General features: G+C 31.3%; 5 protein-coding genes, 1 long non-coding RNA gene and 1 pseudogene across 7 annotated transcripts in view; 6 read left to right on the top strand and 1 right to left on the bottom strand.

The window, feature by feature from the left end:
• LOC128183329 (protein GDAP2 homolog) overlaps window positions 1-5,580 on the bottom strand; it is a 7,307-nt gene extending 1,727 nt beyond the window's left edge. Inside the window, exons 1-12 of one of the 2 annotated variants that reach the window (XM_052852296.1) lie at window positions 5,517-5,580; window positions 5,185-5,371; window positions 4,937-5,079; window positions 4,572-4,725; window positions 3,950-4,038; window positions 3,578-3,654; window positions 2,997-3,159; window positions 2,237-2,423; window positions 1,830-1,983; window positions 891-1,030; window positions 656-710; window positions 316-459 (exon numbers count right to left, since the gene is read on the bottom strand). In XM_052852296.1, the coding sequence (XP_052708256.1) occupies window positions 316-459; window positions 656-710; window positions 891-1,030; window positions 1,830-1,983; window positions 2,237-2,423; window positions 2,997-3,159; window positions 3,578-3,654; window positions 3,950-4,038; window positions 4,572-4,725; window positions 4,937-5,079; window positions 5,185-5,339 (1,461 nt within the window). In that variant the 5' untranslated portion in view covers window positions 5,340-5,371; window positions 5,517-5,580. Of the gene's footprint in view, window positions 1-315; window positions 460-655; window positions 711-890; window positions 1,031-1,829; window positions 1,984-2,236; window positions 2,424-2,996; window positions 3,160-3,577; window positions 3,655-3,949; window positions 4,039-4,571; window positions 4,726-4,936; window positions 5,080-5,184 lie in introns of both variants that reach the window. The other variant, XM_052852295.1, reaches the window with a different exon arrangement.
• Window positions 5,581-18,212: 12,632 nt separating this feature from the next.
• Window positions 18,213-27,926, top strand: LOC128183338 (pentraxin fusion protein-like). Its single transcript, XM_052852305.1, has 5 exons — window positions 18,213-18,459; window positions 23,546-23,827; window positions 26,194-26,212; window positions 26,576-26,782; window positions 27,590-27,926. The coding sequence occupies exons 1-5, from the start codon at window positions 18,352-18,354 to the stop codon at window positions 27,802-27,804; spliced, it is 831 nt and encodes a 276-aa protein (XP_052708265.1). The 5' UTR covers window positions 18,213-18,351; the 3' UTR covers window positions 27,805-27,926.
• Window positions 27,927-29,168: 1,242 nt separating this feature from the next.
• Window positions 29,169-31,684, top strand: LOC128183340 (uncharacterized). Its single transcript, XR_008243578.1, has 3 exons — window positions 29,169-29,309; window positions 30,136-30,154; window positions 30,462-31,684. It is a non-coding gene; the product is annotated as an uncharacterized LOC128183340 (long non-coding RNA).
• A 7,026-nt stretch (window positions 31,685-38,710) lies between these two features.
• Window positions 38,711-46,004, top strand: LOC128185514 (uncharacterized; annotated as a pseudogene).
• A 10,842-nt stretch (window positions 46,005-56,846) lies between these two features.
• LOC128183335 (fucolectin-like) lies at window positions 56,847-58,094 on the top strand. Its single transcript, XM_052852303.1, has 2 exons — window positions 56,847-57,030; window positions 57,812-58,094. Exons 1-2 carry the CDS (start codon window positions 56,847-56,849, stop codon window positions 58,024-58,026), a joined length of 399 nt encoding a protein of 132 aa, XP_052708263.1. The 3' UTR covers window positions 58,027-58,094.
• Window positions 58,095-63,507: 5,413 nt separating this feature from the next.
• LOC128183334 (fucolectin-like) lies at window positions 63,508-66,371 on the top strand. Its single transcript, XM_052852302.1, has 4 exons — window positions 63,508-63,627; window positions 64,467-64,485; window positions 64,818-65,012; window positions 66,134-66,371. The coding sequence occupies exons 1-4, from the start codon at window positions 63,508-63,510 to the stop codon at window positions 66,352-66,354; spliced, it is 555 nt and encodes a 184-aa protein (XP_052708262.1). The 3' UTR covers window positions 66,355-66,371.
• Window positions 66,372-71,612: 5,241 nt separating this feature from the next.
• The window catches only part of LOC128183331 (uncharacterized), a 10,421-nt gene continuing 9,944 nt past the window's right edge, over window positions 71,613-72,089 (top strand). The window contains exon 1 of the mRNA XM_052852299.1: window positions 71,613-71,986. Within this exon, the coding sequence (XP_052708259.1) occupies window positions 71,648-71,986 (339 nt within the window). The 5' untranslated portion in view covers window positions 71,613-71,647. The remainder of the gene's footprint in view (window positions 71,987-72,089) is intronic.

The following is a 72,089-nucleotide window of genomic DNA, read 5'->3' as shown; positions in this document are numbered from 1 at the left end:
CCTTGAGACTTGGACTTGACCTTAAGAGTCAGCTTACCGTATCATAATCATACAGGTACATTTTGTACATGCACAAATACATGAAGATGTAGATAAATTCCAACTAATGTGCCACATTCCTGTTTCCTCTTTTAATTTTGACAAATTTCAAATGGATTTTCATGTCAAAATATGTTTTTTAACCATTCCTTTGCATCTTTTTACCATTAAAATATCAACATAATTCTAGAATTCTCAGATAATATGTAAAGGCTTTTTTTTATTCTCCATCAATATACAGATAACAAGTTTTAATCTAACTTTAACATTATTTACCTCAATGTCATAGTTGATGACAAAAGATGGAATGTCCAGCTGATCGGGAAAGATAGTACCATATAAGTACTGCACGCCTCTCATACTAATCACTTTGTTCTTAATGTCTGATGCTGTGAATGTCGTGAAAAACCAGGTGGCCAACTGCCAAAAGAAAAAAAAAATACATTTTTAATACATGTACACTGATGAGTTAAAGGAAAAACTTTTTTCCTCACTTGATAACATGCACTTTAAATTAACTTCCCGCTTACTTTCCTGCTTACATACTAATCTCATTGCTACAATGAAATATATATTTAAAAAATTTACACTTAAAAATTAAGTGTTGCATGCCCACCTTTGACCACCATGTTGGATGGATTATGTAAAAAGCTTTCATATTTTTTCTGTATCTGGAAAAAGAAATTAAAAATAAAATTCAATTTCTTTGTTTCAATATCAACAGGAAGTAAGAAAAAATCAAATTCATTAAATTTTAGAAGGAAGTTCAGGCTCAGTTTTAATTGCCATCAATTAGAAGAAAGTATATACATATTTTATTATAGAATTAAATTTGACGCGGCGGGACCTACTTGTTGTCTAGGATGGAGTACACTTGTTTCAGGAAGGCCATGTCTGGATGGTTATCTGCACTGGTTTGTGTGTGGAAGTATACAATGATGTAATCAGACTCAACAATGGGCTCCATCACACGAATCAGGTACAGCAACGCCTGAAAACAACAAAATATGTAAAATATAGAATACACGAATCAGGTACAGCAACGCCTGAAAACAATAAAATATGTGAAATATAGAACACAAAAATCAGGTACAGAAACGCCTGAAAACAATAAAATATGTGAAATATAGAACACACAAATCATTTACAGCAATGCCTGAAAACACATATGAAATATGGAATATATCATCACATGAAGGAGGAATGATAAAGCCTGGAAACAACAGATACAATTGTCATGAGTTTAGAACATAACCCACTTTTTCATCCAATCAGAAGTCACTAAATATTCTATTACATTATGTTTTTAATCGTTAAGAATTTCTCTAAGTTTACAGCGACGTCACATTTTCAATTGACAGTTAAGAGGGCCGTAAATAAAAGAGAGATAATATTTGATTGGCTGAGAACTTTTAATAAGTCAGTGAAAAAGAGGGGTATGTTCGAAGTAAGTTAGGTCATATTAAGTAAACTTCACACGATTAAGAAGGGACTCGGTGGCTTCGCTCCTTCCGTCCCCTTCTTAATCGCATAAATTTTACTTAATATGATCTATATACAACATAAACAATCACAAGGATGGAGGCAGCAAAGCCTAAAGAAATCTCAAAATTGCAAAAAATGTAGTAACATTGACATCCATTGGTAAATAAGTAATTAAATTTTGTTTCAATTATCACCTGTTCATTAATTTTCTTAAGTATCTACTATAGAAAATGTTATTGATATGCATGTATTATAATTAAAAATTATTTAATTATAGTTTTTTGTTTTTTAAAATCTGGCCCTACTCGTTCCATGTTGATGGTGTTTGCTGGGAAGTGTTTCCCCACCAGTATAAGGACAGGTCGCCCAAACCGGTCCACTCCTGTTCGGTAGATACATTTAAGTGCTGCGATATCGGTCAAGTCTTCCACTCTAGACCTCTTCAGTAGCCTTTCGTATCTGTGGTAAAATAGCACGATTTAGTCAAATTATAATTGTAAGAGAAACCTGTATCACAATCTCCCTAAAATACATCTTTGGATCATAATATATTTATAAACACATAGTAGAAAATATTGCCATCCTTGAAAAAATCTTTGTTTGAAATTGCCTTCTTTAGGTTTTAAGACCCATTAGGGAGAGAGGGAATTTTTTTCTTGTGCAGATTCCTGAAAATTTAAAGTTTGGAAAATAAGAAAAAAATTAATCGTACCTCCGCTTGTTTTCTAGTTGTCTCTGTTCAGCTGTAGTATAACTGGACATGGAGGTTATCTTCACTTCATCTGGATTACTCTGCATCTGAGCGAATGGATGTCTGCCGACCTCAACAACTGTCGATGTTCCAAATTCCTTGTTTAAATCTATCGTCTGTTCAAGTTCATCCAAATCATCACTGTTCCCTGTAAGTTACTTAGCAATCAATACTGAATACTGGCAATTTACATACAGTACAAACATCAGTTCAAGTATAGTCCATTTTGTAGAAACATGGATATAGCAATATAAAGCTGAAGAGAAAATTTGTGGATCCCTGACAATAACAACAATTCTTTGTAAAATTGAGATATCATAATGGTCTTTTTCAAAGGTCACAGTAAAATTTATATATATTTTATATCAAATTGACATCATCAGTTATCTAAATTTAAATATAATTTGTTTTATTCAAATGTTACTAATACAATGTCAAGTAGGACAACATGTACAATTCATTCATACTGCAAATTCATTATAATTATGTACATATTTGAAGCCCAGTTAATCATTAGATTCCCATGTATTTCCTGTGTTTAACCTTATCATACATGTACATTATCATTTTTCCACACAATGAACAAAATTTGCTTCATAAATTTCAATTTAAAGACTAAGATTTAATTCATGTATATAAAAACAATCGATAATTATAAACCTTGATGCATTTTGTTCTTCAAAGAACACATTTTTGAGGAGATTGTTTGTCTGTAACTTACTCATGGAAGCCAGCATGGGTTTATCCATGATCCGAATCTGTCTTTCAGGAATAATGGGTTCTCCGTTCTCATTTCCAATGTCCTCCGGAAGCAGTTTAATGGCATCCACCTCCTCCTGACTACTGCGGGGGAAATACAGCGGGAGAATCTTCATGTAGGCATCCTGACCAAAGAACAGTTGTAAATATCTAGCTGTTACTCATGTTTAACACAGGAAAAAAACTTAATAATCAATGACAACTTAAAAATTAGCCTTTATAAATCACAGTGTTTTAAGCAAAAAATAAATTAAAAATGAATACAGAGTTCAAATTTTATTTACTAAACCTATCAGAATCTATAAATCCTATCCTATTTATTTACTTCAAGTAAATAATTTTTGACAGCACAACTTTGAGGTTAATCAAATGTTAAGTATTCGAAATAATAAGCTACATCTAGGGTGAAATACATGTAATTATATACATGTAATAATGTAAACTTGTAAAACATTAAATTTGATACTCTAGAAATAGAATTTGAGTACTGCATGGTTATACAAAGATACATTCTGTACTAACGATAAATAGTGCATTACGTACCACTGTATCTTCATTGCACACAAATATCACAGAGTCAACATCATCTACATATTTCTCTAGGAATCTCCGCACAGTTCCTGTAAAAATGAGTAGCTTAATACCAAATATTTTATATGTTATGCTCATACCAAAAAAAAAAAAAAAAAAAAAAAGAAGTTGAAACTTGAAAGATTGTCTGAAATAACAACAGTTACTGCAATTAATTTTTTTCAATGTGCAGTAATTTAACATATCTTTAATGAATACATGATAGCACCCAAAGATTTGTCATTTTTTACAAGCCAAAGATAAGATAAAAGATGAAATACATCCTTGGTTCCCACATATCTAACTATTTATTGACACTAAAAAAAGTTCAAATTTGTGCCATACTGATTGCAATGTGGGCTCCATCCTCGATTGGGTAGCCCCGTCTCATGGAGTGAAGACAAGGAATGGCCACGGATTTCATTTGATGCTCTCTGTGTACATACATGGTAAAAACAAAAACATAGCTATTAGAAAAATTAAATCATTTCATTTTACACCTTAGTTAGACGCTTTTTTTCATGTGGTATGCCTGTAACAGGGAATTATTTGAACTTGGAATAATCATAAATCCTGGAATTTCAGTAAATTCTGAAATCAGGGGTAGTACCTGAGTTAGACAGCATCTACTACAGTGAAAATCAGGTATTACGCCTGATTTCAGAATTTACTGAAATTCCAGGATTTATCATTATTCAAGGTCAAATAATTCTCTGTTCTGTGCTTATGTTTTTACATACTTTACAAACTGATTGCTTTTCATGATGATCTAATTTTTGCGATCATTTTCATATCGCAAAAATACAATACACAGAAATTTTATACAGTAATGTTTGCTATAAGAAACTTTTAATATTGCAAAAAATGACTTGCCCAGATGAAAAATTTTCATGTATACTCTATCTTCGAAATTTAAAAAAAAAAAATACCAGGATATATGATAATGTATTCATAGCATTATTCCTACCTGACTTGGCCCAGAACACTTCTGTAACAGCTGAACAGAGCACTCTCTGCGGCAGTTATGTATTTAATGTTATATCGGGGACCAACAGTGTGAATAACAAAACGAGCTGGAAGCTTATGTCCTTTTGTTGTCTTCGCCTCTCCTGTTTTACAAACTGAAAAAATAGATACATTCATAATACATTGATACATGTGCCAATGCTACACTAAAGAGAGACATAATCATCTAGACTTTAGAAAAAAAAATTGCCCTTTTAGAAACACAAATTAATCCTAATTATCACTTGTAAACATAAATTTGTAGGTCTGCAATGGCTTTGCTTGACATTTAAACAAATGTTAGATGACAAACAACTGACAACCTACTCCTGACATTGTTCCTGATTTCTGCTACTAAGTCAGGACCACCTTTCTGATAAATTATCTCAGTCTCGGGGAGTTTTGCGTCCAGTCGCTCATTGGTCAAGTTCACGATTCCATGCACCAAAAGACGAGTTATATCACCGCACCTGTTTAAAGAGACATTAATTATATACACAACTACAATTACATTATTAGTCTGTTAGATAAACAAGTATTACACAGTATACCATAAACAGCTGATAATCTCATACCACAAAATAAGTTTCGAATTGAGATCATTTCTCCATGGAAAAGGCGATATGTCGGCATCTTTTTCTTCTGATGTCATGGGTAGTTGTGTAAGATTCCATCTCGTCAGTTCCTTTAAGTCTACACAGTCCGACCGAGCTCCCAAAGGATCGTCCATCTCTGGGCCTAATCTTTGACTTCTAACTTCCTCTTTATCGTTTAAAAGATACAGTTAAGTAGCCGTCATACTTAAACCATACTGAGTATAATTCTATACACAGTTTTAACAGATCAAATATAATTTGTAGACAAAATCATTGAGCAATAGAGAAATAAACAACTAGTTTATGTTTACTTTAATCACGAGTTGCTCTTTCCGTTTCAGGGGCATTCTCCATGTTTCGATCATGTGACTCAGCTATCCGGTGTAAATACATTTCGCTGCTAATGTTTGTCCCCCCCCCCTACCATTTTTGCAGCAAATGTTATCGGCTTATTTTTTTTCTGCGTTTTTCCTATATTTTGGTTTTTTACAATATTGATTACAGATTGAAAGAGTGTATTTTTTTTTTTCATTCTTATTCCTTCACATAATGATTATGGTACGCCCAGATACATAAAAAACATATAATAACATATAACAGATATATATGTATCTGGTAAGCTGTACAATCGTACATGTATATCCAATCATCCATATATGTAAAAGTTTACAAGTAGAGAGAGAGAGAGAGAGAGAGAGAGAGAGAGAGAGAGAGAGAGAGAGAGAGAGAGAGAGAGAGAGAGAGAGAGAGAGAGAGAGAGAGAGAGAGAGAGAGAGAGTTTGATACATAGTGCACGAGCCGTATGTAAGGTATATGGTATTCCTTCTAGCTCTAGCCAGTGGGTTGCTGGATTAGCATGCGAACATTGCCAGGGGACCCGGGTTAAAACCCTAGCAGAGGCAATAAGGGTCTCTGCAGTCTGCACGTTACAAATTTCACAGCTACATGTATTATAATCGTATAAACGTGTCTGAATCATGATTTAACCTAGATCAGTATTCAGAAGTGATTCAACAGAAGACAATAAAAAAAATAATCCTAATCATTTTGTACCTGTTTTTAGTTCCATTCAGTACCATTTGAAGAGTTGAACCTTGTACCAAATTGATTGTTCACGTGCGGAGAAATACTGTTACCGTCCCAAAAGAAGATTTAAGAAGTACGTATGAAGCAAGTTGCTACAATTCACTGCGACTGATATCATTTATAATTTTTAATCAAGAGATATATGATAATTTGGAGAGGAAAGTAGAGCCATAAGAACAGGAAATAATTACGACACTCAAATTTTAGTTGCCTATTAAAAACGCCTTACTGAAGCATTGTAAACAATAAAATCAAAAAACATTTTTTTTGACCAAAATCGTGACGACGCCCCTTTAAAATATATATATATATATATATATATATATATATATATATATATATATATATATATATATATATATATATATATATATATATATATATATATATATATATATTAGGGATGTCAAATCGGTCAATTTTTAGTACTCGGTTACTAGGACGTTTTTCCGATCGAGTACCCGGGTACTCGGTAAAAGTGTAAATATGAACAAGTACATTGATAACTGTAAAACCTTGGTCACTGTTGTAGAAATAAAACCACATGATCTAATGGGAGGTTTCCCCGTAAGTGTGTTTCTGTTGTAAGAATTATGAGCACTTCGTATTTCCAGACCTTTGAAGTCAGTGGCGGCATTTTAGGTCTGTTCAATTTCTCTACTGTGTGCCGATCTAATTTATATAATAGACTATATCAACGATGTTCAGTGAAAACAAATCATTAAAGTAAGCCAAAAATAAGGGTAGAAGACAGTCAAAGGTGAGAAAAGCTAGGTAACAGGTGCTTGGTCACGATAATTACTATATAAACATTGCCACAGGCGATAACGGTCATTTAGCATATTCAGAGGCGTAAGAAATCCTAATTACTGTATGTACAAGTGCAATGGACATTTTAAGTTTTAAGGTACCTCACTACACCTTGAAAAAGTTTCTCAAATCAACAGAAAATTACTTCATTATGATAGAATGCATGATGGATAATAAGTATATATGTCAAATAGGCGAAAAAATTTGCAATTTTAAATAAAAAATGATATTCTCAAAAATTTCATTCAGTTAACATGAACAAAAGCCCCAGATGGATTCGAACTCATGACCTGCGGTTCACAAGCCTGATACTTTAACCACTGAGCTATGACGATAGACATCTGAATCGATTGATACAAACAATTTAACAAAACATTTAAATCGCCATCTTGTGACGTAGTGTCTTAAAAAGTATAAGCCTCGGTGTAGTGAAGTAACCGAGTACCAATTTTAGTATTCGATACTCGGACGTTCGATCGAGTACCCGGTTAACCGGGTACTCGTTGACATCCCTAATATATATATATATATATATATATATATATATATATATATATATATATATATATAAATATATATATATATATATATATATATATATATATATATATATATATATATATATATATATATATATATATATATACACACACCCGTAATGTAGCAGAATCGTTGAGAAAATTAATTAATTAAGTTGCATTGAAAAAATAGTCAAACTGTTCATAACAAACCATTTTGAAGCTGTAATTAAATACCTTTCTTCGAAAAGTTAAATTCTATAATTGCAGAATTCAAAATATTTCAACAACGTTTTTTACACACCATGTTGACATTCGAAATTCTCGGGATTTTTTTTTTATGGTAAATGCACTGTTATAGTTATCTCCCGTATTCTCTTTGATGAACAAGAAAAATTAAGACGCATTTGTTTAACGTTTCCAAGTTTATTCATGCAAATGTGATGGTGTGGAAGCATACAATTAAGAGCCTCCAGTGATTTAGCGTTAATGTAATGCGCATGCGCAAGATTGTAAAATTTTTGATGATTTCCGGAATTTTTTGAGGAATTTTCGTTGATGATTAATTAACGAAGCTTGATTGAGAAAAAAAATAAAAACAAATTCGTAATCTTCAAGTACCAATGATGTGTAAAATATATAAATCAAAAGACAGTACTCTTCCGATTTATCGGTATTAAAGCCCAAAAGTTCGCGTCTATTATTTTAATATAGTAGTATAGATTTTATTGAAAACCAACATTTTCAAAGAATCGCTAAAAAGTAACCATTGAACCAATTTTTAAAGACTTGGATTGATGAATTCGGAATTTCTCTAGGCTGTTTTTTTTTTTTTTGCATATCGCAATAGATATGTAATAGAGCTCTTAAAAATATCTTTGTGTTGAGTTTGAAATATTAAATTTTACAAATGAGTTGTCAAAAAAACTCTTTCAATGTAAATAAAAAAATGCAAAATTTATCTACTTCAATCAGTACAAAATGACAGAAACATGCCTACGTCACATTGCCGTTTGACACAACTACCCAAAGTCCAAGCTCTTGTTAAATGACCTATTCCGCTTCATAATAAAGCTCATTTTAATTTTTTTCCCCCTTTGTTTGTTGAGGTCCTTATCACGTGTCCATGTAGGAAACGAATTATTGTTTTAAACATGTAATTATTATACTTGTAATTAAAACCTATTGGTCTCAACCGGTACCTGCACCGAATTCCCAATTAGCCAAAGCCTTTTTTCTATGTGTTTTTCAAAATACTGAGTACGTGAAAAGACACAATTGATAAGAAGGAAACGATTTTTTCGCATAAAGAGTGACGAGACATAAAGCAATTTAAAAAAAAGGAATAACACGTGACAGAGTGACAAAGGCATATTATATTTGATAAACCGTAATTCCTAGGAAAAGATTATTATGTTCCCAGATCAACGCAAAACCTACTGTAATCATACAGATTGACACAAATAGTCTTACTTACAACACGCACGCACGCATGCACGAACGCACGCACGCATCCCCACCGCACCCACATGATATTTTACATATACCTTCAATCATGTTGACATATCTTTTATAGGTCATCGGTTACCATAATTTAAAAGCATGATCCAGTTTGCAAACCAACTTAAAATGGATAGAGACGAAGATTATTCAGCAATGTGGATTTTAGGAGGCTTTAGTACTACATGTATTTGTTTAACTGGAATAGTCCTGATGGCAATGGCTGTAATTGTACCTGTTGCTGTGACGACTACTGTTGGAGCCGGAGGCTTGTCCCTTTCATTAGTTGTTGGTACACAGGAGGAAAACTGCAAAAAAATTCGCTTATTATGAACAAAATATTGTGTCCATGATATTTCTAAAATTGCACAGCTGTAATGTAGTGCTAAAAATCTTAAAAATAAATACTTTCGGTCTGGTAATGGAATTTTGTCTTCTTTGAAAGAGGTAAAGAAAAAGAGAGAGAGAGAGAGAGAACGATATATACATAATTTACATCAAACATACTAAATAAGAACAGAATCTCTTAAAAATGTCAATAAAAGGAAGGAAAAATACAGACACACCATATATAATCAGCTACCAAAGAAAATAAATGAAGAAACAACATTCAATGTTGATAATTACATGGGATACGTAAGAAGAAGAACAAAACTAAACTAAACCAGCTACTATCAGATATTTAAGGTTTGCATTGGAAACTGCAATGAAAAAGTACTCTCATAGTATTGAGCAATTGCTTTTGCCATACAGAGATGATGTCATTCATAACAATCTATTGCATATTTGCTGTCAAAAGATTTTCTGTACAACATTTCTTATTTTTATGTACACCACGATCAAAGTTGTTATTTAAACTATTTTAAGAACTGTATGGAGGTTAGAATTCAATAAATTTATTGAAGATGTTATAATTACAAACAAATATGGCATCGATATTGATTCTTTGAAGATATCAACAAATATTTACAGTTTGAGCTAAGATTTAATCATAATTTCAAAACAGTATGAAGTTGAACTTATGTAGTGAATACTCTATATAAAAATATTTCAGTTTAAGTTTAAGTTTAATTTACCCTGCCTTACTGGTGGCTTCAAATGTCAGTCAGTACTTAGTATATAATGAACACATCAGCATATGTTAAGATTGTTTCAAAATGTTGGAGTAATCAAATTATAACGCAGATAAAAATATAAATAGTGCCATATTTAAAAAAAAAAAAACAAATATGGGTTACACTTAAAAAGGTTTTGATATAGCATGAAATAAGCTAAATAATAGGCCAAAATTGTTGTTAAAACTTTTTTGACTTTATGAAAATATAAGCTCAATATGTCAATATATTCGATAAAAATTTGAGATATGGTCAGATATGTTTTTTGGAACAACATGAAGATATTGTAATGCACAAACTATCTGAAAGTTTGGTCTGCACTGAAGCAACAGTAAAAAAACTATAGAATTATGAAAAAATGTTTATTTTCTTCTTGAAAACCTTCCGCCACAAAATAAAGTCCCTTACTAAACTCTGTAAACATGTCATTTTCTCATAAATATTTTATTGAATATAGTCTATCTAACATTATAAAATATAAATATACGAGTAGAATCATTGTGTAATGCAGTGTTTTCCGTCTAAAGGTAACCCATAATGGTTAACCAAAAACAGAGAAACGAATCTCTTTTAACAGAGCTAAAAATGTAGATATAGAATAAAAATATGATTAGTTAGCATTTTATGTTTATTCATTTTTCTTAAAAGGACACACAAAGAGTTTCTTTTGGAATGTTTTTGAATCGTAATTGCCGCGTATCAATAGAATGAACAGCTTAAATATAGTTATTTGAATAGTGACTGAAGACTTAGCTCTGCCATACAGTCGATTTCCAGATCATTCTGTTCACATTTAGTTGTCTGAATGATAGAAAATCATCCTGTTATCAGAATAAAGTAGAGTGTAGATAATTATTCAAAATAGACCGCAACACACAGAAGATTAAAATTAGACCACGCCATTAGGAAATAAAATGAAATTCAAATATTTTCCCGCCTCGCTTATATATTGAAAAGGGAATTGCAACCCACCTGATTTCAAACGTATATTAGGTCTATGTCATAAGTTTATATACAAAAACACCTGCATCAAAATAGATGCAGATTTTTCATAGTTATGTTGCTTCGAAATCGTTTTTCAACCTGTTTAATCCTATCATGAGATAAAATAAAATTTTTTTTTTAAAGAATTGTGAATTTAATTAATTTGAGAGAAATATGGAAAATATATTTGAAAGAATTTATCTCGTTTCTTCAATATAAATGTATGATTTTTGATATCTCAATTCTAATTCATTGTGCATGTTGTAATTCTTTTTTAATTTTGTCATGTTTTTGATTTGTATTCTTGTTTTTGTGCATATGCATATAATTTCACTCAATGTTTTCTGTCCTCCACCCTCTAACTTTCACAAAAACCACATTCACCACATAGTTGTAATATAACTATATCGGTATGTATTCAGTATTATATGTAAAACAAAAATTAAATAGATTCCAAGGTAAATGTTACACTGTCCAATTAATTAATTGTGCATAGCATTAATACCTCTATAACGTAGCATGTAACAAAAATTTGTGAAAGTCACGAAAAAATATGAAAAAAAGTCATGAAAAAAAATTAAAATAATTATACCATCTATACAAAATGATAATAGTCCATTATATGTTTCACTACATAATCATTAGAATCCTGCCCTAATACCAAAAACCTTGACCCAGGGACCATAAAATTCATTTTTTGGAAGAGGTACTCTTCCTAATCATAACTATGAGCTTAATTCATCAGATTAATACACAGGAACAGAGGAGAATTTTTTTAAAATATTAATGCAATCATTAGGAGCCTCACCCTTACACCAGACCCCTAAGTCAGGGGCCATGAACTTCACAGTTTTGGAAGAGGCACTATTCCTCATCATAAAAAATATATTCATATTCATCAGCTAAATATTGAGGAGCAGAAGGTCGATTTTTAAAGAATTAATGCATTAATATTTTCTCAATACAACCATTAGAGCTCCGCCCTAACACAAGAACCCATGACCTTGGGCCATGAATTTCAAAATTTTGGTAGAGAGCCCAATTCTTATTACAGTTATGCCAGCAGTTATTTTGTAAAGATTACATTAATTTTGATGGTTTAAGCCTAACCCCGTAGGCCTTAGAGGGACAGGGGTCATGAATTTCACAATATAAACTCCACTTATCTCTAGATGCTTTATGATAAATTTAGTTTAAATTGGTTTAAATGAGTAAAGTTTTTTCAGAGAAGAAGCTTAAAATATTCAACAGTCTACGACCGACTGACAACATACGACGAACGACGTGAGACGAACGATTTCAATAGGTCATTTGAGTTAGTCAGGTTACCTAAAGAAAGAAACCCAAGATTTGCCCTATTGATATTTGTGGCGATATTTTTAACTAAACAGAATCTTTACAACGATTGCTTTGTAAAAAAAAGACAATGAAAGTTTAGATTTATAGGTCGAGTTGTAGTAACAAATTAGCGAGGGTACTTTTCTATTCTTATCGCTTTCGAGATTTTGAGCCTAAACCTTTGGAAAAGGGTTTAAGAAATTAGATTGAATTTTAGGCATACCAAGTTAAGATATCAAGAGTCAATATTAAGAGTCAAGATATGACGTTCTTAACATTATTTTAAATATGTCTAAATTTTAACTGTTCATCATTCTTTGTACAAAGTAAAAAAAATTTCCAAGTAATTTTTTTTAATCTAAATTGTTCTTTTTATTTCCATAAATATAAACAGAAAAAGATCAGAAAATAAGATGACGCAGGTGTTGGTGATATTGCTGATTATCATCATACCACAGGATGTAAGGTGGAAGGTACAACAACATTTTATTTTATGATCGTTAGTTTATCATTTCTGAAACATGATTCTGTTTTATGAGAAGAATATTAATTATGCCATTCATAATTTCATTCGATTTTTTGGTATTTTTTTTATGACAAAGTGGAAAATTTGTTTTAATTGCAAGTAACATACTCTAGAGTTTAAAGTCGGTATTGATAAATGCATGTTATTTAAAATATCTAATTAATCATGACCAATAATGTCAATAGGATGTTTTATTTATTTTATGACAAATTTTTGTATGCATAGGAAATATGTGAAGATATTTTTATCATATCAGGTTATAGTCCTCAATAAATTTTGTTTAGTATTAACTTGGTTCACCTTTTTTCAATTTGTACGTAACATCGGGGTAAATACAATGTTATAGACGGCCAGTTCGCCAAACTTTGCTTTAAAGGACACCTAAAAAAAAATAAAAACACATTTTCAATAATGCTCAATTCATTCCCCCATTTATATTGTTTTCGTTAATGTTTATGGAGAACAATTTAAAAAATACCTTCATATTATCCACTGAATGTAAGGTAATCTTGGCGTGTACCCACTCATTCTCCGTATACGTATCAAACACGTGTGACGTAATGCTGTGTGAGTCACTATTGATCCGAACGGTTAGAGTTGTCAGGTCCGGGTACCCAGCATTTTTATTTGATATGAAATGGTTTTCTGAAAGAATGACCAAGAAGATAAGCTAAATTTGAACAATGAAAAGTATCGAAAAAATGCTTTTTGTAAGTATGGAAACAAAATGTTAAACATTTTTTTTTACTTTATGTTTCTATTAGCTTTGCATAGAATACATTATTGTCTAACTACAGTTTGGAATATTTGACTTACAAAATACGCAGAATCTTATGGTTAATATTTAACTTTTTAGAAACGACCAGGCTGAAATCTACAGGCCCTGTTTATAGATTGGTTGAAACCTACAGCGACTTAAACAGAACTTAAATCTACACGCCCCGTTTATCAATTGATCGAAACCTACAGATACCAAAGAAAAGTCACGAACTGCAATATATTATCATGATGATGTCAGACTCAATTTCCCACTGGAGACAATTTGGCCGTTTCTTTTGGCTAACGTACAGATTAACAGTAATTTAGTAAATTTTAATTGCTTTTTACAATCAGTGTATTAATTTGGTATAAGAAAAATGTAAACAATAAATACTTTCATTGGTGATTAGCATTTTATTGTTCAAAGGAATAATCTCTCATAATTGGATGGTATATGATTTTTACACAACGAGTTGTATGTTTTCTAACCACAAGCATTGGCGAGGGAATAGAAAATACACAAAAAAGTTGGATATAATTATAATACCATCGCAGATCATGAGAGATTCTTCTTCCTATCACATATCTTACCAATCTTTTCTGGAAAAATTATAATTATGAGCCGCACAACACATTTATAAAACGTTAACAACTTAACATGAAAATTGACAAACATTTTATTTTCGAATATATTTTTATAATTTCATGGAAAGAAAAGATAATACAGCATTAAATTATTTACACGTACAACTCGAAACAGCATAATTATTATTTTACTTTTTCAATCTACGTCAATCATTCTCATTAACCAACGAAATGTGACGTCACGTCGGGTAAGAACAAAGGTATTTTCTTCCCATGGTTTTATGTACTTCCTAATAAGATCCACGCGCTTTCATTACAGCCCCGTATCATCATCCTTTATTTCACCATTTATGACACCTTTTTGGAATATCTTTGCACTTTTATTCGGATAACCTAGGATCTTAACATCTTTTTCTGTGCATATCTGCAGTCGAAACTATGACGTAATGATGTAAAGATTTCCTTTTAAATGACGTCACAATACATATGAACGTCGATAATGCGCAGTTTTGAAATGGGGATGAAGTTCTTGTAAGTTTTTTTTCACATGAAAATGAAAACCAGATTTCTTAATTTAAATATTATAAAACCAACAACAATACATGTCAAAAATTGGATCACATAGAGTATAAGGTTGCTATGGGTTGTGATACAGATTTTTCCATTTATTATTCTCTACATCTATAACAAAAATTGTTGATCGATGTAAATTTAATGCACTTGACTTTTATTTTTATCTTTTAAACATATCTTTCCACATCAAACAATGAAGCATCTGTGGGATGTACCAGAAGTGTATAACATCAATGATATCTTTGAGCATTAAAGTATTTTTGATCAAATAAGATAATTATACTGATTTTTTTCGTGGCGCATTAAAAGATTTCAATAACAGTATTTAAGAGCGGCCTACATTCATCGCCCTTTGATGCTATCGGAAGAAATGTTTACCTACCGTAAAAAAAATGACTAAAATACTTTAGTAGTAACCATGTTAACAAATCTACAAAGATGATACTTGATTACCTTGTGTATGAACATTATTAATATATAAACGGTGTGACCGTTGGACCGAGCGCAGATTTCACACTGTGCAGTTTGATTTTTGTAAAACAAATTAAATTTATTTGAAACGCACACAGTAGGATCCGCCTGGTTGCCTACTCAGATCATTAGCCAAAGTTTACTAAACGTCGCGTGCTCTGTCTACATTATGACGTCATTTTTCAGACGTAAAACGTACACGTTTTGTCTTCGGAAATAGCCGAAGAGAGTTACGTTGATTATTACAAACTTTTTTAAATTTCTTCTTTCATTGTTTATCCATTTAATTCATATACATGCCGTAGTAATAAAATTGAATACTTTATTCAGTATCTAAAAGACCAGTTCCTTGATGTTAATGTTTTTATTTTCCCTCTGATAATTTGATAAGACATACATAGAACTAGTCGTGTTTTTTGATTAAAGCACTATTGGAACTTATCTGATGTCCTCTTTTATGTCTTTAAATTAAGATTACCTTCTATTGAAACACTGGAACATTTTAATCGAGTTTAGGGGCAATAAACATCAATAAGTACCAGTCAATCAATGATCGAACTAACTTTTTAAAAACAAAATGGCTGCCAATATTGCGGCGCCCAGGGCTGGAAGAATTTTTTAGGGGCCTTAGTACCCCTGATTCAACTTTGAACTTGAGCCTCGCATTTTCGATGCAAACTTGAGGAAAAATATGCACTGATTATAAATGTATGAAATTGAATGCTTGGTATGTTTATCATCAGGGTAAAATAATATAATAAACTGTTATTAAATATTCCATATAGGAGACAGACTGCATGATGTCCAGGTAAACATTACAAATAATGGACCCGAAGCATCGTGTGGATTCTACGAAGGACCTGCAGACGATGGGGACCGGATAACTGTGTATTGTGCTTCCGGTGCTGTAGGCAGATATGTGCTTATAACAATCCTCACTCTACCAGAAGAAAAAGATTCTCTCAACATTTGTGAAGTCCAAGTTTTTGTCGACGTCTAAATACAAAATTAACCATTATTTTGTGATGGTACTTTATTACCTTGTGTATGAACAATATTGTAAATGACTAAAAGCTTAAACGAGGTAAATAGAGACACCATATTATTGATGTATTTTCTAACATGCACTCATTAGATTAATGAAATGGAGTTTTATGAACGTTTTTTTCTAATTTACAAATAAAAAGTCGCATTATAGTCTTACTAAAATTTTCTATCTATCACAAATGATAAAAATAAATAAATAAAAGATTAAGATAAATAAAACTAATAAGTGATTTCACTAGATATAGATAATCTTATTTTGTTTCTGATTGATCTTTTCTTTTATTTACAAACATTCTGTGATCTTATAAATCAATAAAGAATTACTAATGAATGTTTATATAACATAAGAAGGTTCAGAATATGAATTTTTCATACTACAAAGTCAGTCGCAGATCTAAAACGATTAACTGTCGTTTCCTCTTATCCTTAAGTTTGATATATATTTCAAAGAGATAATTTGAATAAATAATAAATACGGGCATATTTCGAAGAAGACATTTCATAGTGGGTGATTTTTAACATGAATTTCTAGAAGGGATCAATAAAAAAAATCATCGCAAACATCGATCAAAAGTATGCTTTTGTTTCATAACAATATTTAGTCCTTTAGAACCTAACAATTTGAGGAGATCTTTTTTATTAACGATGTAAAATTTCTTTTATTTGTTTGTTTAATTCCTTAAAATTTGATACTATTATTTTTCCGAATTATTGCAGCACACATATTTTTGCAATAGTTAATCTTGCCTTTTATTTTTGTTTAGTTGGTAATCCTTGTATCTTGTACATGTGATCCAGTTTTGAGAGAATAAAATATTATTTTAAAATATATAAGAAATGTACATTATTAATACATGTGTAAGCGTCAGTTATTTGTAGATTAGGAATAATTTAGAATAAATGAAATAGTTCAGGCTTCATTTTTTTCATGCTTTTTAATTACTGTGGAATCATTAAATTTCGTGGTGGCTCAATTTTCGTGGAATTCGTGGGTATCTCTCATCCACGAAATAACATCCGCCACGAATTGATAAAGTAGGGTAATAAAGTCATGTTTCCTTTTGTAGATATATAAGAATTCACGAAATTACGTCCAACGAACCTGTAAAATTTAAGCCATCCACGAAAATTGGCCCCCACTAAATTTAATGATTCCACAGTAAATGATTCTTACTTTTTAGGGAACAAAGGTTTGATTTTTATTTTGATAAAGGTTCACTTATATATATTACGACATATCTTGGCTTGTCAAAGATATGCAAATTTATCCAGGGACCTATAAATAGTGTTTATGTTTTTCCGAAATTTTTTCCGCTTGAATATACTCGCTTTAAAATTAGATCTCGATTTACACTTCCTTTCTCGATTCTTCTTGAACCTTGTAAGCCATGTTTAAATTGTCTGTAAAATTTTTTACGCTTAAGATTAAATCAATTGTTCATAAATACTTTCATCAATTTTATTAAGGTGAGAAAAGGCTAGTCTATTACCGATTTCTGTGCCATGGCCTCAGAGGCCCTTTGGTTGTATGGATTTATAGATGATCGAACTTCTTGAGTGTACTGATCAATGGCGCACATTACTCTATCTTGATATAAATTTAATGCTTATCTTCGCATAGCTACTAAACGACTAATATAATTTTACGTAATTAACATTAATTTATTCACAAATAAATTATACAATAATTTTCGCTTTTGTTTGAAAATACCACGAGGTCAACTATCAATGCGAAGGCCCAAAGAGGCAACCTTAACGGGCAGCTGCCCTCGACAGAAACGCAGGCCAGGTCGGCGTAGGGCTACCCGACATCAGGCTGGCGACAATAGACAAGATGCCCAGGCTCAACTGGCACCCACACAACCCCAAGCAGTTCCACTGCATCAGGTGGCTTTACCGCAGTAGGCAGCCCTACCATAGCAGCAAGCCCAGGATCATGCGGGTAATGTGTTTTTTCCCTGTAGCAACATCACAACATACTGCTACTCTATTGCCTGGAATAATTCAACTGTTGATACTGGGCTCGCATCTACATGCGTAGATACAGGCTTAACCTCCACTATCACCTCAAGCAATCAGCCTATTCCTGAACCAATCAACTCTATCACAGTTCCCATTGGGTGTCAAGTAAACAAAACAATTAAACAAAAAATCATCACGGGGGAATTTGTCAATTTCGGAACATTATTGGTAAGGGATCCCACTCATGCCCAGGTAACATCTACTTTGACAATTGATGCACTGGGTAACATCACATCACAACCAAAACCTATTACCAGAATAACTTCTATAGAAAAATGGACAGATGCATTTCGCATTTATTTTAACATCTACACAGCAGTGTACCCACTTAAGTCACAGCACACAAATATATGCACGACGTTCGCTTAGGGGCACAGAATTCTAATGGGTGGGTTTTGTACTATGAACAGTTTAGGTTGAAGATCACATACACCCTTCACAGGACTAAGGGAATCATAGATACCAAGCTTTGGTTGCTATACATGACCGCAAATTTACATAAACCTTCTAATAACCAACACCAAAAGTGCTTCGATTACATTCTGAAAGCATACTGTTACAAGCCCCATTGTCCGTACATACACAGGTGCATTAAGTGCATTGTCACCCATCCATGTATGATGTGCAACAGTGCTACCCAACCCCAAGTCATTCGAATAACTCCTTTCGGGCCTCCACTCCAGTCCGCAACACCCCTTACGCAACATTCAGGTCTCAGACACCATGCAGCTCACCAAACACGCACCTACCAATCGTGGGCGGGAAACCCTCGTCAACCCCAAAGAAGTATGGGTCCTACGATATTCTTCAACAATCATTAGTCAAACTACCAATTATTTGAGTCAATAACCATATAGGGTGTCAGCAGGGTATTTGGAGGATGGGCTAAAACATGGCTTTAAATTACAATACTATGGACCACGCATTTCAGTCTTTTAAAAACACTTGTGTTCAGCTTCTGACAATGGGGATGTTCTTTTGGAAAAAATACAAAGTGAAGTTTTCGAAGGTCAAATGCTGGCCCATATTTACTCCCTCCCCCCCCCCCCCACATGCCTAATGCCTGATTTACATGTATCTCCCATAGGCGTCGTACCCAAAGCTGATGGAGGATGGCGTATGATAACACACTTCTTTCAGTATCAATGAACACATATACCATTCCAACAATATTTATCTTACTAACCATACACAAGTTAATTCTAGGTCAAGTCAAAGTTTGGATTGTTGGATCGTCTATCACCTAAAGAGCAGCCATGTGTGCAGTATCGATCGAGGGGGGGGGGGGGCTTAGTCTTAATCTCGAGAACACCTCAGTCCTATGCCAAGGATATAGTGGCATGAAGCTACACGACCTTAAAATAATGCTATTAACATTACTAACTTTAGAAGATCGTCCTCAGTTTCTATCCATTCATTGTGGAGCAAACAATGTTGGCCAAAAAAAACACTGAAGAGGTGCTGGAACTTCTTTCCACAACCTTGTCCCATTTCTGTGACATGTTCTCTACCACAACAATAGTTTGGTCCATTGCCTTGCCTCAATTAATATGGCGCTTTTTAGGCAAAATTAAAGCAATGAATGAAATAAGGGGTTTAATGAATCGGGAAGCGATAGAATAGGTATCATCCAGGGGTGGTCATTACAGCTAATGATATCCTTTTAAAGACCATACAATGTGCGTTGCAAGATTTATTTAATTGTACGTGGCGGTGTTGGCCATCCTGCCTAACCACATCACAATTAGCTACTACTGGCTCGTGGTGACCTTTGGAGTTGTGGTCCTGCCGTCGTCACCAATGTTACTTTTTGAAAGTTGTGCACTTCATTTGTGGCAGTTGCAGTCTTATAAACAATCGTTCATGACCCTTGCAAGTGGCGCAATCGTCGCACCCCAGCTCCAATGGAAGAGTGCAATCATTTAAATTATTATAGTATACAGTTTCAAATGTCCATATAATGTGGTTATAATGCTGATAATGTGTTTTTAATGCTGTGTATTCATGCTTGTGCATTCGTGCACATACTTGCTGTACAAGAACTTTGACAATTTTCATGTGTTTTGAACTTTTAAACTTGTGCAATTGCGTTTACCCATTGGCACAAGCCTTGTGTATAACTTTGTCGTTTGTATATCTGTGCAATTGCGATAACCCATTATACAGAAAAATATATTCTGTGACGTGTGTGCATTTTCGCTGACTCACTGACAAATGAGCCTATAGATGGGCCGTCACGTATTGTTGTTTTGTTTGATTTGTTCTGAGGCAGCTCATAGGTAGTCTAAAGTCACTTTGGCCAGTAACGCCAAACCATAATAAAGTATCTAGTCCTAATCAAAATTTCTCAGTCTATTCATCAGGTATCTTGGTTAATATTTTTTTTCAAAAAATCAAACTTGAGTAGTTAATTAGAAAAGACTTGAAAATTGTCCACTTAAAACATTTCTTGTGGTTTCACACGATATTAGATTTTTGTATAGAAAAAAAAACAATTATTAGACAATGAAACGTATTTGTTCGAAAGTGTTATCAAACGACAATAAAAATCAACATAAATAATGTGTCTAAAATAAGTTTTTAGGTAGGATCTCTTTCATTTTAAAAATAATTCATTTCTATCTCATTGGTATTGGTCAAAGAGTGTTAATAATTTTAAAGTAAATTTTTTAGACGCAATCATGGAAGAATACTTAATAATTTACATCTTCAAAACTTCAACAGTATCTAAAACGCAGTAAAAAGATAAGCATTTTATTCCATACAAACTGCTTAAGTGATAGATTAGCCACTTAGAGTAACAAGAAACTTAACAATCAAGTGTCTGGCCACTTTCCATTACAAGTACTAAATTTTGTCAAAAACTTCAAACATAAAATTATTTACATGTTGTATTTACTAATTTGACTGAATCGTAAGGAGAAACGAAATTCTGACGCAGTATGTGGTATACAACAGTTTGCCGGATAATGATGGTGAGCAAATATGGTATTTAAGACAAGTTTTTAAAGATGCACTTGATCAAAAAATTATTACATTCAAAATGATAGTTCATGCCTTTAGAATATATTACATTTTTTTTCGGAATTTAAACTCCCAGGAGGTTTGTTCAATTGGAATTTAAATTCCTGAAGATTTTTTTTTATTCCCGTAGAAAAATGGATAGAATGGTCTTCAATGCCTTTATGTTCTTCTTTTTAATTTAACTTGAAAAGAAAATCTATTGATGTCAGGCAAATAATACCGGTAATTGAAATTACTCAGTGATGTTTGCCAATTGGAAATAATAGCCTCGAGTCCGTTCATATTTATGTTCTGTTTTCATCAACAACTAAAATATGATCTGAAAAACATATGGATATTAAAACTAGCATTTATTTTAAAATTATATACGACCGATTTTTACCTTCTTTTTATCAAATAATGCTAGCACTCTTTTAAGCATCATTTTAGACCTATTACAATCAAATGCATTAAGGTGTCATAACAGTATTCCACTGAAGGTTAACGTCAAAACATGGCTGAGGCAAAATAATTCCCGAATTTTCCTTTGAATTTGGGGCGTTTCCGCAGGCGACATAAGCTGATTTTTTTATGTGATGAAAAACAATGTGTAAGAGGTCTAACTAGCCCAATTTTGTAATAATGCGAGGTCATTTGAATTTTTGATGCGTGTTGTTTCCGGAGGGGGGGGGGGGCGGGCTTGATTTTCAAGCACATGTGTAACTTCGAGGTTCGTTTTGAATTTTTATTAAAGATCAGAAGAGCATAGGATAGGGGAGTACATGTATTAGACATTTGATATTCCCACCTTGGTGTAATAAAGACAATCGGTTTTTCAATTGCTTTTCTGACATCTATCTGTTGCAGCGCTAAATTGTCTCTCAGTTAATTCGATACACAAGGGCATGCTCTTCGTATGAACAATTTCTAAGGCAAGGCAAGCTACTGACAAACAAGTTGATAAAACAGGTGTATCTACAGACTCGTTTGAAGTCATCTTTTCACAATACAACGACCTTGTCAGCAAAAACAATCTTCCACTGGGTCGCATGCTGACTGACATTTTTCATACTAACTGTTAGATTATAATTAAGCAACTAATTGTCTACGGACTTTTCCTTTTTTTTTTTACCGATTACACGAGCCTCGGCGATTGTGATCGGTCAGCAGAGGATGCTTACTCCTCCTAGGCACCTTATCCCACCTCTATGTTTTTAGAGGTCCATGCTGCTCTGCTTTGAATTTGTATTTCGTTTTATGGATTTTTGAGATGATTGACAGTTTGTTATTGTCATTTTTTATTCAGTCCGAGAACAAAAGAACAATATAAATTGAAAGCCTAAATTGACCAGATCATAAACATGGTAAAAAAATTAACGGTTTATTCTGAATTCCAACATTTTGGTCTCATTTACTTATTCTTAAAATTTTGCTGACGACCATAGGAAATGTCATCGAGATGTCAACATTTAGAATCATGGAAAATTTATCATTTGATCGATAAAATCACGCTTTTATCTTATGTCACTCATACTTTTTTTTATCTTTTGTTTAGATCAATCCCATGGGCAATTGATTTCTTTTTAAATTTCTGGGAAGTAATTGTATCTATTTCATTTCAACCATAAATATTTTATTTGTATGCCCCCTCAATGTTTTCTTCAAAGCTGTCAATTTTTTTAAATGATTATCTTATTAACCATGAAACCACTGCAGAACGATTGCGTGGAGATATTCTTGGTGCTTAGATTTCAATGACTAATTCTAAAATCCTAGCTAAGAATGAGTGATTCTTTTAAACATTTTTATTGCAATCAGATCAATATATAAAAGTATGTATATATATACAAATGTATCTCATTCTAATATAAACTTTGTATATACATAGAAGTTATATTAACTTATATATAGTTATACATAGGCTTTGTTTAGAATTTTATTTCACCATGAAAGAAATATTTATACCCTTTCTTTATTTATTTCTTATCTTTCCATTATCAAAGTCGGAAAAAATTAAGGAGCATTATCAGCGGCAATTTAGTTTGAAATCATTTGGTTTCCCAACAAGTGCTTACAAAGTTTTGTTTTCCGGCGACGGAGGGAGTTTTCCTGCTGCTTTGAGGGAATGTACTGAGTTTTGCCGGGGAGACAGACGGTGTATTGGTATGGAGGTCTGTCAAATCATGGAGGACCTGTATAGATGTCGGGCGTGTTGTGAGTGGATGAAACTAGGAGAGAAAACAGAGCCCACAAACAACATGGCCGCCTGTAAATATTACGAAATGGTATGTTTGCAACAACTCATTTTAATTATTTACTCCGTAATTTTTTTTTTAATTTCATATGTTTAGACAAAACAAATAAATGTACTTGCTAACTGAGTGGAAAACGTTTTAATTTTATGATAAATTTCCCTACCATTCTTACTGTGGTTAAAAATGTATCCATTTTCTATTTGTTTTCGGTTTCAATTAAAAATAATTTAATTCTGATTGTAACGCCTCATTTGATTGGCTAAACAAATTCATATATATCGTATAACATAACTTTCCTACGTCACAATAAGACGCGCGTGCAAAACGTATTAATCCGCTTGACGTTACGTTTAAATTTTGTACAAATTAACATATTTCAACTAATTAATGGGACTTATTATCTAATTAGAAAGTAGAAAATTAAATTATAAGGAATAAATTCAATTTCTACCTATGTTAAACAAGTATAACATAACTTGGGGCAGTTTACGCTTTATAAACCGCGATATATATATATATATATATATATATATATATATATATATATATATATATATATATATATATATATATATATATATATATATTTATTTATTTATTTATTTATCTATTTATATATGTATGTATATATTATTATTATGACCTACGTTAGCAGAACTTTATGTAATTTTTACCACATTTATATCTGTTTACAATTTGTTAGGGTTTAAATATCATAAAACATAATGCTGTTTTAAGATCTATTCAAATTAGCTCTACATAAGCAATTTGGTCTAGTTAAAAAAAATTCGAGCAGCGGAAAAACATATTCAATAAAAAATATTTTGTGTACTGCGTTGTCAAAACTTATGTACTAGTGTAATACCTAAAATCTATGAATAAATATAAAAAATATTTAAGATGAACCATGTATCTTTTATACCTGTTTTAAAAGCATGTCTCCCTTTTTTGTTCACTGTTCATTCAAAGATTATATCTGAAGTATTTGAAGCTCTTGTATTATTACAAGTATAATTTTTTTTTTTACTAATTCAAAAACGATTGATAAAAATGAAGGAAGCCGCTAAGTTTTATTGTGCATGTTTTGCACATTGTAATAAAATACAACATACTTTTACCTTTTTGAATTTTTTTTTTCGGTATCATGTATAAAATGAACACAAATTAATTAGAACAAGAGGCCAATTGGCCTTAACGATCACCTCAGTAGCATATAACCCATACACAAACTTGTGGAGGTGTCTCATATATGCATTTAATTAGTTTTTATTCTGGAGTAGACAAATTATAAATCTGTAATAACGACCACCCCCTGCCTGAAATCTTTAAAAAAGAACTATAGAACCTATAATTTTGGTGAAAAACTTAAAGATCTGGTCTACAAAATCATGAATTCAGTTTTCCTTTCAGGTGTGTGGGAGTAAAGAAGATAATTCTTAAACATTATATGCATTAACACCTATACATCTATTTTGGCCCTGCCCTAGAGTTAAAACCCATACTACTCCAGGGGACATGAAATTAAAAAAATTAAGTAGAGGACTTCCTGGGAAACATAATTATGATGTCAGTTTTTCATACAGATGTGTGAGAATAAAGAAGATTTTTAAACATTATATGCATTAACACTATACCCCCCCCCCCCCCCCCCCAAGTCCTGAAACCTTGACCCAAGGGCCATGAATTTCACAATTTTGGTAGAGGGCTTCATGGACATCATAATGATGCATTTAGTTTTTAACAAATATACATGGGAGTAAAGAAGAAGATTTACTAAGATTTAATACATTTTAATTATATGGCCATATTAACCCCACCTTAGAGCCTGAACCCCTGACCCAGGAGTCATGAATTTCACAATTTTGGTAGAGGGCTTCATGAACTATGCGACCAGTTTTTTCCTCACATGTGTGGGAGTAGAGAAGATTTTTGAAAATTTGGCTTTTTTTTTTGCATATTTGGCCCCACATCATGTGGTGCCCCAGGGGTGGTAGAGCCATGAATATCACCATTTAGATTCCTCATACCATAGAGATGCCTCACACAAAAAATGGTAACAATCAGCCTTTTAGTTTATAAGAAGAAGTTAAAAATGTAAATTGTTATCGCTCGACGCACGACGCAAAACGCACGACGACGGACGAAAGCGGATAGCAATAGGTCACCTGAGTTTAATCAGGTGACCTAAAAATTGAATATTCAGATTTATGTATTTTTAAGTTTTAGACTCATGATATAGCATAAAAATTAATGACAGTTGATTTTTGACGATGTTTAGGGTATTATGGACAATAATTTAGCATATGATTATAATACTGAATTTAAGCATTAGTTAGCTATAGGAAGTTAATTCCTTCTACCCAGTTTTTCATTCATGGTTTGTTTTTATTTTTCAGAAAGAAGAGACAATGAATAGTAAGATGTAACGACTCAATTTATTCTGTTTATCACAAAACGTACTTGTGTTTGTTAAAATCTTTTTTTAGACTGTTTGTTTAATTTATTTGTAATTTTGTTTTTACATTCAGTTTAAAGAAGAAATCAATGTCTTATATAAGTCTTAGAGCAGTTACAGTTAATAAAATGCTAGTATTGCAAGTTTGCAAAATTGTTCTTATATATTAATTTTTTCCAATTTAATGCATTTAATTACAATTAAAATAGCAATTAAATGATTGCAATTTGAGATTTCAAAAAAAAAAAAAAAAAACAACAACCCGAAAACAAAAAATAGTGTTTAACAAAACAATTTTAAAAAAAACCTTTTTTTTTGTACAGTTGCAGTATCACAGCCTGCCACTTTGAGTTCCACATACCCAGCCAGCAATAATGAAGCTTCTAACGCTAATGACAACGTTCTAAAATGTAGTTCCAGCCTCTTGACTGCATGCACCCAACTTGAGTCTCAACCATGGCTAAAAATAGACCTACAAGCCATTTATGACGTCAACAAAGTCACCATCTACAACAGACAGGATTGCTGTGGTAAATATTAAATGGTTTAAATGGACCAATGTTTGAGATGGTACCACACAACAGGTTCGTTGTTCATTATGTTGTAGATTCGCTGTTTCAAAGTAAATCGTTATTGAAGGCAACTTAAAATTGTAAATATAACTATTGAGCTGTACGGGTGTTATGTTTCATCGAACTATTATTATGTTTACAATGTAATTTATATTCAATTAACCGGTATTTTACTAAATAAATTCGTTTACAAGATGATCATTTAACATTCTGTTTTCGAATTTTTCGACACATCGTTCAGTTAATGCAAACACTATAATCGGTCATCTAAAAATGTCTGGGTATTAAAATTTTCATGGGGATCTTATCTGCATGTTTTTTTTTTAACGACTAAATATATATGAAATCAAACGACAATCAAAAGAGTATTTATGTTCCATATTATCTTCCAATTTAATGTCATGAATTACAATCAAATACAATGAACGCTAGAAGAAACTATTAAAAACAAGTTAAGAGTGTGAAGATATGCAAATCCATTGTGGGTTTTTTTTTCAATGTGTGTCACCTTTCATGGAAGGCTTTATCGATCAGTATGGATTATTTCTTTCACATAAAAACAATTTTGCAGTTGTTGATCAGCATAATGAGTTGGTATTTACAATTTAATGACAAAAATCGATTGCAACAGCTATAGATGGAAAGACATCGGTACATGGATATCAAAGAAAAAAATTACTGCTTATATAATTGAGTTTTTTTTAAATCAAAATTTTGAATGAAAAATACTATTTAAAATGAAATATTGTAACATATTGCATTAAGGGGAAAGACTTCATGATGTCCAGATAAACATTATAAACAATGGAACGGATGCATCGTGTGGATTCTACAAAGGACCTGCAGATGATGGTGACCGGATATCGGTGTATTGTGCTTCCGGTGCTGTAGGTAGATACGTACTAATGACAATTCTCAATCAACCAGGGAAGAGGGAATATCTCACTGTGTGTGAGGTCCAGGTCTTTGTCGACGTCTAGATACAACATCACATTTATAGGATAATTCAAAACATTTCTGTATTGTCTAAAACCAGTATATTATAAATTTGCCTTGTTAATTTTGCCATCATTAGTCTAGATATTTATAACTTAAAAGTTTACTCTCCATTGATAAAATGTACATGTATATTCTACGAATTTTTAAATTTTTTTTTGTTTGTTGATGTTTTTATTTTAATTTTCATTATTAGCTCCTTAATTGTATAAATCGACAATACTAATCAATTTTTTTCATACTGTAATATAATCATTTTTGCTCGATTTGCAATGCTATAAATATAGTATATATGGCGTTAAACTCGTTATTCCAATTGTATTCTTATATAATTTTATAATATCCCTTGATTTCCCGTTTAAAGATTGTGTAAGTGATATTTATCAAAAACGTTTTGAATTATCGTTCGTGTATTGACATGATGCCGTACATTGTTTACATTTTTGACTAGATCGAATTATCTCCCTTGACCCGTAATAAGTAAAACATACTGCATGATAACTATATATCTTAGACTTGATTATAAGTAGATGGTTTATCACTATCTTAAGTACAATGACATTTCATGCTCTTCTGCTAAATAAATCGCCATTTCACTTATTAAATTATAAAATGTATGTTCAGTAGACTTAAATTTGATTGTACAAAATTAAAGATAACTGTCAAGAACTTCAAATTACTGTACAGATATATTTGATTGGTTGTTCATGGTTAGAAAGTATTTAGAATGTTGATACTGAGCTTAAAAACAACAAATTCTGCGATATTTAACCATGTTTATTATTTATTTTTGTAAAATTTATGTTCGAAACATTGATAGTTTATGTCCCAGGTTGTATTAATAGACGTGGCCAGCGTCGCATTTTTTTTACGTTATGTATGATCTTGATTCCTATCCTAAATAAATTGGTTTGTCTCAGAAAAAAATGTTTCTTTTATTTGAGGCAAGGACCCCTCGACTTGTTGCGATACGTTATAAACGACAAAATTAACACCAACGGGCAATTTGGGTCATGATTTTAAGGTAGACACTGCAAAACGTGTTTTTAAAATTTGAACAGTTAAAACAACTTATAAACTTAATAAAAGGACATATTTGTATCTTTGAATGTTTATATCCCTACATGGTCCAAAACTTGAACTGCCATATTTAAACACAATAAAGCACTATCACATTATTTAGTTTTAATAATTATTATATTTGAATTTATCTTTTTTTTTGGGGGGGGGGGGGGGGGTCAGTACCATTGAATTTTGGGATCACCTATATTTCCGTTATTTATCATATTGCAGGGGTCGTAATAGAGGTTATCAGACTGGTTTTGTGTCGTTCTGCTGTGTTGTTTAATCGCAGTTATTGCTAAATCCGATTTCAGAAAATCATGAGGAATTCAGCGTAGGTTATAACAGTGTCTGTTGTTATTGTTCTGAGATGAACCTCTTTGTGTTTGACAATTGTGCGAAATCGGTGTTTGTTACTAAGTCAAAGGTAAGTGAAATGTGATCCGGCCTTCTACATTTTTCTCTGAGCAAATGGGCTGAATTTTTCTATTATATTTTTGCAACTGGTAATACGAAAATTTTTACAGGGTTTCAAATCCCCGAGTCAACAATTGATTTTTTGTCGAGTAGAATGCAAAGTGTACTCATTCGATCCATCCTCGTAGGGTATGGTTAAGACACAACATCTATTGTCATTTATGGTTTCTAAAAGTGAATTTTTATTATTTTATTATCTGTAATAGTTCTAGGTCGCAGCTCGTCCGTGCAATCATTACATTCTTAAGTTTTTCCTAATCGCAATTTCAAATCCCACAAATGATGATGGATTCCATATGATCACTATGCAGATATATTTGTGTTACTGGTGGGTGAAGAAAGAAGACGAGTATCGGCCCAAAAGATTATTATCCGGGTGCAGATAATATGACAAAACAACAAATTCAAAATCATTTAGCTTGTTTTTGAATTTTATGCGAATAATTCCTTTATAAGAGTTATTGAATGTGTCAATATCATAAAACTCGAAAAACCACTTTTTAGGGAGTTGGTTTTAAGTTAAAAAAAGCGTTATTATCGGTAATATCCCTTCTATGTTATGTTTCAGTTATATGAATTACCTATAGGCTTTTATAAATTCCTGTGTAAACGAAATTATTTATTTTTGTTTAATCATAATAAAGGTCAACTGATCAATGGAATAATCTTTGATGTGATTAAATACAAAACATGAGCATTAAACTCGCTTTGGGTAGGTTAAATGTTTTTGACCAGTTGTTTTTCAAAAAAATAAAGTTGTCATCTTACATTTTTAGGAAGAAGATGCAGAAAATAGTAAGAAAGCTCTTTAATGTTTGTGATTAATAATATTGCAATAATTTAGATAACATTTTTTTAAACACTTTTTGGCCAATTTTTGTTATTTTTAAATTGAAAAGAAGGCAAAGTCTAATTTTTCAAAACAAATGATATTTCTTTAAAGCTCAACGCTAGTATATATTTTCTAAATCGCGCTAATTTTCTTTTTCCTTTTTCCAACTTTCAAACATGTTTAATAGAAAAATAACAAAGTAAAAGCTTGCAACTTACCTTTAGAATATCATAATAAATAACAATTAGTTTCAAGACTGTGTATTTGCAGTTGCAGTATCACAGTCTGCCACTATGAGTTCAACATTTCCCAAGACCAATCAGACAGCTTCTCACGCCGTAGACATTGTTCTTAAATGTATTTCCCTCACCTTACTTGCATATACCAATTTGGACTTCCAACCTTAGATTTAAATAGACCTTTAAGCGATTTTTTTGACGTTAACAAAGTCACCATCTACAACAGACAGGATTGCTGTGGTAAGCATTTTAAGGTTTAAAAATAAACAATAGTATTCGAGATGGTAGTAATTTGCAGGTTATTTGCCTCATTATGTTGTGGACTCACTGTTTCAAAGTAAATCATTGTTAAAGGACAATTTCATCGACTATTAAATCCAAGCTGTTTTATTGGTTTCTCAGTCTGTTGTTATGTATTATGTTCTATCATTCATATTTTAAATATATTCTGTGTTTTGAAACAGTATGATTTACCATTCTGTTCCCGAATATCTCGATACATCATTCAATCAATTCAGACAACATCTGCAGCAATCGAAGAATGCTCTGGTTTGAAAAATTGTCATGGGGAATTTATTAACTAAATTTTGTATGAATTCAAACGACAAACATAAATGTGTTTTTGTAACATTTCATATTCTTTTTTTTACTTCTTTATCCACTTTTTGTCTTCTAATTCAATGTCATAGTTAAAATTCAAATACAATCAACGCTAGTGGAAACCATTGAACACAATTCAAGATTAAGAATGTACACAAATCCGTAGTAGGATACTTTTCGTCATTGCTTGCCATCTTACATGCAAGTATTTATCAATCACTATGGATTATTACTTTTATTTTTAAAAACATAAAACAAAATCAAAACAACAACCAAAAAGAAAAAAAGAAGAAAAACTTTTGCATTTGCCGATTAGCAAAATGATTTCGTACATTTAGATCAATGACAAAACTCAATTTTAACAGATATAGACGGGAAATAAAAGACACCGGTATAAAGGTATCAATCATCAAACTTACTGCTTATGTGAAAGAAACTAATTTTGAGATGAAGAAAAAAATAATACTTACCACTTTTAATGAATTATTGTTATATATTCCATAAAGGGGAAAGATTGCATGATGTCCAAGTAAACATCATAAACAATGGAATGGAAGCATCGTGTGGATTCTACAAAGGACCAGCAAACCTTGGTGACCGGATATCGATGTATTGTGCTTCCGGTGCTGTAGGTAGATATGTGCTAGTGACAATCCTCAGGGAGAGGGCGAATTAAGTTTTTATAACTTGTGCCCAATCCCATTGTAATATATAATGCAATAAAATATGTTCAAATCAATCCTCAGTCAACCAGGAATTGTGGAATATCTCACCGTCTGTGAGGTCCAGGTCTTTGTCGACGTCTAGATACATTAACCGGCATTTGTGTCGATATTTAAACAATAAAATGCTTTCTTTGGTGATCTATATTAACATCTTTTTTTAGCCAATTTATAAATTGATTATGAAAAGTAAGTAAAATTCACTAAATTATTGTTAAGGTACGTAAGTACGTTAACTAAAAGAAACAGCGAAATCGTCTCCTGTGAGACTTTGAGTCTGACGTCGTCATGTTTATTTCGTGCAGTTCATGATTTTTCCTAAGTAGTTGTAGGTCCCGACCAATCGATAAACTGAGCGTGTCAAGTTTTGTCCTGTCACTTTCTTGTCAGTTTCAGCCACTGTAGATTTCGACCAATCAATAAACGGGGCGTGTAGATTTCAATCTGGCTGTTTCTATAGAGCTATGAATTAACTATAAGTTTCCGTAAGAAATAGAGGGAATACTACTTTGTAGATGTAAATTTATATTCTTGATTTCTTTGTTCATGTACACTAAAGAGATATCCGCTTATTTGATATCAACTTGGTTAATTTCGACTGTGTAGAACATTTCTGCATTCCCAAGAAGCAGTAGTTTACATGATCTGAATTATCGTTCGTGTTTTGACAATATCCCGGTAAATTGTTTACATGTTCATAAATTAAACTATATGATTTAACTTGTAATTAGTCGAACACAATCCACACAAGTGTTTAAACTTAATTTTACTTACCAGATTAATCACAATGCTCAATACCGCGACAGGTTTTTGTTTTTTTGTTTTTAGAAGTAAATCGTTATTTCACCGCTAGCAAACTGCTCTGTGTATAATTACGCTGATTGACGATCTGCATAACTCCTCGACATCCAACTACATTCTGACAGATGTCCTTTCATACTTGATGTTTCTGTATGCCTTATCATATCATGTATTATTCTATTTAGATGCTGACGGCCTTTTATTCAGTATTTTGTATTTGCATCACTGATAGTTGAATTCGATTGACGGACTATATGCAGTAATAGTCTATTTCTGTATGTAATTGTCTTTCTGCGTGTACTATTTCAGAAAACGTTTTAGAAAACGTCTGATTTCAAGATCCCTTTGTTATTAGATATTGTGAAATGTATTTTTTTCCCCTCAAATATGTGTCTATATGTAGTTAATTTGTTCAATGATATGTTTAGGAATAAAATGTATGTTGAAAGCATTATTTTTCTTGACAACTGTCATAAATTCTCTTATCAAATTGTCATGGTGCAATTTCCGCCAAGCAAACAGCTGTAATAGACTTTAAATGACCACTTCCATTGGTTATCGCTCTTGGAGCACATGCACCTGAAGAAGTAGATGCAATATTGATATAAACAGTGAAAAAAATGGGTTATAGTAATTAAAAATAGCAAGTCATGTGTTAACACTATTTAAGCACGAGATGAGCCCAATGATAATCAAAGTACTGAAGTACTGACGGGAGTTGATTTAATCGATTATTATTTATCTTAAAGGGGCATGGTCACGATTTTGGTCGAATTTTATTTTTCTGTTTTTATTATTTGCAATGCTTTAGGAATGCATTTCTAATGATCAAATGAAATTTGGGTGCCAGTCATTGAGTTTTAAGCAAGATACAGGGCTTACAATTCTTTGCCATGTAAACAAGGCTCGTGCCATGTTTTTGTTTACATAGGTTCAATATACCAGTAATAAATCTGTTTAAAGCTGGTTTGTCTATCTTATTATTCATTTTAAGCATAAATAAACAGTTCCTAACGATAAACACATTCATTTTAGGTTTAAAACTGGAATTTTCACTTCAACATTCAAAATGTAAACAAACGCTTTGTTTACAAAGCGAAGAATTGTAAGCTCAGTAACTCGCTTATGACTCATCAAATGACACTCAAATTTCGGTTGCCTATTAAAAATGCCTTACTGAAGCATTGTTAACATTAAAATCGAAACCATAATTTTTGACCAAAATTGTGACCATGCCCCTTTAAAATCAACGATATGTTATTTTGCTTGGCAAGTAGTTTAAAATCTCTATTTGAATTACGCACATTTTTATTATATGGATTCTCGGACTTTTCCGACAAGAATTTTGAGAAAACCTCTCATGAATCATGTTGTGTAATTATATCTAAAAATGGAATTTATTTCATCAAACTATGAATCAGTATTCGAAATATTTCAAAAAGTGTATTGATCCAACCATAATGAACTCTAGTCTCGTTCAATCAGATGCTCGGCTGTCTCCGTTAATCTCCGACAAGTAAGAGACATCAGGTCACGTGATAGCTTGATGATGTGACCTCTAAATATAGACAGACTCACAGCTTGTCGGAGATGCACGGAGACAGCCGATGGTTGAACGAGACTATATTGAACTCTGGCGTAGGATTACATACGACTGCAAAAAAACTTCTAAACTGTTCGTACTATTTAAAATCTGACTATTTCTTAGGTTTTTATAAATAAGTTTCCTTTTAAAAAAAATTTTCAGCGTACATTACATCGAATTTATCGATTATTTTCAAGAACTAACTCTTGTCAGCGGTGATGATTTGTGCTTAGGTCGAAACACTGTTTCAGTTTCGGTTTGCCAGAGTAACTGCATAGGAGAGTTGATTAAAATCAACTCCCAAAAATGGGTACCTTGGCAGCTGTAACTAGCAAGTTGGTCTCGAGTTGTAGCCTGAAAAAAAGCCAAAGAAATCATCAGTAGCTGATATACTTTAATTACACATAGTTTACAAGTTAGTACTATGATTCAATTACTGATGACAATGGTCAAATTTATTTAAGCTATCCAAACATGAATCCACATACAAGATAAAGTAGGAGCCATATGTGTTGTAACATTCATATTATCTAAAACTTGGCTGCAAAATCAATATATTCAATTAACTGACGAGGCAATATTTAAAGTAACCCAATCATGACAATTCAAAGTAACGCAGTCAAAACCACATTGATTTAAGACATGAATTTAATTATTTTTCTATCGACCGATAACTTCATCAATGCGCGTTTAAATAAAAAAAAATTAAATCATAAACCGATAAGTGTCATTAATAATAAAATGTATATAATGTAACTGAAACTGAAATAAATAGAAAACAATATCATCAACATTATTCAAAATATGTGTGCTTACAGCTGATGCATAACTAGAGAGCTGAATTTAATGGACTAAACACTAATAGAAAGTTGAAATCTTAACTTGCTGAATTGAAAACAAAAGAGAAATACACCCGATGGCTTGTGATATTATCCACTGTACAGCAAGATTCGTTAAAACTGGTCTTAATATGAGATAGATCGCTGGAATATGCAACTAGGTATAACCATGTTGCAAGGAGACGTGACCGTGGACGAAAATAGTTATATTTATAAAGTATTTTGTTAGGTAACAATTAAACAACTTTACATGTAAATGACAGTACTAAAATTTTCGTTCTATAAATAGTGTTCAACCAGAACATTTGAGTAAAGGAGATTGGGCAAAATGTTATTGATGCAGGTGTCTGAGTAATTTTTCGACTAATCAGAAGGGCCAATATCTCGTCAAACTAATAAATATTACTATTGTAAATGATTATAGATGATTTTGTGAAATTATATCTAGTTTGGGTGGAATTGGGTTAAATGTTATGATCTAGCATCGTGGAAGAATTTCATAGATTGGATTTTAAAAATGTAGAACCTAACATAAATTGCTAATTTAACCCGATACCCGTAATGATTAGAACTACTCCGGATTGTTGCCTAAATGAAAAATAAAAAGCTTGATTTTAGAGCAATTAGCATAGTTAACTGTTGCATTTTAATACAGGATAGACTTAATAGGATAATCTTTTACAGTTTTAATAATGTCAAATTAAAAAAAGTCAATGCAAGTTTATCCGTACAAAATAACACTTGCAACTAATGAATAAGTATTTTATAAGAAACGTAAATACATGATTAAGAATTTTGAAATGGTACCAAGAACGATACATGTACATTTTCATACCAGTGAAATATTTCAATTTAATACATTTTTTATATAAGATTTCTAAAACCTCTTTCCCATTACCAGAAAATAAATAGTACATGCCATACTGTTATGAAATTGGTACAGCCCTGTACCAATAGCCAATTTTTGTATTTATACGGTCTACGTGATCATATAAAAATTTATCTATTTATATGCCATTATTTTCGATACTACGGATATTACTGTACTTAACTTCAGAATGAAAGCAAATTTTAAACTCTGTATTTCTACACTACTACGTTTCAAATAGCACATAAATTGTGTTCAAGATTCTCTTTTATTTTCATAAAGGGGAAATATGAATGAAGAATGTGTGGTTTTGAGCTCGTTCAACCAGATAGTGTCCAGTTATCCATCAAATAATGATTTACAACATAAGTGACTGTATAGTGTGTGTAGTATACCTCTAATATATATTCATCAGATCTAAAAGAATTTTCATCGGTTAAATAAAAGAAATGTTTAAAACTACATAACTTTAATCTTAAGTGATCACAGGTATCATGATTTGTTCTGAACAGGATTTAGACTGCATGATGTCCAGGTAAACGTTGGAAACAACGAACCGGAAATCTCGTGTAAATTCTACAAAGAACTTGCAGATAAAGGGGACCGGATAGTGAAGTATTGTGCTTCCAGTGCTTTTGGCAAATCTGTACTTATAAACATCATTCATTTACCAGAAAAGAAAGATACTCTTTACGTTTTTGAAGTTCAGTTTTTTCATCGAAGCCCAAAAGTAAAAGCGTTAATTTTGAATGTGTACACATGTAAATGCATTTTTGGTTTTTTTAAATACAATCAATATATTGCTTTGAACGTATGATTGAATGTTGTTGCTGTAACGTACATTATCTGTAAAAGATTTGAAGAAAAGAAAATAATTAACATTCTTTCGTCTTAAGAAACATTTTTGTGTTGAACATACATTTTTATTTATATATAGTGCTATTAAGATTTTGGATTTTTAAAGATTGAAATACCGTTTATCGAATCTCCATTTAGTAGTCCTTCAGTAAGATTAACTTGTGCAATATTCTATCATCTCTATCTTCCCAGTTGTCCTTCTTTTATATAACGGGTATTTTCTCTGGTTGTTCATTTTCTTGGATATCATACAACCTTCAAACAATTAAGATTGAATTTTGTTTTATGAAAATATTCTTCTTTCTCTAGTGGTCCGTCAATAAGTTGTCTGTACAATGCCTTTTTTACGCTCGAGTCCCTCTAAACGTTATGTCTGTCGTTGCTGAGTATATATCAGTCTAATGCTTATTAAAGCATTGATTAACTGATTTGTAATAAAAAAAATCACATGAGATAAAAAGAAAAGTCAAAGAATGGTTGTAGCAAACCGAAAACGGCGAATTTTTAGACGAAATTTTATTCTTAAAAAACAGTTGGTTTACATGTATATTTGATAAAATTATTAGATTTTAATAATTGATTACTTAAAAAAAAAGAAAGTTATAGTTTAAACAACTCTAGTCCGATATTTCAGAAAAAGGTTCTCATTAAAAAAGTAAAAAGCGCAAATGTTTTAGTTCTTTTGAACTTACATGAAATATGCGTGAATATACGTAAAATGGACTATTGGTTACTCTAATTTTAAACCACATATTACATATAATTTTTTCCTCACTTTGATCAGTGTCAGTATCTCTTATTTCAGGATGCCAATGATAAAGATTTATTAATGCATTCCGGAAAAGTTCTTATTTGTTTGAATCCTAATTAAATATATCATACAACATTTGTATATTTGTATCTTGTATTTTATCGTTGTTTAAAAACGCCAGTTATTAATGTATATTTTATTTAAAATCAGATTCAAATGTTTCAAACGGTTTATTAGCATCTTCCAAAGTCAAGGGTTTCTGAATCACTCCGCTCTTGACCAAACTTGCTTAGTTCGACGGGCCTAAAACTCGGGCTCTCTGGTTGGTGTCATTAAAGACTTAAAGGCCCAATAAGAAACGTTGTTTCATGATTGATGTTGCTCGGTTGTTACTATTGAATTTGGACAAGCTTGTAAATTATTGACTTATCACGAGAGCTTTATTCCCTTAAATCATCTTTTTTATATAAATTCCATATCTATAAACAACGTGTATATAACCGCAGTGATGTTGGAAAGTATTTCTTTTTAATAGAGTTTTTCTAATTGGTCAAAACAAGAGGTCACCAAAGTACAAAAATGTGTGATCACGCTAGATGCCCGTAACTTATTTTTTCAGAAAGATGTTTCTTCCATCAAAACTTAAACAAATGAGACGTTCACTTTTAATTGACATGCTATTTGGAACTATTTTATGTACATGTATTACATTCAACATTAAATGCTCACACTGAAACACATATCGTTAGAAATGTAAAATCGATCAGTTTATTTGATATGAAATAAGAATTCTTTTAGAAAAATCGATACATTGGAATGTATAAAAAATTCATTAAAGAAGTCCCAAATGTCTGAAATTATATATTTGAAAAAAAAATCAACTGTAAATTATTCCTATAAAATAACGTATTGTTTCCAACTGTTTTAAAGGAGATTCATGGATATATTTTGGATCTAATAACCGGTAGAAATACTTTATAAGTAACAGCTCTACCATCAGCATACTGGAAAATCTTAATCTAAAAATTTATTTTGCTATGAAAAAAATAATCTTATTTTTCTTATATCTTTCGCTTGTTATTCTGTTATCGACAGCCAAAGTGAATAAGCAGCATTATCAGCGGCAATTTATATTGAAGTCGTTTGGGTCTCTGACGAGCTCTTACAAGGTTTTGTTTTCCGGCGACGGAGGGAGTTTTCCTGCTGCATTGAGGGAATGCACTGAGTTTTGCCGGGGAGACAGACGGTGTATCGGGATGGAGGTCTGTCGAATCAGGGAGGACCTCTATAGATGTCGGGCGTGTTGTGAGTGGATGAAACAAGGAGAGAACGCAGAGCTCATCAACGACATTACTGCCTGTAAATATTACAAAATGGTTTGTTGATTTAATTCTTCGTAATTTTTTACAACATTAAAGATGTCCAATTTTAATAAGATACTGTGGTTTCATTAATATTCGTGGGTATCAATTTTCGTGGATTTTCTAAAAATCACAGTTTCAAGGATACGTAAATTCGTGGCCAATGATCCTATCAATACAAAATGTTAGTTGAAATTGCACTCCAATGAACATTTAATTTTGTGGATCGACTTAACAACGAAATCCACGAAAATTGGTATTCAACGAATATTGATGAAACCACAGTAGATTAGACGAAACAAATGCCAGTTCACGTATTGAATGTTTTAAATTAATGATTTAATTTTGATATGCCGTTCTTAAATTCATTTAAATACGTATTTGTTTTCTGTATTTTATTTAATATATAGATTTTGTTTTCAGTTTTTGTAATCCCTGATTGAACAATTCTTTAAAGATTTAGCCCAAATTGTAGAATATTTAAAAAAAAAAAAAAAAAAAAAAAGAACAAATCAAACAAAGCCGTGGCTTCAAATGGCTTCTTGGTCGCACAGTTTGTGAAATCTATAATTACAATTTTACGAATTTTAGAGATAGTGATGGCATATGTATATCAATTAGTTTAAAAAAGTGATTATTTTGTTTTGAACTTTACTTTATTTTCAACAATATACAAGATATAATTGTGTTAAATGATAAATCATTTAATCAGACATTTTAAACTATACTTCACCTCATCTGAGATACGATATTAAAATAATAGACTCGTTGATACCTTAGTCTATCAACGATAGATAGAGATATTAGAAAAGTATTGTCTTTTGGTCTATATATTTTAAACATCATTGGTACTTGAAGATTAGCAATTTGTTTTTATTTTTTCTTAATCAAGCTTCACTAATTAATAATCAATGAAAATTCCTTTAAAAAATCCGGAAATCATCTGGATTTTTTTGGATTACAATCTTGCGCATGAGCATTACATTCACGCTAAATCACGGAAGGCCCTTTAGTTTATGTTTCCACAATATTACATTTGCATGGATAAACTCAGAAACGATATTACAAATACGTGTAAATTTTCATTGAAAATTTGTCATATATATTCAGGTTTATCAAAGGAAATACAGGAGATAACTCTAACTCAGTGCATTTAATATGAAAAATTCCGATAGTTCCGAATATCAACATGGTGTGTAAATTCAAAGCAAGTAAAAATGTCGGTGAAAAAGTGTTGTATATGAATTAATTTTTGAGATGAGAGGTATTTACAACTTCTAAATGGTTTGTTAGGAATAAATTGACTGTTATGTTCAATGCAGCTGCATTAATTTTTCTCCAAAATCGTGTCGGAGCGATTCTGCAATTTTTTAACAATACGGGTATATGGGATGCATTTTAATTGTAGTGAAAGCCTGTCCCGACACACAGTTATATTATTTTAACTAAGCAGAGTTTAGTAAAATTAATAACATTATTGTAGGCTTAAAGCTTTATTATGTAAATGGCAACAATACGATGTGTCGATGTATCTATTTCGTAAATGTCCGATATCATATGCAATGTCAACCCGTGTTCACACGGGTCAAAGTCTAGTATAATCAAATATTTCTTTATTGTTTTTCCTTCTACATTAAAACAAAAAAAAGAAAATCATTCGTGGCTTCTTAAACGAAATGAGTTCTGCTAAAATTAGTCAGTGGAGTATATTAATGAATAGAAATACGATCTGAAAAAATTGATTTAAATATGTTATGATAACTTTAAAAAAATATGATGGGATTTCTTTAAAAGCTTAAGATATTAAACAACAATATTACCTGAGCATTGCATTTTGCCTCAGTTCAAATTCGTATAACATGGAAGGAAATATTAAATCGCAAGAAATTTATTAATAAGCTTAACAAATAATATCAAACATTATGTAGTAACATCCCATGTTGAAAATAATGTATGTTACAAAAAAAGGATTTTAAAGGTTTTTTTTTATGAGATATCAACTTATGTAGAATTATCCCTTTTTTATATTATTGTTGCTTTTTTATATTATTGTTACCTTTTGGAACAAATTGAAATCTTCATGAATTGACAATCCAGTCGCATTGATAAATACTTCTGTATTGCTGAATCAAGAGATATAGCGCACTTATAGTACGGTATGGCCTACAATATAGACATATAGATATGATACATTATCAATTTTAAAAGACATTTTACAGATGTAATTCTTAAAAATGCAAAGTACCTACTCAGTAAACTTACTCAAAGAGTCAAAATACGCGGGGGTGTTAAGGAAGCAAATAGAATCTGAGTTACATGTAATTCCGTGAAATCACAAATCTTAGTTATTGTGTCCATATTCAAATATCTATGCATCGAAACGTAGACCAAAGGCAAATAAAAAATACTGAAGACAATTTTTTGTTTAGAAATTAGTTTGTATTACGGTGATTTGCACATTGATGATGTCATGACTGAAATTTGAATGTCGTGTGAATTTGATCGGAAGGCATTGTAAACATATTCAAAATATAATTAATTTAAAAACTCTAATAAAGTATTGTGGTGTGATTTATTGAGCATTGAACATAAGAATTCTAAAAGAGATGTTAGTTTTATCAATCATTCGCTAAAAGACATGTTCATATGCTTTTATTTCTCGGCCAGGCTTTCCTCTGTCGTTGTTTACGATATAAAAATCCGACTAGAACAACACTACCCCGTATATATTGAACTTGAAATTTTATACGTATAGTTAGTTTGATCAATGCCTGAATTAAAAGGTGCTGCAAGAATCCAATGTTGTGTGTTGTTTTGATGCAACATACCGATTTCCGTGCAAACTTTATAAAAGTTGGGAAGGTTTTGCGATAGCCGGGTGAATAACTATTTAACGAAGAAGAACATAAAATTCTAGCAGCGGTTTTGATTTAACTGAGATGTTTTGCCTTCACTTGTTATGTTTATCTTATTTTGGAAATCGCAGGGTAGTGTTGTTCTATCATATTTTATGTTAAGGAATATACGTAAGCTATTTATAGTTGTCACGTGATAATGCACCAATGTGGCAAAAATGTACTACCCGATTTTTTTTTGCTCTGACATCTATTTTAAAAGATAATACTAAGTTTTTTATCTTATTCAAAATTGATATTTAATTTCACGATTTTGAATATAAAAGTCAAAATAAGACGATAAATTGCCCATATGCTTCCTTAACACCCCCGCGTAGTTATAACAATATCGTTGAAATCAAGAGGTCTAACGACACATTTAAAGTGGATAATTCTGCACTTATAAATACATACCTGACGATTTGAACCACGTGAAAAGAAGAAGTAATCTGAAATAAAATATACATGTGTTTAGGTAGCTAAACACAGTTTCGTATAAAATCGGGGGGGGGGGGGGGGTTCTCTGGGGAAAAAGCATGATGGGTAGGAATGTTCCTGCTATTTTTACGCTGTATACATGAAAATATGTTTTTTTAATTCTCAATTGCGTAATATAGAGGTTTATCTTTCGAATATATGAAAAAAGTATGTACATGTAGAAAAATTTTAAAAATTAATTTTGTGAGACTTTAAAAAAGAAAGGTAACTCCAAAAACATCCAGATTTTACGCGTGCAGAATTTCATGATTTTTTTTTTGCGGGTAATATAGCACTTTAAGAAGCTGGCGAATGTACCCTGACAATACTATAAAATAAATACTGAAAATTTCCTAATTTTGCTAAAAATACTTTTGAACCTTACATCAGGGCCATCAGACCACTTCAAATTGAAAAAAATTAACTTGACATGTAAAAATGACATGAAGTTCAATGGTCAAGGTAAAAACAAAAATGCATATTTAATCTTTTGTATAAAGTAACGCAGAGGAAATATTTTATTAGTTCTATTGCAACAAAAATATTTCAAACATGAAAAATAATGAGGTGGAAAGACCTCTAATTGTTAGAGAAGAATAATTCTACTAATTGGAATTTAAACCTATTATAAACACTCAAAACCTTTACATACATCTATCACAGCAAACAGTTTTACAAGCATTCTATTCATTTTTAAAAAATTTTAACAGACCAAAAATTTAGAAAAAACAGGAATTCAATCATTTTTGTATATAATGTAAATATGCTATTTTTAAAATCAAAATTCATAGGAACAAGGTAACACAGTTCCTTTCTTTTTTGCAAAATTGATTCGTTTGTAGGGAACTGGATAACGTAAACATTAACAAGTATGTGGATAAATTCGTTTAGATTTTGCCTCATCTTTGCTTTTTGGGGTAAATATGGGAGATAATGCCCCCAATTTGTTCTACACCCATGCATTTGAAGCACCCCAACACAAAATTGCAAACAAATCGGTCATTTCAAATTCTATGCATTTCACAGAGCAAGTCTTAAGGTCTCGTTTTTGTGTAATTTTAGGGCACATTCGCCAGCTTTTTTAAAGAGCTATATTACCTGCTACTCAAATTATGAAATTCTGCACATGTAAAATCCGAGTGTTTGTAGAGTTACCTTCCTCTATATCAGAGAATCACAAAATTAATTTTAAAAACATTTCTGCATAATTTTTACATGTATTCTAAAGATAAGACTATATCCTATGCAGTTGAGAATAAAAAAGATTTCATTTTATGTATACCCAATATAAAGAAGGAATAACCTTATCCCTCATACTTTCTACAGCCCCCGGATTTTAAACGAAACTTAGCTACCTATGGCCTACTTTAGATTTACCAGTAAAACAAAAATTATGTATTAATTTCTAATGGCATAAAACATATTTCTACATGCAAATTTACTTTTAATTCATAAAAATAAGCCTGATATTAATTCTACAAAAAAAACTATCCCGCAAAAACGCAGTTACAAAATTTAAATGCATATCAAATAACGGACCGCCTTCTGGCGCCATGTAAAAAAGTATAAAAAAAAACAAAACAAAACAAAAAACAATAAATAAAACATCATGTAATGTCAGCAAATTACTCAGTGTCTATGCACTTGTCTCTCATAAACTTTCCTGTCCAATTTGCGCCATACAAAGTTGACGTGGACGTTATCATTTCACATCAAATGCAGAAATTTTAATTGGATGATTCATGCCGATAAAGAATAGAGGTGATAACAATTGAAGACTGCTGAAAAGAGAAATTTAAACATTTTTGAATACACACCTCAGGTTTATAAGAAATAAGTAAGCAAATTTTCTGTAAAATTGCAAAAGAGAATATTTTCTATAAGAATACGATACATATAGATTATTACAATACCTTTTTTATATCGTATTCTATATCAGCCCGAGGTTGCTGTACATTAGCCCTAAAGCCGTTGAACGACGCACACCGAATTCTATGTCAAAACAGCCAAATATTAATGGAAATTGTGTAACAGCAAACTATTGCTGAGGAAAGACGGGGAGGCACATTTTGGTGTTATTGCAAAGGGCATAAAACAGAGTATTTTTTCTACAAGTATACGATTTTGTTTTTATTGAATCATTTTTGTTAAATGTCCCCATCTGATCAGTGTTTATTTGAATGATAATGGTTTATCATGTAGATATCAATGGGATATTTATTTCCTATTTTGATTAATTTTTCATATTTCACATGCTTAAATATGAGATCGATTGACCAATTTGTACCAGTTTTTTCTCTTTTTTTATACAAGAAAACGCCCACCAAGATAGCATACTCACTATTTATATATAGAGACTTATAAAAAAAGAATTAAACTTAAATTGACTTTGAAGTTGTACAGACTAATTGCTTAAACTCTAAAATCGAGAATCGCTTGCAATTTAATCGTTAAAGTTAACTGTCAATTATACATTATTTGCATTCTAATAAAATGTTATGATTTGTTTCCAACGAAATTTTCCACTTATCATTAAATATGCGATATAAAACAATTATAGATTAATAGCCTATTTACAAGTATTTTCCACTATGAACTCTATTTTGTTGGTTTAAATAACACCTGTTTGCAATGGGATTGAAAATATTCTTTGTTCTGGAATTGAAAGACTTTTTTATGCTATGTTTAATTCCTTAATTCTTATTGATCGGAATCTTTACTTTCAGGAAGAAGAGACAGTGAACGGTAAGAACGTTGAATCTTTAAATTGTTGTCGATTTTCAATAAATAGAGTAGTTTCGATAGTTGAATTTTTATATGTAAATAAGAACTGCTCTAATTAAAATTAATTGTTACAGTTAATTCAAAGGCAAATGCACTGCTTATATTTTAATATAAATTAAATATATATCATTAAGTATGATTTATTGTATCTTAAATGACAATCACAAAAATGTTTTGTTGAATCGTTCTACATGTAGATCCTATGATGATACAATCACCATTTTTTATATATGTTTATCATTAAAAAGGCAGTAAGCAAGGACACAATTTAGATTTAAACTTAGGAATATATTTATGAAATGGTGCATTTACAGTTGCAGTATCTAAACCTGCTACGCTGAGCTCAATATATAGGCCTGCCTATCAGAACGCTTCTAATGCTGTTGACAACGTCATCAATTGCCCTTCTGGTCTCGTAACTGCACATACCCAAGAAGAGTTCCAACCGTGACTTAAAATAGACCTACAGGCCTTATATGACATCAAGCAAGTTACAATCTTCAACCGGCAGGATAACTATGATAGATATACATATAATTTATTCTGAATTGGTTCAATAAAACTGAATAAATACCACTACATTCGAATATGTAATATTAAGTTATTGCGTAATATACCAAGTAATTGTTTATAAAAAAAAAAGTTTTCGAGTTTGATTGGTTCACAGTCATAAACTATAAAAAAAAAATTACTAATATATCAATTAAGTTATAAAATAATAATATGCGAAATTCACACTCAGTATTACATTAAAAAAGGCACAAACTACAACTACACAAATTTAATCACAGCTAGCATTATTTGTTTGATTAGGATTTAGACTGCATGATGTCCAGGTAAACGTTGGAAACCACGAACCGGAAAACTCGTGTGGATTCTACAAAGGACCGGCAGTTGTTGGGGACCGGATAGTCGTGTATTGTGCTTCCGGTGCTGTAGGAAGATATGTTCTTATTAAAATTCTCAGTTTACCAGAGCAGAGAGATATTCTCACCGTCTGTGAAGTGCAGGTCTTCACTGAAGCCCAACAATAAAATGTGTAAAACTTTGAATGTGTACACATGAAAATGCACCTTTGTCTTTTAAATACAATCAATGTATTGATTGTTTATATGTTGTTGTTGTTGTTACTTGCATTATTTCGAAATTTATTAAAGATTGCAATACCATTTATCAAATCATCATTTAGTATTCCTTAAGTAAAAATAGTTTATATTTAACAATGGTAAATTAATTATGTTAAGAAGAATAGACCCTGATATTTGGAAAACAATTCTAGACTGATATTTCGGAAATAGTTTTCATTGAAAAAAAACACATATGTTCAAATTTCTTTTGAAGACTAAGTATTTTCTATTTTATGATGCCTATGATAAATATTCAAACAATTTTTCCAGATTAGTAACAAGTTTCAATGAATACAATTATTGATGTTTTGGATGTTTAGACATTTTCAAACGTCAATTATAACTATATATTTACATCTATCAAGTATTATTCCCTCTATTTCGTACGGAAACTTATAGTTAATTCATAGCTCTATAGAAACAGTCGGACTGAAATATTCACGCCCTGTTTATCGGTTGGTCGAAATTTACAGCGGCTGAAACTGACAAGAAATTGACAGGTCTAAAAATTGACACGCCCTCTTTATCAATTGGTCGAAACATACAGCAACTTAATGAAAATCACGGAGTGCACGAAATAATCATGATGATGCCACACTCAAAGTCTCACAGGAGACGATTTGGATGTTTCTTTGAGGTAATGTACTTATGTACATCAACAGTAATTTAGTGAATTTTACTTACTTTTCATAATCAATTTATTAATTAACTGAAAGAAAGATTCCCGAGTGAATCACCAAAGAAAGCATTTTATTGTTTACTCGAACCGGAAACAATTTCAATCGCTAAGACACGAGTCTCCTCTTAACATAGATTTGTAATCAAAGCCGATCCACACTTCATGTTTATTAAGAAATGTACAAGATCTACAAAGGATCTTACTGTCCATCAATGTTTAAAAAATAGAAATAGTTTTATATTACACTTCAAAACTAGGAAAATAATATAGGGATATATATGTAATAGTACCAGCGCAACAGCCGTTCCTTTTAGTGCAAAATAAACCCTGGATTTAAGGAGGAGGTGAAGTTAATATAACAGGGAACGAAAATATTTATTAAGAATGAAAACAAAAAGAGAAATAAACATTTGAATCATGAAATCAATATCTGTTGTTCTTATGTTTGCTGCAATAATTCTATTGGCAATGGCTTAGTTACACCAATATGAAGTGTTTGGATGACATTAAGGTTTGAAAATTTGTGTGTAGAAATGTACTAAAAAGCGGTTGTAAACGGAGAAAAAATCTCACCATTTATCAAACAGAAATAATTTTAAAACATCTTGGTTAAATATTTGGGTGGGGGTGAATGAAGACCATCAAAGCATTTATTCAATCAAGGCATTTGACTACATACGTACGCTCTTGTGCGATATTTTGCCAAAGATCTATTCAAAAATATTCAATAAATAATAATTCAACCAAGTTTATGCTTTTGGGATTCAATTATCGTCTTAAAGTTTCCATGCAGAAAAAATTATCTTTTAATTAAATCCAAGAGAAAAATGGATGATTTGTTCTTCAGTGCCTTATTCTTTCTTAATCCAATTTCCAAATTAATACTACTATCAAACAAAGAACTCCAGTGCTTAAGACCGATAAATCTAATATTGGTATTTAAAATTGTGCAATGTGATATTTGCCGACTGTACATAAAAGCGTTATTTGCATATTTAAGTCCTGTTTTTATTTACAACTAGGATATAATTTAAAGAACTAATTAAAACTTGCAAGTATTCATTTTCTAATTCTAAACAACCTAATTTGTTTAATTTTTTTTCCTTAAAATGTTAGAAACATTTTTGGAACTCTTTTTAGACATTTTATCACAGCCAAATGCATTTAGTAAATTAGTTCTTGCTTGTATTTACTTCCGGTCACAACCTTGGATACTGAAGATGGATGCCCCCAGAGATCGCCGTGTGCTCTTTTCATCATTAATATTTACTGCTTAAAAAGGTATGCATCACTGTTTTCAACGGGTGTCATGTCATAGAGATATCGATCTTTACTTCGAATTCGCTACCGACTAAATGAAGGTTTTTTGTCTTTTGTTTGTTTATTTTTGTTTTTTTGTGTGTTTTACAATGTCTTGTTTCTGGTTAATATTCCTTATGGTTCCACAAGTAGCCTCTTTCATATCTTACGATGTTCGGTTTAGTAGTTGTGTCTTATTTTATATGTACATGTCGCTTGAGTCGAGACCACTCAGTATCAGTCTTTGGCCTACAAAACATTTTGTCTTTTATATCCATGAAAAAATGATAATAACAAACCGTCAATCATCTCAAAAATCCATGAAACGAAATACAAATTCAAAACAGAGCAACACAGACCTCCAAATAGATAGAGGTAGAATCAGATGCCTAGGAGGAGTGAGCATCTTCTGCTGACCGGTCACACCCGCCATGCTCCAAATGTCAAATCGATAAAAATGTCATTATCGGTAAAAATGTCGTAATTTCTGGAAAATATCATCATAGAATCCCTGGACAATTCAGTATTTAATCAATAGTCCAGAGCTGACCGGTCGAACCCGCCGTGTGTTCATTGTCGTAATCGGGAAAAACCCGGAAAAGTCCATATACATTCCATCTTATTGTTTATTTACGGTTTGGAAACCGATATTTTTTCTGTTTTTTTTTTAGCTTTGAAAATACAAACTTTCTTTTGAATCGACATCAAATTCCCATATAAGACGATTTGGCTGTTTCTTTAATAGATTTTTGAATATCAATGGTCATTTAAAAGAAATCTCTAAGACTAAATAACTGTAACCTGTCTAGTATATCTCTCAAAGATAATTATACAAGATTATTTAAAAAGAAAAGTTTAAAACTGCATTGCTATAACTCAGTATTACAAAAAAAAAATTAAGGAATAATTTGTTCTTAAGAGGGTTAAGACTGCATGATATCCACGAATACTGTGCTTCAGGTGACATAGGTAGATATCTATTTCTTATAATTCTTAATCTTCTTGGAGAGACGAATATTCGCAAGGTCCTGGTCTTCATCTACGCCCAACAATAAAAGAATTTTATGTAAAACTTTGAATCTGTACACATGTAAATGTACTTGTGTCTTTTTTTAAGAAAAAAAAAACAATGACTAGACCCTTTCACGGTGCCGCTCTCTTGCAGGGCAAAATGATATACTTTGCGAAAGTTTTAGTAGGTAAGGAATCAAATAACGTAATTTAAACAATTGACGTTACGTCATATTTCACCAAACTATTTGGCATGCATGAGTGCAGTACCGCAGTTACCGTAATAGGGTCTCTTCGTTTATTATGAGAAGGATAAGAAAAAAGGAAAAAAATAAACATTTCTACTTTGTTACCTTTTGAAGTACAAATAAATGAGCATTTAACAATTTGGTTTATTGAAATAGCATTTTTTTTATAATTAAATAGTATTGCATGAGGATTTGCTTGTGAAATATATCTATTATCTCCATGTTAGTAGTTGTTGTTCTATACTTTGCGTTTTTCGTTTATTAAGCTGATAATTCAATTTTCAAAAAATAAACACAAATGTTTAAATGACTCTTAAAGTTTATTTGTTTGAAATATTTTCAAAACTATAAAGTGCTATACATAACTATAACTACATACATATTCTCGGGCATAGATATACTTGACCTTGCACATTCAAAAACAAGGTAAATGCATACTGTATTTGAAAGTTAATCACATACCACCTTGTGGCGGGTGGTTATATGTTATGATGTAGAAAATAGCCATGTGTCTTTGGAAAAGCTATTTTGTACATCTCAGTAATTTAGACGTTTTTATGCAATGCGTGGAAGCTGAGCTCAGAGAGAGAGAGAGAGAGAGAGAGAGAGAGAGAGAGAGAGAGAGAGAGAGAGAGAGAGAGAGTCTATTAATAAGAATTATTATTATAATCAGTAGTAAACTCTCACTGTATCACTTTATATAGACAATTAGTCAAATACAGAAACACTATCTCGTCCGAAAGATATTGAACTGCATAAATTGCTCTCTCAAAAACAGTTATTGGACGGGGTCACGTGACCCCGTCTATTGGTTTACTGTCAGCCGAAGTCTCAAACCGGAAGGCACGCGTAGAACACATGAATTGAGTCTACGCGTAAGAAAATAGTGCAGAAAGTTTTCATGCATTTCAGTAAATATGTATTATAAAAACACTAATTAAATCTGTTTAAGTCCTCTGTGTATAAACAAAATTCTATCTAGAAAATAAACAAATAGTTTTATTGATCAAAATATTCTTGCTCGGGTTTAATGTGGAATGAGTTACGTAACTGAATGCACAGCGCCGTTGCGATTCAGTTGGTGTACGAGCTCATTAATCAATAGAAGAGGTTAATGATGGAATCGAAATTAAAGTTCCCAAACGCAATATGCCATTTTTGAAAAGTTGTGAATTTTATTTTGACAATCTTTCACCTTAAAACTACCAAACTTCATGCGCAAGCCGAAGTTAAAATCGGGACGGGTTATACACAGATGTTTTACAAATTAAATGGGTGTTTCATTGGCTTCCAGTCTACTTGCGGTATGACTGTTGTTCGTCTCTAAAGGAATTGTGTACAAAAAGAATAAAAACAAGTCTGAATTTTCCTTCTCGTTCGTTGGCTCTTTAGTTGATTAAACTGAATTTAAATTTCAAACAATGCATTGTAAGCAAAATCCATAATAGATTATACATTTTGGAAGACTTATACACCTGTACATCATATAATATATACAATCTTATCGATTGAAAAACCAAGTTAAATGTTAATGTTCATGTTTTCCGGCTTAGTTGGAATCAGGCTTGGGGTGAATTACATTGTAAAATAATGCATTACATTACCATTACTTCATGAATTAGGGCATTAAATTACCATTACCATTACTTAATTTTCTTGAAGTAATGCATTACATTACCATTGCTTGAGTAAAATAATGCATTACCATTACTTTGTGAAAAATCAATAAGATTTTAAAAAAGTAATTTAAAAACTAAATAAAGAGTTTTTGTAAATATTTCATAAATAAAACATGCTTAAAATATTTACAGGTTCATGGTCATGTTCACTATCCGGTTCATATTTAATGACTTATACAAGATTGCTGTTGCACTTGTAGTTCTCAAAGTAAAGCTGGTCCCGTAACATTTACACGCTAATGGCGGAGTTGACAATCTCTGTTATTTATGTCTCTGATTTTCGGAGTATGATGTTTAATGAAAGGAACGGTTGTATCGTTATTCGTGAAGGTGATGCACGAGTTTACAAAAAAAATAGTTAGTGGCGAACGGATTTATTTGTACCTATTAATTTTGCATGAATCGCAAATGAAGAAAATTGTGTCAGATAGGTCGGTCTTAAAAATCAAAATGGCGACCGTGACAAATATTTTTATTGTCAAAGTTCTTGGAATCTCTTTGTAAAAAAAATATTTCTAACGTCAGGTGCCTGTGTTTTTGTCGGTATACAAATATTCACTTTGTTTGTTAATTCAGCAGTTTTAGAGTTTTCGGGGTTTTCATAAAACTTTTATTACAGATACCGTCCGACTTGTGGATTTCCCCTTGGATCACAAAATTGAATTAATATAATGATTAAAATTATCTACTTTGATATAGTTGTTTGATTTTCCCGGTTAGTAGTAATTATTACAATTTTTCCTTGGGGTTTTTATTTTACATAATATATAACATTGTGTCAATTTTCTACAATTATGAAGGCCGGGATTGATTAAAATTTAGACAAAGTATCAGACAATTGCAAAAAAGCCGAATTAACATAGATTGTAACAACTAATTCAAACTCATAAATTTTGCACATGGAAACTTATTCGAGGAAATCCAGGACAATTACAAATTCAAACTTTCAAGACCCCGCCTTTAAGTACTCTCAGTACGTTAATATTCTAGATGGAATGGTTCTAATGCCCTCCCGAAACTTTCATATCACCCTCACTTGTAATTCTTCACCATATTGATTACGTCAGATTTAATATTGAAAGACCCAGTTGCTTAACAAACGTACATAGTTTCGCAAAAATCAAAATGTCTGGGTAACGTTTGCGAATCGATCATTTGAATTTGAAGAAATTTAATTGTTTCATTAATAAAAAATAAGAGACCTAAAGGCTACATCGCAAACCTGAACAACAATAGCCAATAAAAGCTTTAGAGCGTTCTTAGAGTATTTTAAAAACACCAATATCTTGAAAACTTAGTGGAGTATAGGCGTACGTATATCTTGATTTCCAAAATCTTTCAAATATTTCTGTCCAACATATTTTTTCAGTTAAACATTTGGCTCTTATTGTTGTATTATTTTTTTAGAATAAGATTTTTAAAGACATTTTTCTATTTATTCCAATGTAAAAATTCAACACCTCATCCTAATACCTGGCCGGGGAACATGATTTGTAAAAACCTGAATCTATAAAACATGATTGATTGCGTCAATTTATTTCTTGTCGACAATTTATTCGGTCAATTGATTTTTCAGTACAAACATATAATCATGACTATGACATATTTAATAATCTTTGATTTTAAAGCTACATGTTTAAAATTTAAACAAATATTCTGTTTGAGTTTTGATTTGCTTGAATCTAGATTGATTCTATCATGCATCACCTGTACATTAGTCTCCAAGGATTGAATACATTTGACTTCAAATGTTTAAAGCAGTAATTTGATTGCTTATTAATATTAAGTTGAACCAAGCTGACATTCTACGATCAACCAAAAAAACGTTTTTAAGTTTAATACCCAGGGAAAACGGGATTTTTCCAGGTATTACAAACTTTTAAATGCATTTTTCATGTCTATTGCAATTAATTGTCTTCCTTCAAAGTAAATGATGCAATGATCTGTAACGATATCGAGTACAAAGATAAATATAATCAAAATGCTTGGTATTTCTATTTATGTACTTTAACAGCATCAGTTTGTGAAATATCATATATGTATTTACAATTTTACAAATTTAAGAGATATTGGTTGCATGCATTTGGTATATTGAGTAGTTTAAAAAAGTGATTTTTTTTTTTAAACTTTAAACTTCAGATATTTAAAAAAAAAATTTCACCTTCTGTAATCATTTTTTCTTTATTTTTTTTCCTAGGCCTTCTACATCCTTAAAAGGAAATCATTCGAGGCTTCTTAAACGTAATGATTTCTACTAATATTAGTCAGTGGATTATATCCATTGATAGAAATATGATTTGAAAAAATTGAATAAAATATGTAATAATAACCTTTAAAAAATCTAGTAAGTTCCCCTTAAAATAATAATATTTTCTTATTCTATTTACGATGGAATTTCTTTAAAGAAATGTTATAAGGTTGACAATAAATAGGACACAATACCTAGTGACATTTCATGATGAAAATAATATATGTAACGGAAAAGGGCAGTTTAAAGGGTTTTTAGCTCACCTGAACCGAAGGTTCAAGTGAGCTTTTCTGATCACCCGTTGTCCGTCGTCCGTCCGTCCGTCCGTCCGTCTGTCTGTCTGTCTGTCTGTCTGTCTGTCTGTCCGTCCGTCCGTCCGTCTGTAAACTTTTTACATTTTCAACTTCTTCTCAAAAACCACTGGGCCAAATTTAACCAAATTTGGTACAAAGCATCCTTATATGGAAAGGGGATTATAAATTGTTAAAATAAAGGGCACAGCCCTTTTCAAAAGGGAGATAATTGCGAAACAGTAAGTATAGGGTGCATGTCTTTAAAAATCTTCTTCTCAAGAACCACTGCACCAGAAATGCCAATATTTACACAAAAGCTTGTATATATAGTGAAGATTCTAAATTGTAAAAATTGTGACCCTCAGACCAAAACTGGGGCCCCAGGCGGGGTTCAAAGTTTAACATAGAAATACATAGGAAAATGTTTAAAAAATCTTCTTCTCAAGAACCACTGCACCAGAAATGCCAATATTTACACAAAAGCTTGTATATATAGTGAAGATTCTAAATTGTTAAAATTGTGACCCTCAGACCAAAACTGGGGCCCCAGGCGGGGTTCAAAGTTTAACATAGAACTACATATGGAAAATGTTTAAAAAATCTTCTTCTCAAGAACCACTGCACCAGAAATGCCAATATTTACACAAAAACTTGTATATATAGTGAAGATTCTAATTTGTAAAAATTGTGACCCTCAGACCAAAACTGGGGCCCCAGGCGGGGTTCAAAGTTTAACATAGAAATACATATGAAAAATGTTTAAAAATTTTCTTCTCAAGAACCACTTCACCAAAAATGCCAATACATACACAAAAGGTTGTATATATAGTGAAGATTGTAAAAATCGTGACCCCCGAACAAAAATTGGGGCCCCAGTAGGGGTTTAGATTTTAACATATATAGGAAAATGTTTTAAAATCTTCTTCTCAAGAACTATAGTGCAACTGTTTTGGATATTACTATGCATACATGTACATCCTTAAATAATGTAGATTCAAAAAATTGTAACTCCCGGACAATTGATGGGCACCAAGAGGGGTTCAAAATTTAAACATTTTAAAAAACATAAAGGAAAAGTTTCAAAATTTTCTTCTCAAGAACTACAATGTTTTAGTTTGTGGAATTTCTATGCATGCATCCTTCGCTTATGTAGATTCCTAATTGGTAAAATCGTGACCCCAGACCAATACTGGGGCCCCAAGATGGGGTCAAAGTTTATTATAGAAATATAAAGGTAACATGTTAAAAAATCTTCTTCTCGAGAACTACAATGCTTCAATTTGTGAGATTACTATCATGCATACAACCTTGGATAATGAAGGTTCGACAGTTTTAAAATAGTGACCCTTGGACTAATACTAGGGACCCAAGATGGGTTTAAAGTTAAATGTAGAAGTACCGGTATATATGGAAAATGTTTAAAAATCTTCTTTTCGAGAACTACAATGCATCAATTTGTCAGATAACTACGTAAGCACCCTCAAATAGTGTAGATTCGAAATTAAAAAAGCCGTGACCTCAATCTAATACTGGGGCCCCAAGAGGTGTTCAAAGTTTAAATTAGCATAGAAATATAGAGGGAAAATGTTGAAAAATCTTTTTCTAGGGAACTATAATGCTTCAGCTTGTGAGATAACTATGCAAGCATCCTTAAATAATGTAGATTCCAAATAATTAAAACTTTAGCACTGGACTAATACTGTGGCCCCAAGAGGGGTTCAAAGTTTAACATAGAAAAATATATTGAAAATGTTTTTAAAAAGTTTTTCTCGAGAACTATAATGCTACAGTTTGTGAGATTACTTTGCAAGGATCCTCAAATTGTGTAAACTCTAATGTAGTGGAACCAAGAGTTATCTTTCTTGATGTTCTGTATAGTCTGAGAGTTATTCCTCTTGAAGTGGAACTCTTCTCTTCTTTTTCAGGTTGTGTACGTGCGGTCCCACCGCAGTGCTACACATTTTAATTCCTATGTTACTATTTATGTTGTTAAAGCCAACCATAAACCTCGGACTATAACTGGGTCCCCAGAAAGGGGTTCAATGTTTAAAATAGAAAAAGCATATGCTACGAAATGTAATGTTACAAGGAACTGCTGTTCAGGTGAGCGATGTGGCCCATGGGCCTCTTGTTGTTTTATGACATTCTCTGCAACTTATGTAAAATTGCCAATTTTTTAAAATTATTTTTGCCATTAGGAACAATTAATTAAACAACTTCAGAAATTGACAATCCAGTCCCTTATATAAATAGTTATGTACTGTTGATTCAAGAGATAAAGCGCACTTTAGTACGGTATAGCCTATAATATTGCTCTCTTTTAAAAAAAAATGGGCATTATTAATCTAACAATAATAATTCTTAAAAATGCACACTAATTACTCAATAACTTACTCAAAGAGTCCGAATAGTTTTAACAACATTGTTGAAATTAAGAAGTCTAAAAAATAAAACATTTGGATTTAATAATTCTGCATTAATAGATGCTAACCTATTATCTAGAACTATTTGCAAGCACGTAGCAGCAGAGGACCAATTTATACACATATCAAACTGATATCTATAATTTTTAATAAATCCTCGTATTAGTAAAACGCTACGCTTTTTTACGATCATGTTCTAAAAAAAAGTCATTGATATATGTCAGTGTACGCTTAGACGTGATTATTGAGATTCTCTCAAAAATGCTAAGGAACTGATCATAACAGTGCTTTATAATGAATAAGAACGTTAACAAAACAAATTTCAGCGAATTTTCTAGAGATCAATGATTGCAAAAAAGACTGACCGTTGCTTCTCGACAATGTTCATGGTCTTTATTACAGCCATTTGCGATGTAATTAAAATACTTAACTGAAATATTATAGAGGCTATCGAAAAATTAATTCCTTATAGCCAGTATTTTTATTCAGTGTTTTTCCTTTAATTTTTCAGAAGGAGGAAACAGTGAACAGTAAGACGTTTCTTAATTTTTATTGGTTATAAAACAGAAATGTTGTTCGTTAAACCCTTATCTAAGCAATGTTTTTCCAGTCAAATTGTTATAATATCGTATTTTTTAGAGAAGATATCAATGTATTATTAAAAATCATTCTACATTAAAATCACGATGCTAGTACTTGTATGTTTAATCGTTATCTATTTTCTTTTCTTTTTTTAATTTTTAAGCACGTGTACTATATAGGTGGTGGTAAGGATTACAGTTTTATTACAGATTTTAAAATTAAAAAAAGACTTAACAAACCCCATTTCAAAACTGTTATTAACAGTTGCAATATCAAAACCTGCCACTATGAGTTCAAAATTCCCCTCTACCAACAATGAAGCTTCTAACGCTGTAGACAACGTTCTGAAATGTATTTCCGGTCTGTATCATGCGCATACCAGTTTAGATTTCCAACCATGGATAAAAATAGACCTTCAAGCCATTTATGACGTCAACAAAGTCACCATCTACAACAGACAAGATTGCTGTGGTAAATATTTTAAGGTTTTGATAAACACATTTTTGAAATGCTAGTTATTAGCAGGCTTTTTACCTCATAATGATAGGGAATTGCTGTTTTAATTTAAATCATTGGTAAAAGAATTTTTACGACTATAAGAGCTATACTCTTTTATTGTTTTCACCATCCGTTATCATGATTTTTTTAAATCATGTAAATAATAAATATATGCAAAAAATAAGTTTTCAATTTGAAAGAGAATCACTTACCATTCTATACTAGAATTTTTCGATACATTATTCAATCAATGCAGACAATGCATGGATATGTATCCAGTAATGTAAGAAAAAATCGGCATTAAACGTTGTCATCGGGAACTTATCTGCTTGTATCTAACAACTAACAACGCTAGTAGAGAATGTTGAAAACAAACCAAGATTGTGAATGTATTCCAATTTGTTAAGGAAGGGTTTTTGTCATTTCTTGCCACCTTATATGCCAGTCTATATCGATCAGTATGGATTATTACTTTCATTTTCGAAAAACAAAACAAAAATAAAAGCAAAAACAAAAACCAAATACAAAAAACAAGACAACTTTGCTTTTGTCCATTAGTGTATTGATTTAGAATTTACAAATCAATAAGAAAATTGATTCTAAAAGCTTAGACGGAAAAACAAAGACATTGGTAAAAGGGTGGCAATGTTCAAATTTACTGCTAATGTGAAAGAAAATAACTTTGAGATAAAAAAAAAAACCAATCAGTAATACATACTGATTAAAATGAATTATTGTTATATATTCCATCAAGGGGACAGACTGCATGATGTCCAGGTAACCATTATAAACAATGGAACGGAAGCATCATGTGGATTCTACAAAGGACCAGCAGACATCGGGGACCAGATATCGGTGTATTGTGTTTCCGGTGCTGCAGGTAGATACGTATTAATGAAAATCCTCAGTGAACCAGGAATTGTGGAATATCTCACTGTCTGTGAGGTCCAGGTCTTTGTCGACGTCTAGATACAACATTAACCGTCATTTGTGTCGATATTTGTTCTTGATTTCTTTGTACATGTACACTAAAGAGATATCCGCTTATTTGGTATCAGTTTAGTAAATTTCGACTGTTTAATACATTCCTACATTGCCTAGAAGCAGAGGTTTTTTAAAAATTATTTTATGGAAATTTTAATCATGTTGATTAAAAAAAATGACTCTATGATCTTTTCGATGAAAGAATGACAATAACAAACCGTCAACTATCTCAAAATTATATTTGTTTTGTTTCTGACTTTTTTCTGTTTTCTGTTCTAAGCTCTCTGATTGTATAATTCGATAACAATAATTGATTCTTTTGATACTGTAATATGATTGATTCTCCGATGTTGTTAATTGCATTTTTTAACGTCAAACGAGGCTATATAGTCATACATGCATCCTTATATCACGTCTTATTATTCATTGTTTACTTGTAAAATATTTGTTTTAAGTGCGGTTTATCAAAATATTATCGTTTATATGTTCTGAATTATCGTTCGTATTTTGAAAATATCCGTGTACATTGTTTACATTTTAACAAGATTGAATTATATGCTTTAACTCGTAATTAGTTAAACATAATCCACATAACTGTTGATATTTAATTATTATACTTATTTGATTAATCACACTGTTTAGTACCGTAACATTTAATGAGGGTTTCTTTTCGAGAAATAAATCGTTATTTCATCGTTAACAAACTTCTCTTTATAACATGATGTCCAACTGTATTCTAACACATGTTATTTTGTACTTGATGTTTCTGTATGCCTTATCATTTCATGTTTTAATCTATTTAGATGCTGACGGCATTTTATTCAGTGTTGTGACATCATTGGTGGTTACATTTTTTTAATTCTATTAATGAACTATATACAGTAATAGTCTATTTCCGTATTTAACTGTATTCCTTCGTGTACTATTTTAATAAAAGGTTTTCAAAAATGTCTAAATTCAAGATCCCTGTAATATGAAATATAGTGAATTGTAATTTGTTTCTTTTCGCAAATACGCGTCTGCATATAGTTAATTAAATCAATGATTCTTTTAGGAATAAAATATTTGTTCCAAGGAATTATTTTTCTTGACAACTGTCATAATTTCTTTTTTTTTTCGAATTGCCATGGTGGAAAAAGCTGTACTACAGTTTAAACGATCACTTTCATTGGTTATCGCTCTTGGAGTACATGGACCTTAAGAAGTAGATGCAATATAGAAATACGCAGTGAGAAGAATAGGTGTATGGTAATTAATAATAGCAGGTCGAGTGTTGACACTATTTGAGCGCAAAATGAGGCCAATGATGAGAACAGGTACCTTGGTAATTGTTACGAGCAAGTCAGTCCCGAGTTGTAGTCTGAAAAAAATAACAATAAAGGAGACAATCAGAAGCTGATATACTTTAATAAGTTTACAAGTTAGTACCATGTTTGAATAATTGATGGCAATAATCAAATTTTTTACACTATCCAAACATGGATCCATATAATATAGTAGCCATATATATTGTAATATTCATATTATGTAAAACATGGCTGCAAAATCAACTAATTCAAGTAACTGACAAGGTAATATAAAACGTAACCCAATTATGACAATTTCAAGGTAACGTTATCAATACCACATTGATTTAAGAAATGAATTTCATAATTTTTCTATTGATTGTCGTATAAAAGGAGATTTTAACCGGTAAACTTCATTAATGCGCGTTTTAATAATACTTTTCAAATCTTAAACCATTAGGTGTAACAGCAGTGTTACCGGAAAAGTGTATAGGCCTACATGTATATGTTCATTATAATAATTCCTGGAATTGGAACAGTCAGCATCGCCGTAAATATTGATCGTTGATCTCAAGAAGGCCAAATCGTGAGAATACTATTATGTATTCAGTGAATTAAATAATGTATTAGGTTTTTTTTTCAAGGTTAAACTTTTTTTTTATATTCATAAAGTGTTCTGTTAGGTTACAATTAAACAACTTTTCATTTTATTGACAGTGTTTATTTTGAAAATTCTCGTCCTATAAATAGTGTTAAACCAAAACAGTAGAGAAAAGGAGATCGGACAAAATGTTATGAATGCAGGTATCAGAGTAACTTTTCGACCACGCAGAAGCGCCAATATCTCGTCAAACTAATAAACATTACTATTGTAAATGAGTCTAGCATATCTATCTAAAATTATACCTAGTTGTTTGGATTTTCTAGCTCCCTATCAAAAAAATACAAGCTTGATTTTAAAGGATTGAAAAGCATTCAATTGTTAACTGTTTGATAAAGGTTATACTTTACAGTTTCAACAAAGTCATATTAAAAAAAGTCAATGAACGTTTATCCGTACAAAATACCACTGGCACCTAATGAGTAAGTATTTTATAAGTAAGGTAAATATATGATTGAGAATTTGAAATGGTACCAATAACGATACATTTTTATACCAGTGAAATATTTAAATTTTATACATTTTGACATCTAAGATTTCTAAAACCTCTTCCTCTTTACTAAAAAGAGTTTGTACATGACATACTGTTATGAAATTGGTATAGCCCGGTACTAATAACCAGTTTCTGTATTTACACGGTTTACGTTCAATCTATTTATCTATTTATAAGCCAATATTTTCGATTCTACGTATAGTTTGTGTGGTTAATTTTTAGAATAATGTGTATACAGTATTTACAAGTGTACGCCATGTTTTGACACAGAAACCATGTGTCTCTTGCTTACGTTTTATATTATAGTCTTATTCACCGTGAGCGATGATATAGCATCGATACAAATGAAGAACATTGCATATTTATGCATACGGTGCCGTTTTCATTACTTTATTTAGTCATTATTGTTGTTTTTCTTCCATACTTTGCGTTTACGCAAACCAGCGTACTCCGTATTCCCTCCATCTTTTGTCAGCATATTATGACGATTATTAGAAGCGAAATTGATTGACAAAGAGGGCAGATTTTTATTGTTGTTCTACAGTGTGCAAAATTATTCTTGAAATTAATAAAATATAATGTCGCTTATTTTATAGCATTATATTAGAAACCAAGCAAAGTTTTATTAAATCTTTATTTTTTACCTTTGACGACCTGAAATGTGTATCTTAATAACGCAAATAATATTTTGTTCGAAGAAGTTTATGTGCATCATGCATAGATCTAGAGGGTGAGGTCAGCTGAAGGCTGAACTCCCTCATACTAAGAAATTTCAAAGAAGTATATATAATATTAGTTTAATTTTGCCCCCATAATTCGCCTTTTTAAAAGTGTTTCGGGAATATGAAAATGTTCTGTTATTTCTAGAGGAGTTGATGTAAAATATTTTTTTAACCTATTTATTTGATTTATTTGCACTCACCTGCAGTATATGACGTCAGAAGTGACGCTATTTCTATAATTCAATCAAAATCAGTCAAAAATTGACTTTTTCTTACCTTCAAACGAATGGGAAATATAGAGCGCATGCTTGAACAAGGAAAATATTTTTGTCAGTTATTAGTCTTGGCTAGTTACATCTCTGATTAAAATATGTTTTTTGTTCAAGCGTGCGCTCTATGTTTTTTGAATGAAAAACTGCTTGAAAACAAGCTGTTTTATGCTAAAAATACAAAAATTGCAGGAAAAGACTGTCTTCATGATACCATATTTCTAATTTGTGGGCACTTGAATCAAAATGAACATAATGTTTAAACATCACATATATATCTGTACAAAGAAAACAAATATTTACAGTAAAATGATGATGTTCATTTTAGGGGGCAATTTTAGACCCTTATCATATATAGTCCTTTCTTAAATTAACATAGTAAAGTTACAAAATACATATAGGCCTGACACCCCATGCCCCTTGGCAAACATAGATATCCCTTGGAACCACCCCCTCCCCCGGAAATTTTTTTTGGATCCGCGCATGCACATGTATAAGCACCAATTATGAGCACGTAAAGATTCAAATTATCAGTCTCTGTTGATCTTCAAAGACGTCCAAAAATCCTTAAATGGATTTCTGTTAATCGCGTGCTTACATATTATACACATTTGTATAGCTTATAAAATATATAAGATTAGTTGTTTTTAACTTACAATTTTTAATTGATAATCAAAGCTGAAAAAATAGTTTTCTTCATTGTATTGTCAAACCTATCTAAATAATGTACTGTTAATTGTCAAAAACACGCCAAAGACATGTATATACACATTTTTGTTTTGACTGTGTAAACAATAAAGTTAACACTTCGCCGCTCCATTAAACATTAATTGTTGTTAACACCGCCGCTCCAATGAATACAGACTGACGTTATTTAATTTCAAATATGTCTTGATTTAAAAAAAAATAATTTCAACCGCCTCTGCCGCCCTTTTCAACACCGTTAGAATATCAGTGAATAGTACATGTATAACATTTAGGTGTTCTCATAAGGTAGGTGGCTTGAGCACAGATCCTCCCACCCTTCATCATCTACATTATTGCCAGATGAGATTCTCTTATAAATTACTCATTATAAATACTGTTAAATATAACATTTGTCCGAATAAATAGCTAAATCATCCAAACAAATCCCAATTAAGTCGAACATATCGTAATTCGTCCGAACAAATCCTAATTGGTCAAAAGAAATGAATTTTATTTATCTATTCATCTGGAGCTTCCACACCGCCGAAGTAATCGATCTTGTTGATTTCAAATATAAGTTTTTTTTTATTTCTTGCTGACAGTTTATATCGTTGTTTGATTTTTTAGTACAAAGATTTAATCATGATTTTGACTAATTTAATAGTCTTTGATTTCAAAGCTGACATGATTAAATTAAAAAAAATTATTCTGTTTGAGTTTTTATCTGTTTGAATCTAGATTGATTCTATCATGCATCGCTTGAACATTGGTCTCCGGGAATTAAATATTTTTCACTTCAAATGTTTTAGGAGTAATTTCGTTGCTAATTAATGTTGAGTTGCACCAATCTGACGATCTACGATCAACCAAAAATCGCAAAAATAAAAACAATTGTCTTCATCAAAATTCATACCCAGGGAAAACTGAAATTTTCCAGGTGTTTCAAACTTTTAAAATGCATTTTTCATGTCTTTTTCGATTAATTTGCTCCCTTCAAAGCTAGGATTTGTAACAACGTCCTAATCAGAATTAGAAGATCGTAAAAAGAATTGGTATTATATCCAAAAAATTCCAAATACACTGGACGGTCTTTATCTAAAGATTATAGATTTGTTTAAATATGAGAAAAAAAGTTTTATCATTTCTTTATATATGTTACTTATGTTGTGTTACTTTATTATCGAAAGCCGAGGTAAATAAGCTGTATTACCAGCAACAATTCAGACTGAAATCATTTGGTTCCCTGACGAGTGCTTACAAACCTTTGTTTACCGGCGATGGAGGGAGTTTTTCTGCTGCATTGAGGGTATGCACTGAGTTTTGCCGGGGAGACAGACGGTGTATTGGGATGGAGGTCTGTCAAATCCGTGAGAACCTGTACAGATGTCGGGCTTGTTGTGAATGGATAAAACTGGGAAAGAAAGCAGAGCTCACCAACGACATGACGGCCTGTAAATATTACGAAATGGTATGCTTGCTACATTTCTTCGAATTTTGTCACTACGTTATTATGTGAAAACGACATGTGCATAATTTAGACAAGGAACTGCCATTTAGTAAATCAAATGTTTGATATGAGTATAACTTCTATATGTATAATATCTATAGATTTTCGTTTTTATTTTTTTTTATTTTGAAATGAATATGTTTTGCTAAGTTTCAAAAAATGTTTCTATAGCAGCTGCAATTTCAAGAATAAATTAGAAATATTATCTAAATACCTAGATGAAAAATATATGTTTATCAAACCCGTTAGAAAACCGTCGTTTTTTGTGGTTTTTTTTTTTTAATTTTTAATAATTTCTAACTTCTCAATCTTTATCCAACTGCGTATATGAATAAGAGTTCATATCATTCCTATGTGTCATAGTGTTTGTGTTTTTTTTTCTTATTGATTTATTCGATACCGATTGATAACAATGCAAAAACATAAGTAGATGTATCTATAATTGACTTTGTATACAAACAACAATTTATCCTCATTTCCATTCTGATTTTGATCAAATTATGAAATAAAACCCTTAACTGATTGGTGCATGTGTAATCAAGAACAGGATTGTTGACATTCTCTTTAAAAAGTGTGAGGTAATCAATCATAATAGAGCATTATCCACTAAAACAGAAAAATACGCTATTTGCTTAATGGTCAAAAATTGTTTGCTAGACTGACCGTTGGTCTCCGATCTTTTTTTCAATAATTTGAGTATGATTAAAATACACAATTGAAACTTAATACATTCTTTTCGGGAAAGTGATGTTTCTTCAGTCAGTTTTAAAAGTCATAAAATTTGTTATCCTATCTTTCAGGAAGACGAGACAGTGAACAGTAAGAAAATGGTTTAACACAACTGTATCTATTGACGTTTCTTTTTTTCTTCTTAAAACCTTCTTTCTATTGCTGTTTGTTTTAAAATATTTTGTAACCAAATTGTTATTTGGCGTCCAAAGTTAGAGAATTTTTCTTTTATTTGATAATGTTCTATTGAAATATGATACTTAATATTTTACAATCAAAAAGCTGGTGGTATTGCTCTTTTTATTTCTTTTTTGTTTTCAATCTCAGTGCATGAATGTTGTGAAAGCTTTTAAAACAAAACTTGCAATGTCTGCTTTCATAAATATTAGACTTAGAAAAACTGTTTAATTGTATATTCATAGTTGCTGTATCAAAGCCCGTTACTATGAGTTCATCTAGCAGGGCACCTTCTAATGCTGTAGACAACATCATCGACTGTAGATCTTTCAACCTACTTGCACATACATATCACGATTTCCAACCTTGGCTTAAAATAGACCTACAAGCCATGCATGACGTCATTAAAGTCACCATCGTCAACAGATTTGATTGCTGTGGTATATATTTAAAATACCTTCATTTTAACATAATTTAATTGTAAAAAAAAAATTCAATTGGGATTGGACACGAGTTCAATAACTTAGACCGCCTTCTCCCATGAAGTTTTAAAAAACTGTCATTGTGCAAATTTTCGTGTTTGTAGTAAACGGCAGGTATTTTGTCATCTATTTTCGTGGACTTGCTGTATCAAAGTGTGGAATTATTGGTTAAAAAAAACAACAACTAATTTTACAATGCTTCAGTACAAACAGTTCTATTGGTTTCACAGTATCGTATCTATATATTTATCATTCACAAAATTTATATGTTACATACATTCAATATGTTTTGTAAATGCAGTTTTGATAGGAAAGAGGACCATTTACCATTTTTTTTTCTCCAATATTGCCTACATGTTGTTTATGAATGCAGACAGCATCCCCGAAAACCTGACATAATGTCGTGTATTTAACAGTTCGGTATGAAACTCGGCTGCCGTTTGTGTTTTGTATAATTAAATTTTAAAAATAACAATTAAAAGTGTATTCATGTCACATATGACATATAGTGTTGAATAATTTTTATTCGTTGGGATCCATGTTGGTGAATAGCCATTATTTTCCTGGTTCATTGGGATATGATATCATTGGTAACAAGTTCAGGATAATTTATGAATATTAAACAAATGCTTGTATATACGTTCGCGAGAATGTTAATTCTTTAGTATTTCTTACCTGAGAAAGCCACAAACATTGGTCCCGCACGAGCAATGGCCTTTACAGTAAACGAGTCTTCATTTACTTTGTTATCCTTGTCTCTGTCTTCTTATTCATTGCCACGGAGTAGGAAGAAAAATATTGACTATTAAGAACAAATTGGTAATGTAAGCAAAGCCTTTGTAATTGATTGATCTGTGCCTCTGTGTCAGTCGTTCTTACACAAAGAAAACAAGAGATTTGCTAATATAGATATTCTAATAAGTCTGTAAAAATTATTCAATGACAAGAATAATTTGCTTAAAAAAATAACGACACTGCTATAGAGATATCAATGATATGATATATTTCTTATGTGGTAGAAAAATATTATTTTTAAAAATTATACAAAATATTGAATTATTGTTATATATTCCATAAAGGGAACCGACTGCATGATGTCCAGGTAAACGTGATAAACAATGAATCGCAAGCATCGTGTGGATTCTACAAAGGACCAGCACAAGTGCGAGACGTAATAGCAGTGTATTGTGCTTCAGGTGCTGTAGGAAGATACGTAGTTATGAAAGTTCTCAGTCAACCAGGAGAGGCGGACTATATCAACGTTTGTGAGGTCCAGGTCTTTGTCAACTCCCAACAGTAAAATGTGTCATCATTCGGGAAAATGTTTGTACTCGATTTCTGTGAATATACATACACATATATACTATAGAAAGTTAGCTTAAGAGTTGATTTTTCAACAAGTGTAATTTCAACATTTTAAAATATTGCTGTATTGTTCTGGTTGCTAAAAGTTTGTCTTATTAATTTGACTTTGATGTAATAGAGAATTGCAAGATCAATACACGTAATATGTTTTCATTCATTAAAAATAATTTTAAGGCGCTTCAAAAGAATAATAAAAATTTGAAAAAATATTTTTCATTGACTAACATGCCATACGACGCAAAATAACTCTTCTGTTGGTGAATCGATTAGCGCGTTTGTTGAATTATATTTTATGTTTTATTTTATGTCTGGAAAAGGTTTTACAGTGAGTATCTTTGACAAACATTGACCTGGATAGAACCCACGTGACTATGTGAACTAATTTATTCTATACGTAGGTTCAACATTGGTTACACAGGTAATATCGCTCTGTTGCTATTAAAAAAACTTTTATACATTTTATACATTTTCATTTCTTAAAGGGGCAAAGTCACGATTTTGGACAAAAATCATTTTTCCTATTTTAATGTTTATAATTCTTCAGTAAGGTATCTTAATAGGAAATGAAAATTTGAGTGTCATTCGTTGACTTATGAGCGAGTTACAGAGCTTGCAAATATTTGCTATGTAGACAAACCGTTTGTTTACATTTTGAATATTGAAGTGAAATTCTAATTTTAAGTCCTAACATGAATGTGTTAAACGGAACAGTTTATTTATGCTTAAAATGAATAAAAAGATAGACAAATCAGCTTGTAAAAGAGTTTTACTTGTATATTGAACCTATGTAAACAAAAAAAGGGCACGAGCCTTGTTTATATGACAAAAAATTGCGAGCCCTGTATCTTGCTTTTAGCTCAACGATTGACTCTCAAATTTTATTTGATCATCAGAAATGCATTTCTAAAGCATTGTAAATTTAAAAAAAAAAAAATAGAAATTAACCAAATTAACCAAAACCGTGACCAAGTTCCAGCGTAATGTTGTACAAACTTCTTATTTTCACAGGAGATTTCTAATTGTATCACGCAACTTTTGTCTTTTCCACTAGTATGTACACGGTTAGGCTGACAAAAAACAAAGGCTTTGAAATGAATGCTCGTCCTTGATTTAGTATGTAAAATCCGGAATGTCGACTGGCCCTTTCTATGATGTAAAGCTTCGTGATTTTTATATACACTAAATTCAGCGCTAAAACGTGTTGATTCATGTAGTTAAATATCAATAGATGATGTGAGATAAAATACTATGCTTAATTTGAATCTGACTTTTTTCCATTTTTATCGGTGCCCGTATGTACAATCATTCTTCATTTGATCTCATTTAAATAAATTTAAAATGAATTCTTTTTTTTTTTGGAAAAATCAATTAAATACACAAAGATGTCATTAACCGCCAAATTGCAATGGCACCTTAACTTTAATGTTTTGAAGTTAATTATAAGACAGATTAACCCGATTTAAATGTGTTTAAATTATCTTTAAATATAAATTTCAAGAAATTTTCACGGAAATTGTGTAATCAGAGCCACATTTAATATGCAGCATCGATACACACAATAAACTGTTTAAAATCATTTGATGTTCATATTTTCCAGATTCCAACAATTTAGGAGAAATTTTAAAATCATGATTCCTTCAGATCAGGAACAATTTTGTTTGTTTTGTTTAAATTGTTTAATCATTTATTTGTATTATTTACGCCAATTACTTTATTTTAAAGGCAATAAGGTGAATCGATAAAATAATTCAACTTTATGTTAACGTATCATTAGCTCAAATGAATCATTGATGCATAGTGAAAAACGTATAACATGCTGTAGCAACTGCATTATTGAACAGTATGCAGAAAGAAATCATTCTTTATCTACTGAATTTATTTAAGCGATGTTACAATGTAGCTGTTTTTAAAATGTCACATAATGCAAAACCATACTATTTTATTATACTTTCATGTTAAATACCGAAGTCTGATTCGTCTAGACGAAGTTGATAATCCGTTCTATTACCCTCAGCGTTAGCAATACACTAAGCAACAGGTAACACAACAAATTGTTACATGCCTGTAAATTCCGCGCGTACGCATATTTCGTCGTAGAATTTGCGTCAATGCTATAAAAAAGCAGTAAAATATTCTCTAAAATTAAGACATTCAATATAAGAAAATAAAGAGTGCCTGTTTGGGAGGGTAACAGTTGAAATTGACACCCCTAGAAAACATATTTCTTATTAAAAATGCTGATCAGATCGCTGATTATTTTGCACGTTTCATGTTTGTGAACTGTATATTACATGCTTATTTTTTTAAATGTAAAATTTCATTCTAATAAATTCATAGTGATATATATATTTGTCTATTTTATCAAACATGAGTTGTTTATTTTAAAAGAATAAACAGTTGTCCTTCAATTACACCGCTCTTCCTGTGCTTTCACACACAAAAAAACCGAGTGACGAAAGTAAAATAAGGTCTACTAAACATTTGAATGTATTTTTTTAAATTATTCCCAAACGACAATGAAAACCAAAATTAGTTTTTTGTTTCCTTAAAATAATTGAGTAGGTATGTTATTTAGCTTTTTTCCCCCTATAAATGTGTTACTCCTTAAGAAAATTGGTTATTTTGATTGTAGGATTCAATTTTATTTAAAGTCACATGATACAAACACTCTAACAGAGACTGATTTTAAAAAAGAATATTATTTCATTACCTTAATTAAGATTGGTTGTTAACACTAAGCTTGTGGAAATGGAAAATATTTCAATAACCGAGTCTTTTTTTTATGTTTTGAGTAGACTTTTCATAACAAATAAACAGGTATACTTTTTAATCACTGTTCTATCTATAATTATCAGTTAAACAAAATTCAGTTTTCTCTGATCCGCTAAGAGAAATAAAATTCTGAAGGAGTCCGTGCAAAATTTGGATGTGAAAAATTATCTTCCATGTAAATTAAATGATTGTAATCAGTCTATTAGTGTATTTATCAGGCTTGGGTCGAATTACATTGTAAAGTAATCCATTAGATTACCATTACTTCATGAATTTGGGCATTAAATTACCATTACCATTACTTGATTTTCTTGAAGTAATGCATTACATTACCATTACATGAGTAAAGTAATGCATTACCATTACCATTACTTTGTTTCTGCAAATGTTTCAAATATAAAACACTCTTTAACATATCTAGAGGTTCTTGCTCAGTATCTGAGGTTCAAATTCAATGACTATACAAGAGTCATTCTTTATTTGCTCAATATATAATCATCTTGTGGCATTATGAACAACATACGTATTACATAATGATATTCATAGACATTTGGCATGATCCAATGTAGGATACGAAATAGAGACACAGAATTACATGCATAACAAAAAACAATTTATGGAATAATGTTGCGGTTATCAAAAGCAAAATAAAGATATTTCCCCAGATTACACAAATCTTTATAATTTTGGACACTTAATTGTATTAATTCATAAACAGATGAATTTCCCAGTTATATTTTTTTAAGATACGGTGTTTTAATCTTATTTCTTTCTACTGAGGACACTTTAAGAGAAAAGATTGCTGTTGCACTTTATGATCGAAGTTTCAAAGGGTTCATCTTTTAACTGCATCCTGTTGGTTTGAAAATCTTCCCAGCTATAATAAATGTTTTAACAATACAGGAGCAGTCGAAGCTTGGACTGAAAAGTACTGTTTGATGATCTTTATCTTCGGATATAGTAAGTGTAATAATAGAAAAATATATGAATCTTGTATTTTCTAACAGTCCAAACTAATGTACAGGGTACTTAATATACAAGAGAGATACAAGAGAGAGAGAGAGAGAGAGAGAGAGAGAGAGAGAGAGAGAGAGAGAAAATAAGTAAGTAAAATTATTTTCAAATGGGTTATAATATTGGAAGTGTTATATTTATTTTCATCATGGATGGACGGTGCATTCATTTTGCTTTTAAAGGTGCATGTCTGTCTCCTATTCTATTGGGACATAGCAAAGGGAAGGGGATTGGGGTGTTTAGCACTTAATTCTTATAACAATAGATTGTTTTGATACTTAGATTATCCTGGGGGCATAGTGTGTTGTTGGCACATTTCTTATTGAAGTGCAAACTAATTGGAGTAAATTGTTTAAATGATTAAAAACTCTTAATAACAACACTCTTAAAAATGTTATGAAATTGTGCTGTTATATTTAGTAATACATGTATTAACAATTTAAAAATGAATTTTTTCAAAACTTTTTAATAATACAATCAAAACATTTTTATCTCAAGAATTATTTTTTTCTTCTTTAAAAATAAATTTAATCAAATTCAATTTCAACTATTCATCTATTCATCACATTTTTAAAAGTGAACATGCATAAATAAGCATAGTAATGCAAAGTAATGCCATGTAATGCCAGCATTACACTAGATTTTGGAAAGTAATTAATTACATTACCATTACTTGTAATGCTAATTTTGTGGCATTACACATTACTAGCATTACTATGAAAACATGTAATGCATTGCAATGCATTACCATTACATTTAGCATTACCCCAAGCCTGGTATTTATGAATACTCTCTTTGCAATTTGAATCTCAAAAACGACAAAAATATACATAAATATGCCATATTTAACTTCTTTATACGCATTAAGGGATGTGAATGAGGAAAACCTTTCATTTTATTTTGATTCCAAACGAGTTCCAATTAAGTAAACTTGTAATTGATTCTATTATATGTTATGTACCCATTAGATGCTGTTTTTTTGGTCAGATAAAGAATTTCATGGATTTTTGTCTACCTCATTTAATTCTATATTGCTACTGGATCAGATTCAATTGTATCCAACAGTGATGATAAATTGCCAATCAATATTCAGTTCATAAAACACTCAATATTTGCTATCGCTTAAGCACAAACACGTAATAATTTCAAAGTATTTACATCTTTGAAAATTACAACAAAGGATAACTTAATTTTCTTTTTATTCAACACTCTGGGTATTAGGAGTTCGTAATTTTTCCGTTAATGTGTTTTTCATGTTTAAGTCAATAAATCGGTTTTCTACAAAGTTGTAATTAGAGATCTAGCTAATTTGCGCATGAATTATTTGTAACAACATCAAGTCCGATTTTTTATGGAAAAAAATTACTTGGTTTTCTGTCGAAGTACGACTGCGAATGATTTCAAACATACTAGATGGGCTCAATCTAAAGATCTATTCCACTATGAGAAAAACATTGTCATCCTTCCTATTTTTAATAATCTTTCTTTCAATGTCAAAAGCGGAACTAAATAAGCCGTATTACCAGCGACAATTTAGATTAAAATCATTTGGGTCACTAACGAGTGCTTACAAACCTTTGCTTTCCGGTGACGGAGGTAGTTTTCCTGCTGCTTTGAGGGAATGCACTGAGTTTTGCCGGGGAGATAGACGGTGTATTGGAATGGAGGTTTGTCGAATCAGGGAGGACCTGTATAGATGTCGGGCGTGTTGTGAATGGATGAAAATAGGAGAGAAAGCAGGACTTACAAACAACATGACCACCTGTAGATATTTCGAAATGGTTTGTTGATATAATTTTTCGTAATTTCCTCTACCTATTTTGTTAAAGGTTATGTACAAATTAAACAAAATAAATGCCAACTAATTTGATGTTTTGACATTTA

Source organism: Crassostrea angulata, chromosome 5, assembly GCF_025612915.1.
Source record: "Crassostrea angulata isolate pt1a10 chromosome 5, ASM2561291v2, whole genome shotgun sequence".
NCBI classification, from domain to species: domain Eukaryota; kingdom Metazoa; phylum Mollusca; class Bivalvia; order Ostreida; family Ostreidae; genus Magallana; species Magallana angulata.
Note: the sequence above shows the minus strand (reverse complement) of the source record. Positions and strands in the feature narration are given on the sequence as shown.

Bases quoted from the DNA above. Each gene is read 5' to 3' on its own strand.
- LOC128183338 (XM_052852305.1), top strand. From the start codon at position 18,352: ATGCCCAGGCTCAACTGGCACCCACACAACCCCAAGCAGTTCCACTGC. The intron at 18,460-23,545 runs GTAATGTGTTTT...CCATTATCAAAG, and splicing joins GCAAGCCCAGGATCATGCGG to TCGGAAAAAATTAAGGAGCA. The intron at 26,783-27,589 runs GTAAATATTAAA...TATTGCATTAAG, and splicing joins CAACAGACAGGATTGCTGTG to GGGAAAGACTTCATGATGTC.
- LOC128183335 (XM_052852303.1), top strand. From the start codon at position 56,847: ATGAGTTCAAAATTCCCCTCTACCAACAATGAAGCTTCTAACGCTGTA. The intron at 57,031-57,811 runs GTAAATATTTTA...TATTCCATCAAG, and splicing joins CAACAGACAAGATTGCTGTG to GGGACAGACTGCATGATGTC.
- LOC128183334 (XM_052852302.1), top strand. From the start codon at position 63,508: ATGGAGGTCTGTCAAATCCGTGAGAACCTGTACAGATGTCGGGCTTGT. The intron at 65,013-66,133 runs GTATATATTTAA...TATTCCATAAAG, and splicing joins CAACAGATTTGATTGCTGTG to GGAACCGACTGCATGATGTC.